The 70,989-nt window shown below is 34.7% G+C and overlaps 2 long non-coding RNA genes across 2 annotated transcripts; one reads left to right on the forward strand and one right to left on the reverse strand.

The window, feature by feature from the left end:
• The first annotated feature begins 31,418 nt into the window (after positions 1 to 31,418).
• LOC137627763 (uncharacterized) lies at positions 31,419 to 36,315 on the forward strand. The gene is made up of 3 exons (XR_011041216.1): positions 31,419 to 31,621; positions 34,015 to 34,260; positions 35,895 to 36,315. It is a non-coding gene; the product is annotated as an uncharacterized lncRNA (long non-coding RNA).
• Positions 36,316 to 38,106: 1,791 nt separating this feature from the next.
• LOC137627764 (uncharacterized) lies at positions 38,107 to 50,379 on the reverse strand. The gene is made up of 5 exons (XR_011041217.1): positions 50,227 to 50,379; positions 47,123 to 47,358; positions 45,431 to 45,706; positions 40,447 to 40,687; positions 38,107 to 39,723 (listed from the first exon to the last, which is right to left on the reverse strand). It is a non-coding gene; the product is annotated as an uncharacterized lncRNA (long non-coding RNA).
• Between the last annotated feature and the right edge of the window lie 20,610 nt (positions 50,380 to 70,989).

The raw sequence follows: 70,989 nt of genomic DNA on the forward strand, positions 1-70,989 counted from the left end.
AAATAAAAAGAAATGAAAGCGATATAAATGTTAAATAGCACTAAAGGAGAAATATGATCAAAAGAAGATATAAGTGCAAGATTTGATAAAGAAGGACATTACTATCTTCTTCTTCTTCTTCTTCTTCTTCTTTGTCTGCATCTTTTCCCCCTTCTATGTGGGGTCGATGTTTCTGGCCAGCTTTCTCCATCTACCTCTGTCCCACACCTCATCACCGGTTAATCCCTTTGATCGAAGGTCATCCTTGATACAGTCCATCCACCTTCGCTTTGGTCTCCCTCTCCTTCTCGTTCCCTGTACCTCCATTTCCATCACTCTCCTCCCTCTTTTCATGACATGACCATACCACCTCAGTCTACTTTCTTGGATCTTATCCGATAGTTCTCTAACTCCTGTGGTACCCCTAATTACCTCATTCCGTATCTTATCTCTTCTTGTCACTCCACACATCCATCTCAACATTCTCATCTCTGCCACATCCAGTTTCTTCTCTTTTGTCTAGAGAAGGACATTACTATATTTTTTTAAAAAAGGCAACACAAGAAATAAAAGTAGACGAGAATAAAAATACTTTGGGAAAACATAGACAGAATAAGGAACAGAAGGAACAGACAGAAAGTCTAAGGTAAGGTAACATAACTTTATGAAATTCAAGGACCTAAGCTAAATAATAAAGTACCAAAAGAAGAATTAGTCAAATAATGGGAAACTATATACTGCAAGCATGAAAATAGAATAGACCTAGTTTGGAATGAAGAAAACCGGATAATTATAAAAATAAAATAGCGCACCGGGGAGATAGCTTAAGAATAGATGGATATATTACAGACGTATATACTTAAAGAACACTATAACTTTGTATTGGAGACAAAAGGGAAGATTTAAACCAATGGAAAACGCAACAATTACAATGAAAAAGTAAAGAATTGTGTGAGAAAACTAACGGTAAAAAAAAAAAGCAAATAAATGAAAAAATGAAGCAGGACCGTATAGCCTTAAACCCGAGCTCTATAAGGTACTGGGAAAAACAAAACGGTCTTGAAAACCGATAAAAAAAAACGAAAAAAAAGAAAAAAAAAGTTGGATGAAAAATAAAACCATATACGTGGAAGAAGTTAAGAACAAAAATTACTGAAAAGAATGACAAAAAGCCTTAGACCTATAGGTCTAGTAAATATTTCATATAGAATATTCATGATGATGAAAGAAAAAATAGCAAATCACATAAGAATGAACGGGAAAGATAATGAGTGTAGGTATAATAGAAGACAATTTAATATTATTATTATTAAATGCTAAGCTGCAACCCTAGTTGGAAAAGCAGGATGCTATAAGCCCAAGGGCTCCAACAGGGAAACAAAGCCCAGTGAGGAAAGGAAACAAGGAAATATAAAATATTTTAAGAAGAGTAACAACATCAAAATAAATATTTCCTATATAAACTATAAAAGACTTTAACAAAACAAGAAGAGAAATCAGATAGAATAGTGTGCCCGAGTGTACCCTCAACCAAGAGAACTCTAACCCAAGACAGTGGAAGAAAACAGTAATATTATGATTTACAACATGAAAGAACAGCCATATCACATAGAGGGAATCAATGTGGTGGAAAGTTTAACACACTTAGGAATTAAACTAGACAGTAATAGGAACATGGTAAAAATTCATAAAAGGGTAATGATAGAAAAAACAAATATTACCAAACTTAACATATTCATTTAAGGAGAAAAGTTACAATAAAATACTAATAGGAAAAACATTTTGGAAAAGTATTGCATTACCATTTTATAGAACAAAGCATTATAGATTTGACAGAAACTCGAATAGAGAGACTACAAAGGATAGAGAATGTGGGTAGGCCTATATAGGAAAATATTAGGTGTCACTGAAAGTAGCTAATACTACTATAAGGTGCATTACCATTTTATAGAACAAAGCATTATAGATTTGACAGAAACTCGAATAGAGAGACTACAAAGGATAGAGTATGGGGGTAGGCCTATATAGGAAAATATTAGGAGTCACTGAAAGTAGCTAATACTAGGGGAGTGGTAGCCGGATCTTATATGAAAACAAAGGTGATGGATGGGAAGCTGCAGTACACAAACCTTTCTCTGGATTGGAAAAAAAGAAATATTGAAAATAATAATCCTGTGCATTCAAGAATAAGAAGGAAGATGGTGGAAACCGCCAGCAAAGTACTTTAAAAGAATTAAAGAATTTAATTTATATATAAGGCAGATAAGAAGAATGAACAAGATAGAAATAGAATACGAAACCAGAAAGTGGGACATGAAAAAAGGGAAAGAAGAAATAGAAAGTATAGTGAGCTTAGAAATATATAGAAAATGGAAGAAATTAAAAAAGAAGAAATGTATGGCAATATATTTGCATTAGTGCTATAGTTTTAGAGCAAGAACTAATACGTTAAAACTAAGCATTATAAAGAGGCATAATATGGGGAGTGTTAACTGTAATTTTTTTTAAAAATTAGGAAGATTTGATCCATTTTCGTTGTTTTGCCAGGAATATAGAAAAGAAAGGAATTAAATAATTAAACTTAAAAAGAAAACTCTACGAGGAAGACCTAAAGAAAGTGATAGGATAATTTTTATTCAGTAAAAGAAATTTAGAAAAGAACTATTAAACCAGGTGTAGAGAAAAAGAAAAAAATGTACATACAAGAAAGATAATCTCAAATAACTATCTTTTAAAAGAGCCGTTGCATAGGCTCAACCCTGAACCTAAGGTTTGTGATAAAGCCTCATAGATTAAATCTAATTCTTCCGTTTAACGATTAATTATTTATTTATTTATTATTATTATTATTATTATTATTATTATTATTATTATTATTATTATTATTATTATTATTATTATTATTATTTTCTGAGGCAGAAATCGCAAGTTTTCTTTATAATTTAGAACCATATCACCGACCGTGACTGGCGTCCATTCGCTAAATGTAAACAATAGTCTCATGTGTTCCCTAAGGTATGGTGTTCTTATTTCTTTGTATTTTCGCTTATATATTCACATTTGAATGCTATGATTATGCCGAAAGATGCATAAAGTGTTAGAGACGATGACTATATAGGTCCAAAGCATAAATTTTACCCAGAAAAATATATATGGAGCAATTTACGTTATGGTATCTTACTCGCGAGCAGAATCGAACAGCAGTCCAGAGTTTAATGTCGAAATATTTTTTATCATTTATTGCCAAAGAAGACGATTTGCTTTTTAAAATTGAACGCGTACGAAATCTAAACGTACAAAATCTTGTCCTATTAAAGAACTGGGCACTCGTTCTTTGGTGGAGTACCGGTAAATCTGGGTTTTCTTTCAATTGTGATAGTAGGCTGACTTTACCGGAACCTCATTTGAAAGGTTTGCCGGTTGCTAACTTCCCGAGAGTACTTTTATCCGTAATATTTTGAAATGATTAACTTGATTGTACACTCAAGATCGCTTTTAAACTATTTATATTTTTATTTATATTCATTCATTAGTGTATATATATATATATATATATATATATATATATATATATATATATATATATATATATATATATATATATATATATGTATATATATATATATATATATATATATATATATATATATATATATATATATATATATTTATATATATATATATATATATATATATATATACATATATATATATATATATATATATATATATATATATATATATATATATATATATATACAGTATATATATATATATATATATATATATATATGTGTGTGTGTGTGTGTGTGTGTGTGTATGTGTGTGTGTTTATGTGTATTAAGCTCTAAAGAAAACAAATAAATGTACATTGATATCGTATTTACACAGAAAAAATATATCCCCCATATCATTTTCTTAATGATTCCAGAGAAAGTGAATTTTAGGAAAGAGGATAATATGGGATTAGAAGAAAAGAGACCAGGACTTGGGTTGAAATTCTGACCTTTATGTAAAAACAGTTAAGGATGATTCAACCATATTTCTTTGGGTGTGGATGTTAATTCAACCATATTTTTTTAGGTGTGGATGTTGATTCCACCATATTTCCTTGGGTGTGGATGTTGAATCAACCATATTTCTTGGGTGTGGATGTTAATTCAACCATATTTTTTTAGGTGTGGATGTTGATTCAACTATATTTCTTTGGGTGTGGATGTTAATTCAACCATATTTTTTTAGGTGTGGATGTTGATTCAACTATATTTCTTTGGGTGTGGATGTTAATTCAACCATATTTTTTTAGGTGTGGACGTTGATTCAACCATACTTCTTTAGGTGTGGGTGTTGATTCAACCATATTGCTTTAGGTGTGGATGTTGATTCAACCATATTTCTTTAGGTGGGGATGTTGATTCAACCATATTTCTTTGGGTGTGGATGTTGATTCAACCATATTTCTTTAGGTGTGGATGTTGATTCAACCATATTTCTTTAGGTGTGGATGTTGATTCAACCATATTTCTTTGGGTGTGGACGTTGATTCAACCATATTTCTTTAGGTATGGACGTTGATTCAACCATATTTCTTTGGGTGTGGACGTTGATTCAACCATATTTCTTTGGGTGTGGATGTTGATTCAACCATATTTCTTTGGGTGAGGACGTTCATTCAACCATATTTCTTTGGGTGTGGATGTTGATTCAACCATATTCCTTTGGGTGTGGATGTTGATTCAACCATATTTCTTTGGGTGTGGACGTTGATTCAACCATATTTCTTTAGGTATGGACGTTGATTCAACCATATTTCTTTAGGTGTGGATGTTGATTCAACCATATTTCTTGGGTGTGGATGTTAATTCAACCATATTTTTTTAGGTGTGGATGTTGATTCAACTATATTTCTTTGGGTATGGATGTTGATTCAACCATATTTCTTTGGGTGTGGATGTTGATTCAACCATATTTCTTTGGCTGTGGATGTTGATTCAACCATATTTCTTTGGCTGTGGATGTTGATTCAACCATATTTCTTTGGCTGTGGATGTTGATTCAACCATATTTCTTGGGTGTGGATGTTAATTCAACCATATTTTTTTAGGTGTGGATGTTGATTCAACCATATTTCTTTGGGTGCGGATGTTGATTCAACCACATTTCTTGGGTGCGGATGTTGATTCAACCATATTTTTTGGGTGTGGATGTTGATTCAACCATATTTTTTGGGTGCGGATGTTGATTCAACCATATTTTTTGGGTGTGGATGTTGATTCAACCATATTTCTTTGGGTGTGGATGTGGATTCAACTATATTTCTTTGAGTGAGGATGTTGATTCAACCATATTTCTTTGGGTGCGGATGTTGATTCAACCATATTTTTTGGGTGTGGATGTTGATTCAACCATATTTCTTTGGGTGTGGATGTGGATTCAACTATATTTCTTTGAGTGAGGATGTTGATTCAATCATATTTCTTTGGGTGCGGATGTTGATTCAACCATATTTCTTTGGGTGCGGATGTTGATTCAACCACATTTCTTGGGTGCGGATGTTGATTCAACCATATTTTTTGGGTGTGGATGTTGATTCAACCATATTTCTTGGGTGTGGATGTTGATTCAACTATATTTCTTTGGCTGATGATGTTGATTCAACCGTATTTCTTTGAGTGTGGATGTTGATTCAACCACATTTCTTTGGGTGTAGATGTTGGTTCAACGGTGGATGTTGATTCAACCATATTTCTTTGGGTGTGGATGTATTCAACCACATTTCTTTGGGTGTAGATGTTGATTCAACCGTATTTCTTTGGGTGTGGATGTTGATTCAACCAAATTTCTTTGGGTGTGGATGTTGATTCAACCATATTTCTTTGGGTGTGTATGTTGATTCAACCAAATTTCTTTGGGTGTGGATGTTGATTCAACCATATTTCTTTGGGTGTGGACGTTGATTCAACCATATTTCTTTGGGTGTGGACGTTGATTCAACCATATTTCTTTGGGTGTGGATGTATTCAACCACATTTCTTTGGGTGTAGATGTTGATTCAACCATATTTCTTTGGGTGTGGATGTTGATTCAACCAAATTTCTTTGGGTGTGGACGTTGATTCAACCATATTTCTTTGGGTGTAGACGTTAATTCAACCATATTTTTTTGGGTGTGGATGTTGAATCAACCATATTTCTTTGGGTGTGGATGTTGATTCAACCATATTTCTTTGGGTGTGGACGTTGATTCAACCATATTTCTTTGGGCGTGGACGTTGATTCAACCATATTTCTTTGGGCGTGGACGTTGATTCAACCATATTCCTTTGGGCGTGGACGTTGATTCAACCATATTTCTTTGGGCGTGGACGTTGATTCAACCATATTCCTTTGGGCGTGGACGTTGATTCAACCATATTTCTTTGGGCGTGATATTTCTTTGGATGTGGACGTTGATTCAACCATATTTCTTTGGGTGTGGACGTTGATTCAAGCATATTCCTTTGGGCGTGGACGTTGATTCAAGCATATTCCTTTGGGCGTGGACGTTGATTCAAGCATATTCCTTTGGGTGTGGACGTTGATTCAAGCATATTCCTTTGGGCGTGGACGTTGATTCAAGCATATTCCTTTGGGCGTGATATTCCTTTGGGCGTGGACGTTGATTCAAGCATATTCCTTTGGCAAAGAAATATGGTTGAATCAACGTCCACACCCAAAGAAATATGGTTGATTCAACGTCCACTTTGGGTGTGGACGTTGATTCAACCATATTTCTTTGGGTGTGGACGTTGAATCAACCATATTTCTTTGGGTGTGGACGTTGATTCAACCATATTTCTTTGGGTGTGGACGTTGAATCAACCATATTTCTTTGGGTGTGGACGTTGATTCAACCATATTTCTTTGGGTGTGGACGTTGATTCAAGCATATTCCTTTGGGCGTGGACGTTGATTCAACCATATTCCTTTGGGTGTGGACGTTGATTCAACCATATTTCTTTGGGTGTGGACGTTGATTCAACCATATTTCTTTGGGTGTGGACGTTGATTCAAGCATATTCCTTTGGCAAAGAAATATGGTTGAATTAACGTCCACACCCAAAGAAATATGGTTGATTCAACGTCCACACCCAAAGAAATATGGTTGAATCAACGTCCACTTTGGGTGTGGACGTTGATTCAACCATATTTCTTTGGGTGTGGACGTTGAATCAACCATATTTCTTTGGGTGTGGACATTGATTCAACCATATTCCTTTGGGTGTGGACGTTGATTCAACCATATTTCTTGGGTGTGGACGTTGATTCAACCATATTCCTTTGGGTGTGGACGTTGATTCAACCATATTTCTTTGGGTGTGGACGTTGATTCAACCATATTTCTTTGGGTGTGGACGTTGATTCAAGCATATTCCTTTGGCAAAGAAATATGGTTGAATTAACGTCCACACCCAAAGAAATATGGTTGATTCAACGTCCACACCCAAAGAAATATGGTTGAATCAACGTCCACTTTGGGTGTGGACGTTGATTCAACCATATTTCTTTGGGTGTGGACGTTGAATCAACCATATTTCTTTGGGTGTGGACATTGATTCAACCATATTCCTTTGGGTGTGGACGTTGATTCAACCATATTTCTTGGGTGTGGACGTTGATTCAACCTTATTCCTTTGGGTATGGACGTTAATTCAACCATATTTCTTTGGGTGTGGACGTTGAATCAACCATATTTCTTTGGGTGTGGACGTTGAATCAACCATATTTCTTTGGGTGTGGACATTGATTCAACCATATTCCTTTGGGTGTGGACGTTGATTCAACCATATTTCTTGGGTGTGGACGTTGATTCAACCATATTCCTTTGGGTGTGGACGTTGATTCAACCATATTTCTTGGGTGTGGACGTTGATTCAACCATATTCCTTTGGGTGTGGACGTTGATTCAACCATATTCCTTTGGGTATGGACGTTAATTCAACCATATTTCTTTGGGTGTGGACGTTGAATCAACCATATTTCTTTGGGTGTGGACGTTGATTCAACCATATTTCTTTGGGTGTGGACGTTGATTCAACCATATTTCTTTGGGTGTGGACGTTGATTCAACCATATTTCTTTGGGTGTGGACGTTGATTCAAGCATATTCCTTTGGCAAAGAAATATGGTTGAATCAACGTCCACTTTGGGTGTGGACGTTGATTCAACCATATTTCTTTGGGTGTGGACGTTGAATCAACCATATTTCTTTGGGTGTGGACGTTGATTCAACCATATTTCTTTGGGTGTGGACGTTGATTCAACCATATTTCTTTGGGTGTGGACGTTGATTCAACCATATTTCTTTGGCAAAGAAATATGGTTGAATCAACGTCCACACCCAAAGAAATATGGTTGATTCAACGTCCACACCCAAAGAAATATGGTTGAATCAACGTCCACTTTGGGTGTGGACGTTGATTCAACCATATTCCTTTGGGTGTGGACGTTGATTCAACCATATTTCTTTGGGTGTGGACGTTGATTCAACCATATTCCTTTGGGTGTGGACGTTGATTCAACCATATTCCTTTGGGTGTGGACGTTAATTCAACCATATTCCTTTGGGTGTGGACGTTGGTTCAACCATATTCCTTTGGGTGTGGACGTTGATTCAACCATATTTCTTTGGGTGTGGACGTTCATTCAACCATATTCCTTTGGGTGTGGACGTTGGTTCAACCATATTTCTTTGGGTGTGGACGTTGATTCAACCATATTCCTTTGTTTGTGGACGTTGATTCAACCATATTTCTTTGGGTGTGGACGTTGATTCAACCATATTCCTTTGGGTGTGGACGTTGGTTCAACCATATTCCTTTGGGTGTGGACGTTGATTCAACCATATTCCTTTGGGTGTGGACGTTGGTTCAACCACATTCCTTTGGGTGTGGACGTTGATTCAACCACATTCCTTTGGGTGTGGACGTTGATTCAACCACATTCCTTTGGGTGTGGACGTTGATTCAACCACATTTCTTTGGGTGTGGACGTTGATTCAACCACATTCCTTTGGGTGTGGACGTTGATTCAACCACATTCCTTTGGGTGTGGACGTTGATTCAACCATATTTCTTTGGGTGTGGACGTTGATTCAACCACATTTCATTTACATGGACATTAGCCTCTGTTAGATAGGCACTGTGTATCACAAGGAACTGACTATTCTTTGATAAATCCTGCCTATTAATCCTCTGTAGATTTAGTCAATGGAAAGAGAAGATTGTCAAGATAAAGACTACGGGTGAAATCTAACCGAGGCCCTTTGCGTCAATAGGCCTAGGAGGAGATGATGATGATGTTTTTATTTTAGTTTCCTTCAGAATGTTTTTGGGAGCTCGGATCTTTCTTCTGTTTGAAAATCTGGTTGTTTCTGATATTACCGGAGAAAAGGACTTAAGTTTATTCTCTTTTATATACTTGAATTGAAGGAGACGTCAGTATTCTCATGGATTTCAAATCGACAATGTATTATTACTTATTCTTACAAATAATACTGGTAATACATCAGCTGTTAGAGTTATATGAACTATGAAACTTGGAATAATCAAATGCTCCGTTGACTGAACACTTGTCAACTCATTCAACTCATATTATTGTGTCAAGAAACATCTTGTGTCTTACATAGCTTATAAGTTTAAAAGCCACTCATGAATGGTAGAGACAAGGGACAGTGACACTGCCCTAACAAGCAGGACAATGCCCTAGAGACTGACCATATTACATATGATCAGTGCCAAAGCACCCCTCTCCACCCAAATGAGGACCAATGAGAGCCAGGCAACGGCTGCTGATTTCTCAGTAGATAAACCTATAGCCTTCCCCAAACGCCCCATCCTTCACTTATAAAGATGGTGAGGTTGCAGTAACCAAAGAAACTAACGAGTTTAACCGGGACTCAAATCCCAGCCTGGCGTTCATCAGTCAGGGACGTTACCGCATATGCCACGACAGCCCTAGTTAGCCATACAAACTGCCTGTTCTATTTTGTTTACATTTCTTTAGAAGATGCAATTTTCTTCATTGCATACGAGACTTAGGTTGTACTTAAAGCAGCTGCAATATCAGAAAATTAGGATTTTATTATTAAAAAATTTTCACTTCTGCATTTTGTACCGCAAAACAATAATACTTGAATGCATCGTATTTTGAAAGTAGATCTAACTATACTCAAATTTTTTTAATGAGGTGGATTTTCACTGACTCGCAGCGCTGCCCCTTTAGCTCGGAAAAGTTTCCTGCTATCTGATTGGTTAAAATTATCTTGTCCAACCAATCAGCAATCAGGAAACTTTTCCTAGCTAAAGGGGCACACCTGCGAGTCTGTGCAAATCTCCCTCACTAAAAAGAATTGACTTTAGTAACTACAAGAAGTTTCATAGTTATTCCCTATATGTATTGATGCTTTGAGCTACCCTTAAATTAGATACCGGAATGAGGGTTCGAGTCTCGCTCAAACTCGTTAGTTCCTTTGGTCGCTGCAGCCTCCCCATCCTTGAGAGCTAGGGATGGGGTGGTTGGAACTAGATAAACTACAAGAGAAGTAATGAACAATTAAAATAACATATATTAAGAATAGTAAAAAATTTAAAAAATTTTTCATATATAAAACTATAAAAAGAGGTTTACGTCAGCCTTGTTCAACATGAAAATATTTGCTGCAAATTTGAACTTATTCTATATAAGTTACGAAAATCACCCTATTATCTAGAAGACTTATTTTTTATTATACACGAATTCAAAATCACGGGGAACATTACTGAAAAAAATTATTACATACAGAAAGCTTTTGCTGTATTCAGGGCGGTAAAGTAATGAAATATGATTTCAGAGCATAATAATCCAGTTATTTTAAAAATTTCAAGCATTTTGTTTATTGATTATTACGTATTTAAAGCTTTTGCTGTATTTTGAGCGGTTAAAGTATTGAAATTGCGATTTCAGGACTTTATAATCCAATTATTTTTTTTTTTTAATTTCAGGCATTTTGTATTATCATTATTACCTACTGAAAGCTTTTGCTGCATTTTGAGCAGTTAAAGTATTAAAATTAGTATTTCAGGACTATAATCAAAGTGTTATTAAAATTTCAAGTATTTTGTCTAATCGTTATTACAAAATTAAGTGTTTTTAATAAAAAAACAATGCTAAATTAGCATCGTTTGACGTCATTGCATCAGTGCCAACACTGGTAAGCAAAAACCTTTCGTATTTCGTAATTAAACGTAAAATTTATTCATTTCCAATAAAATTGGGCTTTCACATAAGACATGTAATAAAGGTTTGTGTATTTTGACTTAGAATAAATAATTTTCAGATTGGTTAAATAAAATATCACTATAGATTTTATTGTCCAAAAACTACTTTTCTAACCCTTTTCCGTGATCATTGGCAGCTTATTTCTTCTTTTGTCTCGGGAGTTCAAAGCAAATTACGGCTTCTTCTCCTCCCTCTACTTTCCATACAAGGCGTTTGTAAGTACTGAGTAATGGTTCTCTTAATATTTATCCCATGAGTTGCTAAAATGGATTCCTTGAAGTGCTAATTTATCATTTCGAAATCAGTTACTGGTACAATTATATCTACTTATTTACTTCCATTGAACAGTGAAATTGGCTGACTGCTTTTTGCCATTTATAAGTATATTCGCAGATGTGGGTATTCGATACATATATTCAATGTTAAACGACTCGTTAGATCTCTCGTTAATTTATAGAAATGTAAATCATGAAATTGATATGAAAATTATATAAAAACTATTAGTATTTAAAATCAGATTATTTCTATTATTGTGACAAAAAAAAAAAAAATACGAGAAGCAATACTCAAGATTATCGCAAACGTCTTACATTTCCTTGGTCTACCGTTGTTTCTGACAGTTTGTTTATAAAATTAATGCCAAATCTTTCTACACTTGACAACCAATTACTGATTTTCATCCCACAAGTCCGTTTTTGCATGAGAGATAATTATATTCATAAAATAAAAAGTTTTAAAAAAATCAGAATAAGGTAATTATATGATAATAGTATTCTTTATTTATTGCTAATCTGTCACTCTATTCCTGCTTCGCGTGTTTGCTCTTACGGGAAAAGCAAAAACTATTACCAAGTCGAGGAGAGTTTTTTGAATCGCCTGAAATAGAATTTAATGATACCCTATAATAAATTGAATAATAGTAACCAGTAATAATGTGAATATACTGAGTCAATCCTTATAAAAATATCAATGGATTTTTAATAAACTTCTTAGAAATTTACAAACTTAGATTCTCATTAGAATGTAGCTCCCTTTTCTTTAAGATCCTTGGGAGAAAACTGTCTTTTCGGCCGAAGTTTACTGATGACGTCATGTCCACCGATCTGAAAAAAAATGAACTAGACCACTCATCTGATTGGTCAATCTTCGTAATATTTTTTTTTCTTGAACCAATAAGAACCTTAGAGTTCTCTCTAAGGATAAACTTTATTTCTTTATATGAATATAAGATTGTTGTCGTAGATTAAAAAGGTTTTGCATTTAGGCGCTACAAATTTATATGATATCTGTATGTGTAAACTTAAATGTGATTAAATGAACTCCCGGGCTATGTATATTTTTGTATTCATGTATTTTTGTATTTGAACATTTATTTAGGTTCATGTCTAGTCATGGATATGCACATATTAATTATTCTATTTATGAATGTGTCTATTTTTGTATGTTCTTATAACAGCTCCACATGTAGCCTATTCATGATGCTACACATATACGTACACATTTATTCATGTGCATAATTAATCAATGCAAAGTCATAATATAGTTAGTTTGCACACATACAGTGAATATATATATATATATATATATATATATATATATATATATATATATATATATATATATATATATATATATATATATACATATATATATACATATATATATATATACATGTATATATATATATATATATATATATATATATATATATATATATATACATATATATATATATATATATATATATATATATATATATATATATATATATATATATATATATATATATATATGACTGGAAATGAAGAACTGTTTTCTTGATAAAAATGATAATGCCTCAAGTACTTGGCTGATTATATTTTTATTATTTATTACTTCTCTTGTAGCTTAACTATTTCCTTTCCTCACTGGGCTATTTTTCCCTGTTGGAGCCCTTGGGTTTATAGCATCTTGTTTTTCCAGTTAGGGCTGTAGCTTGGCTTTTAATAATAATAATAATGATAATAATGTGAATAGTGATGTCAAATCAAGACGAATGTAAAAATTATAGCCTTAAATGCAGTCGATTTCATTTGGGCAGAAGACCATAGCTTTTTTGGCGAAGGTTGCTCTTAAAAATATCTACTAATGCTTCTTATATAGTAAGTTTGATCATGAATCCGTTTTTATTCATTACCTACTGAAGGCCTTTTATGTATTTTGAGCAGTAAAAGTATTAAAATTACTATTTTAGGGCTTCATAATCCCAGTAATTTGAAAATTTCAAGAACTTTGTCTAACATTATTGCAAAATTATATTTTGGATTAAAAATATTGTCGAACTAGCATCGTTTGACGTCATTTCGTCAGTACCAACACTGGAAAATAGAAACCTTTCGTATTATGTAATTGAACGTAAAATTTATTAATTTAGAATAAAATTAGCCTTTTACATAGAAATATATGATAAAATTAGTGTATTTTGACTTAAAATATATAATTTTTGGATTGGTTGTATAAAATATCACTATAGCGTATATTGTTAGAAAAATTCGTTTACATCCATTTTCCGCGATCATTGGCAGCTGATTTCTTCTTATGTCTCAGGAGTTCAAAGAAAATTACAGCTAATTCTCCTCCCTCCACTTTCCATCCAAGGCGTTTGTAAATTGTGAGTATTGGTTCTAACAATATTTATCCAAAGATTTGCTAATAAGGAAAGTTTCTAATACCATTTTGCTATTTCAAAATTACTTTGTTGTGTGATTATATAAACTTGTTTATTTTCATTGAATGACGAAGTCGGTTGAGTGTGCATTTTTTTATGTATGGGTGTTTTCATAAGAACTTGCATTTAATATAAAATCACAATTTTTAACGTCTTTTTGGAACTCAAATCAATTTATAAAAGTGTTGTGTATTAAATTAAGCCTAGGATTATATAAAAACAATTAATACTTCAGAAATAACTGTGTTCTTTTTCATTATTTCGATGAAAGATAGTTGGAAACAATATTCAAAATATAGTTCAAACGTCTTGTAGTGCCCTGAGCGATCAGTGTCTCAGACATTCGCTCACAGAATTGATGCCGAACTATTCCAGACATAATAACTAATTACTGGTTTCCATACCACAATTTTATGTTTGTATTGTGAATAGTTTATATTTATAAAATAAAAGTTGAAGGAAAAATCAAAATAAGCCTTTTATAAGGAGGAAATATTCTTTATTTATCGCTACTTGTCACTCTATTCCTGTTTCGAGTGTTTGTTTATTACCAAGTTAGCAAAAATTCCCTGAATCAACAGGTAAAGATTTTAATGATAATTAGTAATATATTGAACAGTAGTAACCCGTTATCATAATCAATTTACTTCATAAATCCTTATAGAAACTTCAAATTATTTTTCAAAAACTATTTAAACAAGTATGAACTTTAGCTTCTCGTTAGAATGTACCTCTTGTTTTCTTTAAGATCCTTGGGAGAATTTCTCGGGACGACTCAAGTTTACTGATGACGTCATAACACCGATCTCAAAAATGAACTAGATCGACCTTCTGTTTCTAGAATAGTGTGTCATGGCATTTTTTCACCAATAAAGATCAGAGTTCTTTACAAGAAAACCCTGGATTTCCTTATATGAAAGTAAGTGTTCTGTCAGTGAAAGTTTTGCATATAGACGGTATGATCTCTGTAGGCCTATGTATGGTTTTTTTGCATACATTTTTGTAATTGAAGCTTTCCGAAGTTCAAACTTGCAGCGAATGTTTTTATGTTGAACAGCCTGGTGTAACTCTGTCTTCATAGTTTAAGGGGAAAGATCAATTTTCACCTTGTTAATGATCATGAAATATTTTACATTAATTGTTCATTACTTTTCACGTAGTTTATTTCCTTTCCTCACTGGGCTATTTTTTCCTTGTTTTCCTTGTTGGAGTCCTTGGGCTTATGGCATCCTGGTTTTCAAATTAATGTTTTAGTACAGCTAATAATAATAATAATAATAATAATAATAATAATAATAATAATAATAATAATAATAATAGTAGTAGTAGCCTATGCATGAATATGCAGACATTAATGTACCCATCTATGAATGTCTGTGTATGTTCTTACGTTGCTGCACATTCACCCAATTATGCTGCTGCACATACAAATGTGCATTTGAATTCATGTGCAAAAATAATTTACATCCATACAAGTACATAAAATAGTTTATATATGTTTTAAAAGATTAATGGTAATTTTTACTTTGAAATTGTGTTTTAATTTTAATGTATTTGCATGTGTAGACATTATTTATGTGATTCGTGTGCATTTATACATACATTTGAATGCACATATACGCACATATTAATTCAAGAATGCACATATATGTATGTATGCATCCTTAGTGTTCATATTTGCAAGTATATACTGTAGAATTATGTGTTTTAGATAGTTATCCAAATTGATATTATATATTTTTCAAGAAACTATATTATTATTATTATTATTATTATTATTATTATTATTATTATTATTATTGTTATTGTTATTATCATTGTTATTGTTATTATTATTATTATTATCATTATTATTATTGTTGTTGTTGTTGTTGTTGTTGTTTTTATTGTTATTATTATCATTTCTTATTATTATGATTATTATCATTATTATTATTATTATTATTATTATTATTATTATTATTGTTGTTGTTGTTTTTGTTGTTGTTATTACTATTGGAAAAGCCACAACCTTGGTTGGAAAACAAAGATCTATATCATAATAATCCAAAAGCTCCAACAGGGTAAAATAGCCCAGTGAAGAAAGGAAATAAATAAACTACAATCGAAGCAATGAACAATTAATACAAAATATTTTAAGAGCAGCACTAACATTGAAATAGATCGTACACATGTAAATTATAAGAGCTTGAATAAAAAAGAGGAAGAGAAATAGGATAGAATAGTGTACTTGAGGGTACCCTCAAGCAAGAGAACTGTAACCCAAGACAGTAGAAAACCATGGTACAGAGGCAATGAATTGATACATTTCTTCCTGTTTTGCCCTAGTTTATAATATTGCTCTTCATTGCCGAGTTTCCTTGATGGAGACGCTGATTTAAATCTCCTTTTTTGTCTTTTGTCGTATTGCTTTTCAATAGGGTCTAAGAGAATTATGATATAGACTCGAGGAGTAGTTGTCTTGTAATCATTTTCGATTTATGACTATAAAATTCGCACATGACACAGAGAATACAGTTTTAATAACAATTAGCAATGCACTCGTATTTTTTTTATTATAAATATATATTTTGCAGTCATGATTAATATATCTTCAACATTAAGCAATCGAGTGAGAAAAAAAAACTAAGTTTTCAGTTGTTTAATTGAATTAAACCATAGCCATATTTTAGTTCAGTGTATTAATGAAAATAACTGTTTCATGATATTCCAAAACGTCTATATAGAAAATATTAAAGTTTTCCAGTTAACATTACTTTGGGCTTTAGATTGTTAAAGTATTAATTTAGCTATACATAAAATTTTACAGGTTACGTTTTCTTTGAAAGAATTTCATATCTGAGTTCCGTTTTCTTCCTTTCGTTTTAAAGCTTTCGTACTGAGACAATAATTATTAAAGAACCCGTAGTTATTCTAGATTATTATCAATACATATATTGAATAATTAATGTTTAACCAATAGAATTTTAATAGCTTTGAATAAATTTCATGTCAACAATATCAACTCTGTGTGAATCTCAAGATTTTTTAAATTGAAAAAGGAATGTTCTTGAAATACCATTTGAAAAACTGCACATTTGTTTTGTGTAATTGCAAATGTATATCACACCAATGTGTATATAAGTATGTATATCATACACATATAAGTTTTGTGTGCATTAAATTATATGTATAATGCACACACTGTCATACACAAAATAAATGTGCAGTATAATTTAGATTTGATTGTTAAAATTTGTTATCGTATATGTGTGCATTCGTTGTCACATTGCTGTTTGTAAGAATATGTATATGGATGTACACATGTTAAGTTTACTTACACACACACACACACACACACACACACACACACACATATATATATATATATATATATATATATATATATATATATATATATATATATATATATATATATATATATATATATATATATATATATATATATATATATATATATATATATATGTATATATAGTATGTGAGTATGTGTGTACAGTTTGTATGCTTATATTTACCGTGCCTGTATTTATTCTTGAACAAACACATTTTGATAAACTCAAGTTGCATATGTATACGGTAATTCTCATGTGTAAATGCTTACACACTGTATGTGCGTATGAATTAATTTGTGATATAATGCAAATGTGCATGTGAATATGTTTATATAACATATATATTATTATACGTATGTATATATTCAACAAACACATTTAGACAATCATTTACTCATGTTAAGGTGTATTTTCTTATGGGTATATACTGTTTATCTACGCTCATTCATTATCATCATTATTCTTTCTATAATTTTTTTGTGATCGCTAACATCCTTAACATATTTCGAACGAATTTTATTAATAGATAATTTATTTTCGTCAAGGATGGAGGAAATGAGACTGGAAAACTAGCTAGTAGATGGCGTTGGTGTAAACCACTTCAGTTCTTTTTTATTCCTTGAATTTTCCATAGACAATGTGGGAAATCTTTCCGGTTGGCGAGGCAGTTCCGCTGAGCCTTGTGTAGAAAATATATAAGTGAAAATAATTAAAACGTGTTTATAAAGTACTTCATCTGAATGGTAAGTTATCAAAATAGCTGCTTTAATATAAGAAATTTATTCATATATCGTCTGATGGTGATATTGAAATAGACCTACCAGTTTAGTTTAGTGGTGTTAGCCAGCAATAGTTTATAAACATGTGAAAATGTTCCAAATTATTTTACGAGTGAGTTGTTGATAAAGCATTGAATTTTATCGTATCGATTCAAATAATTTTCTTGTTGAATTATGACTGAAAAATTCTTGTGTTAATGTACAAAGAGGTTAAATTTGAAAAGGGAATATGGTTAAAGCATTGGTGTGTGTTAATTATGGTAGGCTGATTGTTAAGGACATAGTGTGATTGTTTTTTTTTTTTTTTTTCATTCCGCTTGATTCTCGTCATTTGCAGCTGTCATTTTTTGCATTCGATTGCCTGTTTTGTGTTAAATTGCCTGAATGGCTTTTTATAGTTTGCCTTTTTACGAGTTTGATTGCAATTTTGCGTTGCATTTTTATCTGCCTTTTTTTAGTTTCCCTTTTTGCGTTTGATTGCCTATTTTGCATTTGATTTTTGATTTCCTATTTATGCGTTTGATTGCCTATCTTGCGTTTGATTGCCTATTTTGCGTTTGTTTGCCTATTTTGCGTTTGATTGCCTAATTTGCATTTGATTGCCTATTTTGCATTTGGTTGCCCATTTTGCCTTTGATTGCCTTTTTATGCGTTTGGTTGCCTATCTTGCAATTGGTTCCCTATTTTGCCTTTGATTGCCTTCTTTGCGTTTGATTGCTATTTTTGCATTAATTTCCTCTTTAAGTTTGCATTTTAATGTTTGATTCCCTACTTGTGTTTGCCTGTATTTATTTTTTTTTTGTGTGTGTATGAGGTTTAACCTATTGCAAATGGTAGTGTGCATATTAGGACGCATTTATAACACTCGTTAGAGGTTCCTGTAATTTGAGGATTCGCTTAATTGTTGCAACTTAACCTGATAAATTCTTATCGTGCCTGGGCTAGTTTTTAAGATTGGTTCAAGCTGCTGATAACAAAGATTATCAACCAAGCGCAAGATAACGGTTTTTTTTGCAGTATGTTGAGGTTTATCCTATCGAAATAGAAATTTATATTTTGAGGCTTCATTGCTTTTTTTTTTCTTGTCACTGGGCTTTATACCCTGTTGGAGTCCTTGGGCTTATATCATCCTGATTTTTAATTAGGTGTAGCTTAACTATTAATTAATATTATTTTTTTATCACGGGGCTTTATACCCTGTTGGAGTCCTTGGGTTTATATCATCCTGATTTTTCAATTAGGGTTGTAGCTTAGCTATTATTTTTTTCTTTTTTTATTACTGGACTTTATACCTTGGAGTCCTTGGGCTTTTATCATCCTGATTTTCCAATTAGGGTTGTAGCTTAGCTATTTATAATAGTGATATGTTATTTAATGGAACTCTTCTTTTCCTAACATATGGTTATTTTTTCTAACTTTATTTTAAGTAAATTAGTAATTTTTCAGTACAATTTTAGTTTACAGTATGGTTAGTTTTTCATATCAGTGTTTGGGCTCATACAAGTTTTTGGTGCTGCAGAATGGTTGTCATATGTTAATGTTCATGCATCGGTTAAAAAATACTTCATAATTTAGTAGTGCTTTCCAAACGCAGTGGAATTTTATTTATAAACCGTAAATACAGTAGCTTGAAAGTCGCGCGTCAATTCTTGCAAGCAAGAATAATCAGGCTGGGATTGTAAGTTGAAAATTTTGGCAATAAAACTTTTTTTTTTTTTTTTTTTACATGGGTTGTTAACGTGTACCGAAGATTTATCCAAAAAAATTCGTAGGATTATGTAGTTTTCAGGTCATGTAGGAAAGACAAACTTGTTAATTCATTATGAAGGGATTTACTTTATAAATTTAGCAAATGAACTTGAAACACCATGAAATCTGTATTCATATTAAAAGAACATTTTAATGCCCGTATATAATAGAGCTAATCTCTGGCTTGGCTATACAGTATAACTATATGCATAGTATATCATTATAGGTTACGCAGAGCTCTCCCCGTCCCTAATGTAAGAGGAGAGGTTTAGTCATACCCTGGTGAGAGGGGGTGCGTGTGCGCGCTTGCTTATGTAAATATTTAGCCGATGTTTTAACTGCTCGTGTACACTAGTATTAAACGGTGAAAGTTCTTAACATTTTAATTTTAAAGAACGGTTGTGGTGGCTGATGTGGTAACGTCCCTGAACTGGTGAACGTCAGACTGGGCTTTCAGTCCTGCTCAAACTCGTTAGTTTATTTGGTCGCTGCAGTCTCGCCCTCTTTGGTCCTAGCTTGGGTTGAGAGGGAGCTTTGGCCCTGATCATACGTATATGTGGCAGTCTCTAGGGCGTTGTCCTACTCGATAGGGCAATGTCCCTGTCCCTTGCCTCTGCCATTCATGAGCGGCCTTTAATCCTTTAAACGGTTCAGTCAAGATTTTTATGAATGAGGGGATTTTTGAACTAAGTATAACTTTTGATTTAGGACAGATCTTTTCCTTTAGTTTAGATCTTACTGACATGTTGTGCTGTTATCAATATTTACTTATCATAATCATCATCATTGGGTTAATGTAATGATTCCAGCTCTTCTAAGTTTTTGCTCATCTAGTTTTTTCTTAGGCAGTTTGATGATTTTTCTCTACCATCTTTTATAAACGCATCTTTGAATGATAAATATTGGCATGTACAAGTATAAAATTTGAGGAACGAGGTATTTTCTTTATAAATATATCGGTTTTAAAACAACTGGTAAGTATCCAGTAAGTTTAATGAACAATTACCTGTACAATAAATATATGGCATTAAATGTTAATTTGTTAAGCAAACATGATTTGTATTCACGTGAGCTTGAATACATTTATCAATGGTAAGGACTAGGTAGTTCACGAACACAAGGACTACGTAGGTAATGATTACTAGGCAAGTTAGCTGACGAGGACTATGTTATAGTTGACAAGGACTGGGTTGTGTTGGTACGAGGAATATCGCGTGGGTCAGGAGGACTATGTAGGTCACGATGACTAGGTTGTAGATCATGAGGACTAACTAAGGTAGGTCACGATTACTAGGTAAGGTAGGTGATGAGGAATATGTTGTAGGTGATAAGGACTAGGTTAGGTAGGACGCGATTACTTGGTAAGGTAGGTCAGGAAGACTGGGTAAGGTAGGTGACGAGGACTTGGTAAGGTAGGTGACGAGAAGTGGGTAAATTAGGTGACGAGAAGTGGGTAAATTAGGTGACGAGAAGTGGGTAAATTAGGTGACGAGAAGTGGGTAAATTAGGTGACGAGAAGTGGGTAAATTAGGTGACGAGAATTGGATAAGGTGGTGACGAGGACTAGGAAAATTAGGTGACGAGAACTGGGTAAATTAGGTGACGAGAACTGGGTAAATTAGGTGACGAGAACTGGGTAAATTAGGTGACGAGAAGTGGGTAAATTAGGTGACGAGGACTGGGTAAATTAGGTGGCGAGAACTGGATAAGGTAGGTGACGAGGACTGGGTAAATTAGGTGACGAAGACTGGGTAAATTAGGTGACGAAGACTGGGTAAATTTGGTGACGAGAACTGGAAAAGGTAGGTGACAAGAACAGGGTGAATTAGGTGACGAGACCTGGTAAATTAGGTGACGAGACCTGGTAAATTAGCTGACGAGGACTGGGTAAGGTAGGTGACGTGAACTGGATAAGGAAGGTAGGTGACGAGGACAGGGTAAATTAGGTGACGTGAACTGGATAAAGTAGGTGACGTGAACTGGGTAAATTAGGTGACGAGGACTGGGTAAATTAGGTGACGAGGACTGGGTAAATTAGGTGACGAGGACTGGGTAAATTAGGTGACGAGGACTGGGTAAATTAGGTGACGAGGACTGGGTAAATTAGGTGACGAGGACTGGGTAAAGTAGGTGACGAGAAGTGGGTAAAGTAGGTGACGAGAAGTGGGTAACGAAGTGGGTAAAGTAGGTGACGAGAAGTGGGTAAAGTAGGTGACGAGAAGTGGGTAAAGTAGGTGACGAGAAGTGGGTAAAGTAGGTGACGAGAAGTGGGTAAATTAGGTGACGAGAAGTGGGTAAATTAGGTGACGAGAAGTGGGTAAATTAGGTGACGGAAGACTGGGTAAATTAGGTGACGGAAGACTGGGTAAATTAGGTGACGGAAGACTGGGTAAATTAGGTGACGGAAGACTGGGTAAATTAGGTGACGAGAAGTGGGTAAATTAGGTGACGAGAAGTGGGTAAATCAGGTGACGAGAACTGGGTAAATCAGGTGACGAGAACTGGGTAAATTAGGTGACGAGAAGTGGGTAAATTAGGTGACGAGAAGTGGGTAAATTAGGTGACGAGAAGTGGGTAAATCAGGTGACGAGAAGTGGGTAAATTAGGTGACGAGAAGTGGGTAAATTAGGTGACGAGAAGTGGGTAAATTAGGTGACGAGAAGTGGGTAAATCAGGTGACGAGAACTGGGTAAGGTAGGTGACGAGGACTGGGTAAGGTAGATGACGAGGACTGGGTAAATTAGGTGACGAGGACTGGGTAAATTAGGTGACGAGGACTGGGTAAATTAGGTGACGAGAAGTGGGTAAATTAGGTGACGAGAAGTGGGTAAATTAGGTGACGAGAAGTGGGTAAATTAGGTGACGAGAAGTGGGTAAATTAGGTGACGAGAAGTGGGTAAATTAGGTGACGAGAAGTGGGTAAATTAGGTGACGAGAAGTGGGTAAATTAGGTGTCGAGAAGTGGGTAAATTAGGTGTCGAGAAGTGGGTGAATTAGGTGACGAGAAGTGGGTAAATTAGGTGACGAGAAGTGGGTAAATTAGGTGACGAGAAGTGGGTAAATTAGGTGACGAGAAGTGGGTAAATTAGGTGACGAGAAGTGGGTAAATTAGGTGACGAGAAGTGGGTAAATTAGGTGACGAGAAGTGGGTAAATTAGGTGACGAGAAGTGGGTAAATTAGGTGACGAGAAGTGGGTAAATTAGGTGACGAGAAGTGGGTAAATTAGGTGACGAGAAGTGGGTAAATTAGGTGACGAGAAGTGGGTAAATTAGGTGACGGAAGACTGGGTAAATTAGGTGACGGAAGACTGGGTAAATTAGGTGACGGAAGACTGGGTAAATTAGGTGACGGAAGACTGGGTAAATTAGGTGACGAGAAGTGGGTAAATTAGGTGACGAGAAGTGGGTAAATTAGGTGACGAGGACTGGGTAAATTAGGTGACGAGAAGTGGGTAAAGTAGGTGACGAGAAGTGGGTAAAGTAGGTGACGAGAAGTGGGTAAATTAGGTGACGAGAAGTGGGTAAATTAGGTGACGAGAAGTGGGTAAATTAGGTGACGAGGACTGGGTAAATTAGGTGACGAGGACTGGGTAAATTAGGTGACGAGGACTGGGTAAATTAGGTGACGAGGACTGGGTAAATTAGGTGACGAGAAGTGGGTAAATTAGGTGACGAGAAGTGGGTAAATCAGGTGACGAGAACTGGGTAAGGTAGGTGACGAGGACTGGGTAAGGTAGGTGACGAGGACTGGGTAAATTAGGTGACGAGGACTGGGTAAATTAGGTGACGAGGACTGGGTAAATTAGGTGACGAGAAGTGGGTAAAGTAGGTGACGAGAAGTGGGTAAAGTAGGTGACGAGAAGTGGGTAAATTAGGTGACGAGAAGTGGGTAAATTAGGTGACGAGAAGTGGGTAAATTAGGTGACGAGAAGTGGGTAAATTAGGTGACGAGGACTGGGTAAATTAGGTGACGAGGACTGGGTAAATTAGGTGACGAGGACTGGGTAAATTAGGTGACGAGGACTGGGTAAAGTAGGTGACGAGAAGTGGGTAAAGTAGGTGACGAGAAGTGGGTAAAGTAGGTGACGAGAAGTGGGTAAATTAGGTGACGAGAAGTGGGTAAATTAGGTGACGAGAAGTGGGTAAATTAGGTGACGAGAAGTGGGTAAATTAGGTGACGAGGACTGGGTAAATTAGGTGACGAGGACTGGGTAAATTAGGTGACGAGGACTGGGTAAATTAGGTGACGAGAAGTGGGTAAATTAGGTGACGAGAAGTGGGTAAATTAGGTGACGAGAAGTGGGTAAATTAGGTGACGAGAAGTGGGTAAATTAGGTGACGAGGACTGGGTAAATTAGGTGACGAGGACTGGGTAAATTAGGTGACGAGGACTGGGTAAATTAGGTGACGAGGACTGGGTAAATTAGGTGACGAGGACTGGGTAAATTAGGTGACGAGGACTGGGTAAATTAGGTGACGAGAAGTGGGTAAAGTAGGTGACGAGAAGTGGGTAAAGTAGGTGACGAGAAGTGGGTAAAGTAGGTGACGAGAAGTGGGTAAAGTAGGTGACGAGAAGTGGGTAAATTAGGTGACGAGAAGTGGGTAAATTAGGTGACGAGAAGTGGGTAAATTAGGTGACGAGAAGTGGGTAAATCAGGTGACGAGAACTGGGTAAGGTAGATGACGAGGACTGGGTAAATTAGGTGACGAGAAGTGGGTAAATTAGGTGACGAGGACTGGGTAAATTAGGTTGCGAGGACTTGGTAAATTAGGTGACGAGGACTGGGTAAATTAGGTGACGAGGACTGGGTAAAGTAGGTGACGAGAAGTGGGTAAAGTAGGTGACGAGAAGTGGGTAAATTAGGTGACGAGAAGTGGGTAAATTAGGTGACGAGAAGTGGGTAAATTAGGTGACGAGAAGTGGGTAAATTAGGTGACGAGGACTGGGTAAATTAGGTGACGAGGACTGGGTAAATTAGGTGACGAGAAGTGGGTAAATTAGGTGACGAGGACTGGGTAAATTAGGTGACGAGGACTGGGTAAATTAGGTGACGAGGACTGGGTAAAGTAGGTGACGAGGACTGGGTAAAGTAGGTGACGAGAAGTGGGTAAAGTAGGTGACGAGAAGTGGGTAAAGTAGGTGACGAGAAGTGGGTAAAGTAGGTGACGAGAAGTGGGTAAAGTAGGTGACGAGAAGTGGGTAAATTAGGTGACGAGAAGTGGGTAAATTAGGTGACGAGAAGTGGGTAAATTAGGTGACGAGAAGTGGGTAAATTAGGTGACGAGAACTGGGTAAGGTAGGTGACGAGGACTGGGTAAGGTAGATGACGAGGACTGGGTAAATTAGGTGACGAGGACTGGGTAAATTAGGTGACGAGGACTGGGTAAATTAGGTGACGAGGACTGGGTAAGGTAGGTGACGAGGACTGGGTAAATTAGGTTGCGAGGACTGGGTAAATTAGGTGACGAGGACTGGGTAAGGTAGGTGACGAGGACTGGGTAAGGTAGATGACGAGGACTGGGTAAATTAGGTGACGAGGACTGGGTAAATTAGGTGACGAGAACTGGGTAAGGTAGGTGACGAGGACTGGGTAAATTAGGTTGCGAGGACTGGGTAAATTAGGTGACGAGGACTGGGTTAATTAGGTGACGAGGACTGGGTAAGGTAGGTGACGAGGACTGGGTAAGGTAGATGACGAGGACTGGGTAAATTAGGTGACGAGGACTGGGTAAATTAGGTGACGAGGACTGGGTAAGGTAGGTGACGAGGACTGGGTAAATTAGGTTGCGAGGACTGGGTAAATTAGGTTGCGAGGACTGGGTAAATTAGGTGACGAGGACTGGGTAAGGTAGGTGACGAGGACTGGGTAAGGTAGATGACGAGGACTGGGTAAATTAGGTGACGAGGACTGGGTAAATTAGGTGACGAGAACTGGGTAAGGTAGGTGACGAGGACTGGGTAAATTAGGTTGCGAGGACTGGGTAAATTAGGTGACGAGGACTGGGTTAATTAGGTGACGAGGACTGGGTAAGGTAGGTGACGAGGACTGGGTAAACTAGGTGACGAGGACTGGGTAAACTAGGTGACGAGGACTGGGTAAACTAGGTGACGAGGACTGGGTAAACTAGGTGACGAGGACTGGGTAAACTAGGTGACGAGGAGTGGGTTGCAGGTGACGAGGACTGGGTAAGGTAGGTGACGTGAACTGGATAAGGTAGGTGACGAGGACTGGGTAAATTAGGTGACGAGGACTGGGTAAATTAGGTGACGAGGACTGAGCAAGGTAGGTGATGTGAACTGGGCAAGGTAGGTGACGAGGACTGGGTAATTTAGGTTACGAGGACTGGGTGAATTAGGTGAAGCGGACTGGGTACTACAGTAGGTAAGGTAGGTGACAAGGACTGGCAAGGTAGGTCACAAAGACTGGGTAAGGTAGGTCAAGAGGGCTGTGTTCTAGATAAGAAAATAGTATATTGCACATTTACTCAAGTTTTATTTCCATATTAATTACCAAAGTTGGCTGTGAGCATTATCTTCCTTTAAGAAAATCTAGAGGAATGAAAGATTTGAAGTTCTCTGGCAAGGAACAAATGCTGTAGGCACAGGAAAGAAAAGTCGTATATGTCAGTTAATAGTTAATTCATATTTTGTATATCTTTAAGTATATTAGTCTTCAGTACAATTAATGTTCCTCTTTATTTATTCAGGAAACCTTCATAGCTTTCCTGTAATATGGGAATAATTATGCATATAGTAGACCTAAAAACATTACCCTTGTAGTAAGCGATCTCTTTGTATGACTGTCGCCTTAAAACCACACACTTGGTTTCCCCTGTTGTTAAGGTCTTAGACATCTTGAGAAGTTGGTTTCCTTCTCTCCTATAGTACAGCCAACAGAGGTCACTATCCCAATTCACTTATGCCTCTAAAAGTTGCAATTAGTTGTTTTAATGGTGTAAGAAGTGAATCTCAATTCAAGTGGATTCAATTGTGGGAAAGAATGAAATTTGCTGTCACTTGTGGTCTGGTTGAAATATTAAGTTGTGTTGGCACCATAAGGATTTGTTGTCAAGGCTTTTTTGGTACAAGTATTACTAATTGAAGATTCTTCCTCAAAACATTAATGTAGGTCATTGTCATAGTTGCTATAGCTCTGAGTAAACTCGCTCAAATATTTTTCAACTTGAAAATGTAAAATAAAATCTTAGTCTGTTAAATACTTGAAAAGAAAATAAGGAAAAGTTAACTTCGTAGGTTTTATTATATAACTGTCATTTATAACACAACTGATAGAGTTGATAACCTGTCAGTAAAAGAAAAATCTAATATTTCCCTTTTTCCGTAGGCTGCACTGTCCACTATAACCGCCAACATGAATGGATCCAGCTACTGCAAACTGGAATTTTGAAGTTCTTGGATCTTCGCTTTGCTAGTTTGATGAAGAGCTGTTGAAGGAAGATTTTATAAAAGGAGACTGCCAGTAAAAGATTTAACAAAATTGGAAGCCATTAAAAAACACCCACCCTATCCAACATGCTGGCTTTTGTCAAATCATTTCAGAAATGTCTTAAATACTTTCAGGGAGTTTGACAGGTATGTGTACTGAGTGGTATGTTGAGACTAGGTATTCTATTGCCATTGACTGACACTTTCGGTCATTATCTTACTTTTTACTTTTGCGGGTTTATTCTCGCCCTCCATCAGACACTGTCTGTTCAGGCGGGCCTTGGTGTGTGAAAATAATTTCTTTCCAGTTAATATTTTGCTCTATCTTATCAGTTATTCGTTAGCATTTTTATTCAGGCTTAATAGTTTTCAGGTCACTATTATAACACTTTCTAAAAAGATAAGTCTTCAGGTTTTTCTTGAAAGCTGCCACATTTTTTCCATTCTTGACATCAAGTGGAAGGTCGTTGAAGAGTCTCGGTGCAACATATCAAAACGTTCTTCCTCCTATTGCATGATTTCACACTAATTTCGAATAGTCTATGTTGGTCATCAGCATGTCTAACTCTTACAGCAGCGCTGGTAGCTTGAGGGTAGGGGACCAAGCAATCACAAAGATATTTAGGCTTATTACTTTTAAGTGCTTTGTAAGTCAACAAGCAAATCTTAAATTCAATTCTAGCCTTCAGGTAACCAATGTAGATCGATCAATGCAGGAGTTATTCTCTCCCGAAGTTTAATGCTTTTTATCAGTCTACTATTAATTTTGGAAATTCATTGAAGTCTGCTTTTAAATGTTCAGGAGTGTCTTTTAATAAATTCTATTCAGTAAAGTTTCTTGATTTAATACAAGTAAGATTTTCAAAGTTAAATCATCCCAGACTTACATATTTTGATTATGCAGGATATGCTGTTTGTAAATCTTGACCAAATCATGCTCGACTTCCTTAATTTGTATATTCCTTCATGCAAGATTAAATAGGTAGAGAGAAAATGTCCCAATTTCTTTTAATTTGTATTATCGTTTATGCAAGATCAAATACTAAGAAAGAATTTAAGATATATTTCTATTCTACTGCCGTGCAAACCTAAAGTTTTTTTAATGACCCCCAGGGGAATTATAGTTTTTAAAGAGTTCTTATAGAATTTTTCATATATCAAGAAACCAAATATTTGATGTCTTTAAATATGTAACTTCCCTGCTAGTTACATATATATAGCTTAAATCCCGCGTTTCGACGCGCGCATGTAATATGGGAATAATTATGCATATAGTTGACCTAAAAACATTGCCCTTGTAGTAAGAGATCTCTTCGTATGACTGTCGCCTTAAAACCACAGACTTGGTTTTCCCTGTTGTTAAGGTCTTAGACATCTTGAGAAGTTGGTTTTCTTCTCACCTATAGTAGAGCCAACAGAGGTCATTATCCCAACTCACATATGCCTCTAAAAGTTGCAATTAGTTGTTTTAATGGTGTAAGAAGTGAATCTCAGTTCAAGTCAATTCAATTGTGGGAAAGAATGAAATTTGCTGTCACTTGTGGTCTGGTGAAATATTGAGTTGTGTTGGCACCATAAGGATTTGTTGTCAATTTTTTTATGGTACAAGTATTACTAATTGAAGATTCTTCCACAAAACATTAATGTAGGTCATTGGCATAGATACTAAAGCTCTGAGTAAACTCGCTCAAATATTTTTCAACTTGAAATTGTAAAATAAAAACTTAGTCTGTTAAATACTTGAAAATGAAATAAAAAAGTTAACTTCGTAGGTTTTATTATATAACCGTCATTTATAACAGAACTTATAGTTGGTAACCTCTCAGTAAAAAAAATATAATTTCCTTTTTCCGTAGGCAGCACTGTCCACCATAACCGCGAACTTGAATGGATCCAGCTACTGCAAACTGGAATTTTGAAGTTCTTGGATCTTCGCTTTGCTAGTTTGATGAAGAGCTGTTGAAGGAAGATTTTATAAAAGGAGACTGCCAGTAAAACATTTAACGAAATTGGAAGCCATTAAAAAACACCTGCCCTATCAAACATGCTGGCTTTTGTCAAATCATTTCAGAAATGTCTAAATACTTTCAGGGAGTTTGACAGGTATGTGTACTGAATGGTATGTTGATACTAGGTATTTTATTGCCATTGACTGATATTTCGGTCGTTATCTAAAGGGGTTTCTTAAGGAAGTTTACTATTAATTTTGGAAATTCATTGAATTCTGCTTTTAAATGTTGTTCAGGAGTGTCTTTTAATAAATTCTATTCAGTAAAGTTTCTTGACTTAATACAAGTAAGATTTTTTGAGTTAGATTATACAGGATGACTAGGTTGTAGATCATGAGGACTAGATAAGGTAGGTCACGATTGCTGGGTAAGGTAGGTAACGAGGATTAGGTGGTAGGTGACGAGGACTAGGTCGTGTTGGGTATGAGGAATATGTTGGGTAGATCACGAGGTCTAGGTAAGGTAGGTCACAAGTACTATGTAGGTAACGATGACTAGGTTGTAGATCATGACTAGCTAAGGTAGGTCACGATTGCTGGGCAAGGTAGGTGACGAGGATTAGGTGGTAGGTGACAAGGACAATGTTGTGTTGGGTACGAGGAATATGTTGGGTAGGTCACGAGGAATATGTTGGGTAGATCACGAGGAATATGTTGGGTAGGTCACGAGGACTGGGTAAGGTAGGTCACAAGGACTATGTAGGTAACGATGACTAGGTTGTAGACCATGACTAGCTAAGGTAGGTCACGATTGCTGGGCAAGGTAGGTGACGAGGATTAGGTGGTAGGTGACGAGGACAATGTGTTAAGTACGAGGAATATGTTGGGTATGTCACAAGGACTAGTAGGTCACGAGGACTAGGTAAGGTAGGTCACAAGGACTATGTAGGTAACGATGATTAGATTGTAGATCATGTGGACTAGCTAAGGTAGGTCACGATTGCTGGGTAAGGTAGGTAACGAGGATTAGGTGGTAGGTGACGAGTACAAGGTTGTGTTGGGTACCAGGAATATGTTGGGTAGATCACAAGGAATATGTTGGGTAAATCACGAGAACTAGGTAGGTCACGATGTCTAGGTTGTAGATCATGAGTACTAGCTAAGGTAGGTGACAGGGACTAGGTTGGTTAGGTGACAAAGGACTGGGCAAGTTAGGTCACAAAGACTGGGTAAGGTAGGTCAAGAGGACTGTGGTCTAGATAAGAAAATGGTAATATTGCACGATTACTCAAGTTTTATATCCATATTAATTACCAAAGTTGGCTGTGAGAATTATCTTCCTTTAGGAAAATCTTTAGAGGAATGAAGGATTTGAAGTTCTCTGGCAAGGAACAAATGCTGTAAGCACAGCAAAGAAAAATCGTATATGTCAGTTAAGTTTATTGATATACTGCATATCTTTTAAGTATATTAGTCTTACGTACAATTAATGTTTCTCGTTATATATTCATGAGACGTTCATAGCTCGCCTGTAATGTGGGAATAATTATGCATTTAGTTGAACTAAAACCCTTGTCCTTTTAGTAAGAGATCTCTTCGTATGACTTCTGCCTTAAAACCACAGACTTGGTTTCCCCTGTTGTTAAGATCTTAGACATCTTGAGAAGTTGGTTTTCTTCTCTCCTATAGTACAGCCAACATAGGTCACTATCCCAACTCACATATGCCTCTAAAAGTTGCAATTAGTTGTTTTAATGGCGAAAGAAGTGAATCTCAATTCAAGTTGATTCAATTGTGGTTAAGAATGAAATTTGCTGTCACTTGTGTCTGGTGAAATATTATGTTGTGTTGGCACCATATTTGTTGTCAAGGCTTTTTTGGTACAATTATTACTAATTGAAGATTCTTCCACAAAACATTAATGTAGGTCATTGTCATAGTTGCTATAGCTCTGAGTAAATAAGCTCAAATATTTTTCAACTTGAGGATGTAAAATAAAAACTTTGTTAAATACTTGAAAATGAAATAAAAAAGTTAAACTTCGTAGGGTTTATTATATAACTGTCATTTATAACACAACTGATAGTTGATAACCTGTCAGTGAAAGAAAATCTAATATTTCCTTTTTCCGTTGGCTGCACTGTCCACTATAACCGCCAACTTGAATGAATCCAGCAATTGCGAACTGGAATTTTGAAGTTCTTGGATCTTCGCTTTGCCAGTTCGATGAGGAGCTGTTGAAGGAAGATTTTATAAAAGGAGACTGCCAGTAAAACATTTAACAAAATTGGAACCATTAAAAAACACCCTCCCTATCAAACATGCTGGCTTTTGTCAAATCATTTCAGAAATGTCTAGATACTTTCAGGGAGTTTGACAGGTAGGCTATGTGTATTGGTGTGCTACTGTTACTAACACACATTTGGGTTCCCTTCAAATGTCATCTTCAATGTGTTATAGATTAGATTTGGTATGTTACATCTTCAAGTAAAGTCTAGGTAAGTTAACTTTAAAATAGTTTATTCTTTAAGAACAGTATTAACATCTCCATCACAGGAGTATAGATGGTTTGGTCGGATGACCATTCCGTATGATATCTCAAAATGAACTGCCACAAATATCCATATTCACGTTAAAGTTTACTTAATTATCTCAGCACTTAATGGATTATAGTAAACACAACATTAATACCGTAAGGTACTTGTTCCGTTCTCATAGACAACTCTTTCTCACGGGCGTGGTTGTGTTTACTCTTCATGAAAAATGTTACATTGCTGAGGTTTGGCATTCGCATCCTGCTTATGATATGACTATGGCATTTCTCACACTTCTCTTACTTCCACAGTGACCTGTAGGTCATGTGTTTTAAACAAGTAATATCTATATATTACATGTGTACTAAATGGTATGTTGATACTAGGTATTCTATTTCCATTGACTGACAGTTTCGGTCGTTATCTAAAAGGTTTTCTTAATCAAGGAAGTTTACAATTAATTTTGGAAATACATTGAATTCTGCTTTTAAATGTTGTTCAGGGGTGCCTTTTAATAAATTCTATTCAGTAAAGTTTCTTGTCTAGACATAAGTAAGATTTTTGAAGTTAAATCATCCCAGACTCACATATGTTGATTATACAGGATATGCTGTTAGTAAATCTTGACCAAATCATGCTCGATTTCCTTAATTTGTATATTCCTTCATGAAAGATTAAATAGGTAGAGAGAAAATGGCCCAATTTCTTTTAATTTGTATTTTCGTTTATGCAAGATCAAACACGTAGAGAGAAAATGGACTTGTATACTAAGAAAGAATTTAAGATATATTTCTATTCTACTGCCGTGCAAACCTAAATTTTTTTGAATGACCCCCAGGGGAATTATAGTTTTTAAAGAGTTCGTATAGAATTTTTCATATATCAAGAAACCAAATATTTGATGTCTTTAGATATGTAACTTCCCTGCTAGTTACATATATACAGTATATCTTAAATCCCGCGTTTCGACGCGCGCATGTAATATGGGAATAATTATGCATATAGTCGACCTAAAAACATTACCCTTGTAGTAAGCGATCTCTTCGTATGACTGCCGCCTTAAAACCACACGTTTGTTTTCCCTGCTGTTAAGGTCCTAAGCCCCTATTACACGTATCCGGTTTCCTATGGGCAACCTGGCCTACGGCGCCGTAGGAAAATCTGGCTTACGGCTAGAGCTATTACACGTATTTGAACGGCCGAAGGCAAGTGGGTCAGGGTGGCACTGTTTGTGGTGGAGTAGTGACAAGTCTTATCTCGACAACATTCCCGTTCCTATTGCTCTAGCGTGCTACTTGAAGGTGAAAACAAGAAAAAGGAAGATTTGGTTCAAACAATGGCTGCATAAACGACAAAAATACTCTCATGTTAACTTAATGAAGGAACTACCACTAGAAAAAGATGACTGGTTTAACTACATGCGGATGGATCACGACATATTTGTAACTCTTAAGTCAGATATCACCTTTAACAGAAAAAAAGGACACTTGCATGAGAGAAGCAAATAGTCAACATGAGTGTCCTTCAGCCACTCAGACTGATGTCATAACATATGGTGAGCAATTACACGCTACGTCCTCGGTCCTGACTACGACGGCCGTACGGCCAACTTTAGTACTGGCGAAAGTTCATCCGGCCGGCCGTGGGTGAGCTTTCATACGGCTGATTTGCTATTACACGCTCCGGTTTGAACATATGCTAGCATCGCGACCGACGGCGCCGTAGGAAACCGGATAAGTGCAATAGGGGCTTTATACATCTTAAGAAGCTGGTTTTCTTCTCACCTATAGTAGAGCTAACTTAGGTCATTATCCCAACTCACTTATGCCTCTAAAAGTTGCAATTAGTTTTTTTAATGGCGTAAGAAGTGAATCTCAGTTTAAGTGGATTCAATTGGGGGAAAACGAAATTTGCTGTCACTTGTGGCCTGGTGAAATATTAAGTTGTGTTGGCACCATATTTGTTGTCAAGACGTTTTTGGTACAAGTATTACTAATTGAAGATTCTTCCACAAAACATTAATGTAGGTCATTGTCATAGATACTATAGCTCTGAGTAAACTCGCTCAAATATTTTTCATCTTGGTAATGAAAAATAAAAATTTAGTCTGTTAAATACTTGAAAATGAAATAAAAAAGTTAACTTCGTAGGTTTTATTATATAACTGTCATTTATAACACAACTGATAGTTGATAACCTGCCAGTAAAAAAAAAATCTAATATTTCCCTTTTTTCATAGGCTGCACTGTCCACTAAAACCGCCAACTTGAATGGATCCAGCTTCTGCAAACTGGAATTTTGAAGTTCTTGGATCTTCGCTTTGCTAGTTTGATGAAGAGCTGTTGAAGGAAGATTTTATAAAAGGAGACAGCCAGTAAAACATTTAACAAAATTGGAAGCCATAAAAAACACCCGCCCTATCAAACATGCTGGCTTTTATCAAATCATTTCAGAAATGTCTAAATACTTTCAGGGAGTTTGACAGGTATGTGTACTAAATGGTATGTTGATACTAGGTATTCTATTGCCATTGACTGACAGTTTCGGTCATTATCTAAAAGGTTTTCTTAATCAAGGAAGTTTACAATTAATTTTGGAAATTCATTGAATTCTGCTTTTAAATGTTGTTCAGGAGTGTCTTTTAATAAATTCTATTCAGTAAAGTTCCTTGCCTTAATACAAGTAAGATTTTTTAAGTTAGATTATACAGGATGACTAGGTTGTAGATCATGAGGACTAGATAAGGTAGGCCACGATTGCTGGGTAAGGTAGGTAACGAGGATTAGGTGGTAGGTGACGAGGACGATGTTGTGTTAGGTACGAGGAGTATGTTGGGTAGATCACGAGAACTAGGTAGGTCACGAGGACTAGGTAGGTCACGAGGACTTGGTAGGTCACGAGGACTAGGTAAGGTAGGTCACGAGGACTATGTAGGTAACGATGACTAGGTTGTAGATCATGACTAGCTAAGGTAGGTCACGATTGCTGGGTAAGGTAGGTGACGAGGATTAGGTGGTAGGTGACGAGGACAATGTTGTGTTGGGTACGAGGAATATGTTGGGTAGATCACGAGAACTAGGTAGGTCACGATGTCTAGGTAGTAGATCATGAGTACTAGCTAAGGTAGGTGACAAGGACTAGGTTAGTTAGGTGACAAAGAACTAGGCAAGTTAGGTCACAAGGACTGGGTAAGGTAGGTTACGAGGACTGTGGTCTAGATAAGAAAATGGTAATATTGCACGATTACTCAAGTTTTATGTCCATATTAATTGCCAAAGTTGGCTGTGAGCATTATCTTGCTTCAGGAAAATCTTTAGAGGAATGAAAGATTTGAAGTTCTCTGGCAAGGAGCCAAATGCTTTAGGCACAGGAAAGAAAAGTCGTATATGTCAGTTAATAGTTTATTCATATACTGTATATCTTTAAGTATATTAGTATATTAGTATATTAGTACAATTAATGTTCCTCTTTATATATTCATGAAACGTTCATAGCTCACATGTAATATGGGAATAATTATGCATATAGTTGACCTAAAAACATTGCCCTTGTACTGTAGTAAGCGATCTCTTCTGATTATTGTCGCCTTAACACCACACTTTAGTTTCCCCTGTTGTTAAGATCTTAGACATCTTAGTAAGTTGGTTTTCTTCTCTCCTATAGTACAGCCAACAGAGGTTATTATCCCAACTCACATATGCCTCTAAAAGTTGCAATTAGGTTTTTTAATGGTGTAAGAAGTGGATCTCAATTCAAGTGGATTCAATTGTGGTTAAGAATGATATTTGCTGTCACTTGTGTCTGGTGAAATATTGAGTTTTGTTGGCACCAAAAGAATTTGTTGTCAAGCCTTTTTTGGTACAAGTATTACTAATTGAAGATTCTTCCACAGAACATTATTGTAGGTCATTGTCATAGATACTAAAGCTCTGAGTAAACTCGCTCAAATATTTTTCAACTTGAAAATGTAAAATAAAAACTGTCTGTTAAATACTTGAAAAGAAAATAAGAAAAAGTTAACTTCGTAGGTTTTATTATATAACTGTCATTTATAACACAACTGATAGTTGATAACCTGTCAGTAAAAGAAAAATCTATTATTTCCTTTTTTTTCCGTAGGCTGCACTGTTCACTATAACCGCCAACTTGAATGGATCCAGCTACTGCAAACTGGAATTTTGAAGTTCTTGGATCTTTGCTTTGCTAGTTCGATGAAGAGCTGTTGAAGGAAGATTTTATAAAAGGAGACTGCCAGTAAAACATTTAACAAAATTGGAAGCCATTAAAAAACACCCGCCCTATCAAACATGCTGGCTTTTGTCAAATCATTTCAGAAATGTCTAGATACTTTCAGGGAGTTTGACAGGTATGTGTACTAAATGGTATGTTGATACTAGGTATTCTATTGCCATTGACTGACACTTTCGGTCATTATCTAAAGGGTTTTCTTAAGGAAGTTTACTATTAATTTTGGAAATTCATTGAATTCTGCTTTTAAATGTTGTTCAGGAGTGTCTTTTAATAAATTCTATTCAGTAAAGTTTCTTGATTTAATACAAGTAAGATTTTTTAAGTTAAATAATTCCAGACTTACATATGTTGATTATACAGGATATGCTGTTTGTAAATCTTGACCAAATCATGCTCAATTTCCTTAATTATTGTATTTTCGTTCATGTAAGATTAAACACTTAAAGAGAAAATGGACTTGTATACTTCGAAAGAATTTAAGATGTATTTCTATTCTACTGCCGTGCAAACCTAAAGTTTTTTAATGAGCCCCAGTGAAATTATACATAGTTTTTAAAGTTCTTAAAGAATTCGTATAAGATTTGTATATCAAGAAACCAAATATTTTATCTTTGGTTACGTAAGGGATATTCATAGTTCAGTAACATACTAATATATTTTGTTTCTAAATTGTGAGCAGGAGATTTTGTGGCGTAGACTGAAAGCATAGATGTTTAATGCAGCTGAATGCTGAGATTTCGAATAGCAGAATATAAACTTAGAAATATTAGGAATTTCTAGTAGAAAACTGTAAGTGCCATGATTTATAAATAGCATCAGACTGTAAACTCCGTTACAACAAATATTTTATTAGCAGAATGTAAGCACAAAAGTTTCTAGCAGCCGATATTATTACAGTAATGGTACTACGAAGGGTTTAATTTTATAAAGGTATATATTACATAACTGGGTACAGGTAATAGTTAATTTTTTACGGGTTTTGGGATTTTACTTAATGACACTTCTGAACTTGTTACTGAATTAGCTTCTAGCTTTGTGGAAATGTAAATGAATTTGACTAAATGATTGTCACCAGTTAGCATAGGGCTTAGGTTAAGAGCTGTAATGTGGATATTGAATGCCAACACGTTTGAGGGGTAGTAAAGTACGGTCTAACGATAATAATTCAAAAGTAAACAGAAGTAACTAATTTAGAGAATTTACGTAAGGGTTGGTTATGATATAGGAGGTTAAAACTCTTTATTCAAGTAGAGAATTTATGTAAGGTTAGTTATGATATAGGAGGCTAAAACTATTCAAGTAGATAATTTACGTAAGGTTAGTTATGATATAGGAGGTTAAAACTCAAGCTACTTTTAAGTAGAGAATTTACGTAAGGTTAGTTAGGATATAAGAGGTTAAAAACTCAAGTGACTTGAGTAAAGAAAATGTACGTAAGGTTAGTTATGCTGGAGGAGGTTAAACTCCGGTAGAGTATATAGATTTGCATAAACGTGGGTATATTGGCGGTATATAACACTTTCTAATGGATAATTATGAGCTTGTCCTGATTTTAGGTTATTCAAGCTATGGCAGTCACGTTCCACTATTATATAAAAACGTTGTTTGTCTGTATACTAAGATGCATTAAATAATTCTATGATGAGGTACGTCAGGGTACACAGTCACTAAGCTATTTTAACAAGCTTATGATGAGGTACGTCAGGGTACACAGTCACTAAGCTATTTTTAACAAGCTTCTAGTATTAGATATTATACCCAAAGGTTTGCTGAACTTGTTGATTTAACATTGTATATTTAAATTTTTTTAAAAAAATTTTTTTTTAATACTAGTTTATCAAGAGGACTCTTAACATCAGGTATGTGTGCACAATTAAAAATTAGGCTTTTTTGTATGTCATTTCATTCATGAAGTTACTAGGAAATTTATATTCTTTGATGTTTTTGTTTGTACTTTCAGTAAATTAATTTCATTATGAATTAAAAGGTACAGTTTTAAAGTTATTTATAAAAATATCCTTTATTGTGTATGTGTAGAAGTTTAAATTATATTAGTAAATTGTTCGTCTACCTTACAGGAAACAAACATCATTCAACTCCTTATGTGGAGATAACTAAATAATTCAAGGAACATTTAATTCAACCGGCCAACAAGTCTTAATGTAGCTGGCCTCGTCACTACTCTTCTCAATCTGCAATCCCACATGTTCCTCCAGCAGCCGTAGGAGTAACATTCGACTGTCCAACAAGTTTTGATGTAGCTGGCCTCGTCACCACTCCTCTCAAACCGCAATCTCATATGTTCCTCCAGCAGCAGTAGGAGTAGCATTTGACCATCCAAATGTTTTGATGTAGCTGGCCTCGTCACCACTCCTCTCAAACCGCAATCTCATATGTTCCTCCAGCAGCAGTAGGAGTAGCATTTGACCATCCAAATGTTTTGATGTAGCTGGCCTCGTCACCACTCCTCTCAATCCGCAATCCCGCATATTCCTCCAGTAGGAGTAGCATTCAACCATCCAACAAGTCTTGATATAGCTGTCCTCGTCACTACTCCTCTCAATCCGCAATCCCACATGTTCCTCCAGCAGCAGTAGGAGTAGCATTCGACCGGAATGAGTCTTGATGTAGCTGGCCACTTCACCTCTCCTCTCAAACCAAAATCCCACATGTTCCTGTTCCTCCAGCAGCAGTAGGAATAGCATTCGACCATCCAAGAAGTTTTGATGTAGCTGGCCTCATCACTAATCCTTTCAATCCGCAATCCCACATGTTCCTCCAGCAGCAGTAGGAGTAGCATTTGACCGTCCAACAAATCTTAATGTAGCTGTCCTAGTCACTACTCCTCTCAATCCGCAATCCCACATGTTCCTCCAGCAGTAGTAGGAATAGCATTTGACCGTCCAATAAGTCTTTATGTAGCTGGCCTCTTCACCATTCCTCTCAAACCGTGATCCCACATGTTCCTCCAACAGCAGCATTCGACAGTCCAACAAGTTTTGATGTACAGTAACTGGCCTCTTCACCACTCCTCTCAAACCGCAATCCCACATGTTCCTCCAGCAGCAGTAGGAGTAGCAATAATGTCCTAGACCTTCACATCCAGCAGCTGTATTTACTCCTCATTCCTCTGCTCCTCCTACAGCAGTATTAACCTTCTCCCCTTCATTTCCTTTTCCTACAATCCTGCATCCTGAACCTTCTTCTCTTCCTGCAGCAGTGCTATGTCCTCTACCTTCTCCTCATCCTGTAGCAGCAGTAATATATCAGTCCTATATCCTCCCCTTCTTTTCCTGCAGTCCTACGTTCTGAACCTTTTCCTCTTCTCTTCCCTATAGCAGCATTACATCCTGAGGCTTCTCTTCCCTTCTTACGTCAGTTCTCAGTTCTACATCCTTTCATCTTCCTGTGGCTCCATTACGCACGTCCTCAACAACAGTACTACGGCCTCAACCTTCTCTTCCTGTGGCAACAATACGCACGTCCTCAACAGCAGTACTGAAGTCCTTAACCTTCTCTTCCTGTAGCAACATATGCACGTCCACAACCTTCTCTTCCTGCAGCAGTACCACATCCTCAACCTTCTCTTCCTGTGGCAACATTACACACGTCCGCAAACTTCTCGTCTTCCTGTAAACAGCATTACGTACGTCCACAACCTTTTCTTCCTGCAGCAGGACCATCATTATACTGTGTACTAGTGATATTTAGAAAAAGTAAAATTTATTATAAAATTACCAAGGAAGCATTTATTGACTCGTAATTTGAAAATAGTGAATTGTAATTTGAAAATAGTGAATTAAAAATACAGAATTAAATGTATTTATATTTTATTTTCCCTCCTTTCATATATGATTTCAATGCCCAGTAGTTTTCTTCAGAGAATTGCTTATATTTCAACCAATAATGTAAGTAATACCACATTTAATCTCTCCAATAATTCAGATATTTCTATAAATTTAAAGTGTCCCAATATGCAAGATTATTCATTTAAAAATTTTATATATAACTTTTGCTTCAAAAATATATTTAATATTTATTCAAAATCTCTTCACTTTTGTTTTAAAATATTTTAATTAAATAATGCGTCAATAATTAAATAATGCGTCAATATATTACCAAGGTTATGCTGTACATATAAATATCCAAATATCCTTTTCCTCGCATATTAAAACGCGATCGCCTTTTCATGCAATATTGACGAACACCATGTCAAAAGAACTTTTTCTGGTTGGTCCCAAAGCTCCAATTATGATTACTATATTGTTATATCTTTAATTGAAAATTTATGATCATTAACAATTCTGTTGATATATAAATGTGCAATGAAATCATTAACAATTCTGTTATATAAACATGAGATGACAAAAAAATTTTTGAAGTCGTATGACAAAACTTCACAACTTTAGACATTACCTACCATAATTGTTATTTTGACATCCAGTAATGGCGCTACGTAGTTCGAACTTCCACTGAAATCCAAAATTGAATTGAATTATCTTGAGCTTCTCCATAGGGCTCATATCTCTTCCCTATCCATAGCACTGTCACAGATGATACTCAGACTTAATGGTGGCTAGACACTCTCCACAATAACAAGCACATTGTACCTTCTCCACTTCAGTTTCTTTCTTCCATCTCTGAGTTAAATAATCACAATCCTGTGTAAAACAAAAGTTAATTCTTATAGGAGCATCTAGGTTAACAGGAATAATGAAAAGATAGATAAAAAAAAATAACACTAGTTTAAAAAACTAGACAATTTATATTATGTTACGTGAAGTGGGAAGGTTTCACACCAGTGGTGGATGACAAGATAGACAACATCAAACCAGAAATAAACAACTATAAACTTTTCGAGAAACTTTATGGACAAGTGTCAAGGAAACCTATTCCAGGAGGAAGCAGAAATAATTGTTTCCCATGTATCACAGAACAAGGTAGAGAAATTTACAATGATTATACACAGTCGCACAATTCAGACCCTTTTGCCCAAGACACACCATTTTCGTTGACCTGAAAGAGGCAGGGGCACCTCCATTATAAGAAAAAATTAAAGTTATTTGACAAATAAAAATTACTGATTATCCTGCGGCACCCTTGCAGTACCAGCTGAACTCGGCTGAGTCCCTGGTTAGGCTGGAGGAACGTAGAGAGTAGAGGTCCCCTTTTTTGTTTTGTTTCTTGTTGATGTCGGCTACCCCCCAAAATTAGGGGAAGTGCCTTGGTATATGGATGGATGGATGGATCCTTTATCCCAAATCACCTACAAATAAAAGATAAAGAATATCTCATATCCTAAATCACCTACAAACCAAAAACAAACTAAACACCTACGGGCTGCAGTGTTACAAGAGCCCGGGCCTGACCTCAAGGGCCAGGCAATCTATAAGCAACAAAGAAATCATTGAACTAGGAGACCCTTTGTTGTCCTCTGTAGCCAGCGAGAAAAAGGAGAGATGGCAGGAACTGACAACCACCACAGATATAACTTGGAACGGTAAGGAAGCACTGGAAACAATCTGTAAACCGAACTATGATTAGAAAACCCAAACAAGAATGCCTACAGTAACACACAGTAATAAAAACATTAGCTTGAAGGAAAGCAATATAACAAATAATGAGGTTATTTCAAGAGAATAAAGGACAAAATAAAACCTGCAATGCAAGAAAATAATGAGCTTGCATCATTTCCTGTTTTAGAACTCCAAGAAGTCATGACACACCTTAACCCTGGAAAAGATACTGGTCTGGATGACATTACATCTAAGATAGTGCTGCACTTTAGCAGCAGAACTAAATCATGGGTATTGGCACATCTTGATAATTGTGAGAGAACATTCCAGATCCCAAAACTATTGAGAAGAGCTATAGTTATGGCCTTACTAAAACTTAGAAAAAGACCTCTGACCCCTTAGAGCTATTGGCCAATATCTCTCCTCTGCATTGTTTATAACTGTACGAATGGATGATAGTGTTCTGCATAGCTCCCAGTCTTAGAACAACTGACATCAGACCAGGCTGGCTTCAGGGCAGGAAGATCCTGCTGCTCATAGGTTCTTAGCCTCACTCAGTATATTGAGGATAGCTTTGAACTTAGGAAAATCACAAGGACAGTATTTGTTGACCTAACAGTAGCCGATGACACCATGAACCACAGATTGCTTCTTTTGAAACTTGCCAAAGTTATTTGCAATGCAAGCATGTGCATATCATCCTAACACTGCCGTGTAACAGGTTTTTCTGTTAAAATGAACGGTAGGAAAAGCAAATGGCGAAAACAGAAAAACTGCCTCCCACAGGGATCTGTGTTGGCCTCCATGCTTTTCAACATCTATACCAACGATCAACCAGTTTAAATCTACAGATATATCTAAACTTTAAATATCTGTAGATTTATATATGCAGATGACCTGTACCTAGCCATCTAGTCAGATTCATTCACTACCACTGAGTATTTTATCAGATGCTTTGAAAGGTTTTAATGAATACTACAAGTAAAACTTCCTAAATGACAACCCACACAAAACACAGGTATGCAATTTCCATCTTAAAAATTGCCCGACAAAAAAGGGAGTTGAACATCTCATGGAATGATAAACTGAAGGATAGCTTCCCTTCCTATATAAACATTACAATAGAGCAAACAATTTTTTAGGGAACATGTAAGGAAAGTAAACTAAAAGGAAACTAATAGAAATAGCATCCTTATCAAACTTGCCAATTCAAATTAAGGAACACATCCTCAAACCCTAAGACACACAGCTAAGGCACTAGACTGCCAAATACTTTTCACCAGTTTGGGAAAGGTCATGCGAGTCCCATACAAATTATGTCAAACTCAATCAAGCATGTTGCATAATTATTGGTGCCCTAAGACCAACACTCGTTTTAGTACCTCTATAAATTGGAAGGCATTACACTAATGAACATCCGTCAAACTGCCCGTTCACAGACCCAAAAGTACCGTATATTTCCGCGTATAAGGCGACCTTCATATAAGACGAGGTACTAAATTTGAGCAATTTTTTATGAATTTATCTCATATCGGTAGTATAAGACGACTGCTCAATCATAAAACCATTTGTGTATAGCCTAGGCAAGCTTTTGCAACACCAGATATCTTTTGAAATATTGGTTATGTAAAGATGAGGATATTACTTACTGTATCCTTATAAATTAAAAATTAATGAAATAACAAAACAAATCCTTTACTGCTTTCCTAAAACACACGTCACCTAGCCTACATTGTTTTGTTTACGCTCATCAGCTGCTCACGTACGAAATGCCCGTTCCTCCTCTTCCTTCTTCTTCTTCTTTTATGTTCTTTGATGTTCTTTGCGAGTTTGTTATAAAAGCATAGCATAATGTAAAGGTGGACAGTGTTATAAAATAATTTTTAAAATACGGGATCTCAAATGCCATGGATCCCAGTGAAGACGATTTATTGTACGAATGCGACGACGAAGCCAAAGTCGACTCACCGGAACTGGACTGGAATCCTTACGATGATGGCGTATATGATAAATCTCGTGATATGTTCGAACAGCTTTTCGAAACAGACAGTAATAATTGTGAGGAGTTTTAGTGGTTTTAGATTAATACATGTCGCAGGTTTGAAGTTTAATATTGATTGGAAATAAAGTTATACAAATTTTTAGGTTTTAAATGCAATGCTGTAATGTACCGTAATTTTTATTGAGAAAAAGATTGTACCGTTTGTAATCCAGAATTGTTATTTACAGCTAAAAATAATTTTTAAATAAATATGACATCGTATATGTTATTATCGTAATTAACACTAGCGTTAAAATTACTGAAAGGTTAGCGAGAGAAAAAGTTGCTAACAACGCAACCAATACTCGATGTTTACATTTTCTCAGATGTGCTCGTATGGTTGAAAGTTGGAATTATTCCTCGAATTTATCATTTATCCCATTTTTGTAGATATGCCAATAATATATACGGTAGAAATTGTTTCATTACTTTCGTTATACATTTATATTTTAATGTAAATCATTTCATGTGTGTCGGTGGTTATCGCACCTCAACCTAGGCTAGCCTACTGATAAACCAGACAGAATTCAAGGTGTGATTTTTATAACGGTAGTATAAGACGACCCCCCATTTTTAATGGTTAAATTTTGGAATACAGGGTCGTCTTATACGCGGAAATATACGGTATAAACAAGAGATAACCGGCTAGTTAGACAAAGACTAAAATCGTGGAAGAGCTTCATAACCATCACTAGCCGCGACCCTATGGAGTCAGAAACTTACCGCCTAGAACACCGAAGAGAAACAGACCACTGCCCACCTGGTGAGGACATCCAGAGCCCATACGAGACTCTTCCCCATAGAACAGACCTCTTTAGAAAGGATTGGGTTACTCTTAATTGAGCAAGAGCCGAGTGCACAAGACTGGAGACAATCTTCATAAGTGGGGGTACACCCCCTCTGCAAGTGATGTGGACATCCCATCCACACAATGGACTATATGTTTGGTGGGTGTGAGCCGGGATCAATCTGTACAGATTTGGACCTCTACTAAAGTAATCATGCCACTATGCAGTGAATACACTATGGGCATTAGACATGATGAGTATGGTAGAGGAAACATTCTACTTTGAACTTCTTAGACTTGAAAGTTTTTATAATGCATTCTACACTTTTCAAGCTTATCGACATTGTGGCCCAGTATTAGCAACTGAGTCTTGAATTTCCCTCCACCTTTTTGTCTTTAATGGAAAATTTCCTTTAAAAAAATTCTATTCCAAAATAAAAATTTTCCCCACTAGGTTATGCACGGATTTTCCGAATTACTTTAAATTTGAAATTGAAATGGCACTTAGCATATTCCTAGAAGTACCTAGATACTGCTCATCAGAAGTGTTCATTGAACAGGAAAAGATTTATTTCAAAATGGCTCTCATATTTCCACTATACTACAGTAGTTTAGTGACATGAGACCTTGTTGGCGGAAAGCCAACAATTGTAAACATTGATAAATCTCAATTTATTTCATTTGATTACCGGTTATGGATTTAATGCATACAATCTATTCTACAATATAACTTTAATCAATCCCTCAATCTTCAGTAACCTACAACAAATGCAGCCGTTTCTGGTCCACTGCAGGAGAAAGACCTCAGACATGTCTTAATTCATGTCTGGGGTTTGGTCAGTTCTCATCATCACGCTAGCCAGTGCGGGCTGTTGATGGGGGAAGATTTTCGTCTGATCGCTCTCAGAAATTCAACCTAGTATGGGTGACCCTACTAGTACAGCTTTACTGATCATGGCAATGCACAAACCCTTTCTGCGCATCAAGGTATCCTCACTCAGACAAGTGGCAATAATGATTAAATTCAAACATTACATACAAGAGTCAGAGTAATGCTCACCTGCTTATATGAAAGTAGTAGTATCCTGCTGTGACATAAATGATAGCCATCACAGCTACAGATGTCCTGATCAAAATCAAAGGAGACTAGTGGGGTCAGATCTTGTCGTTTTGACTTTTAGTAGCAGGAGACATGCATTACCAATAACTTCCTTTTAAAAATTGAGGATTCCGTTGGCCCATCCATGCCGTTTATAACTTCATCTCGAGGATTCACATAATGGTTCACCTCTCCCTTATCTTCATGGCTGGACATGCACTCTACTCTCTTCTCTTCCTGCTCAAAAAAAAAAAATCATAAAAACCAAAGTAGAAACCAAGGCATAGGCAAAATTCTATCAAACAGAATTGTTCTGTAGGAAGAGCTTTCAAATATGCAGCCCCAAGACTATAAAATAAGCTCCCACTAAATATCCAAAAATAGTGATGAAATTGATGTTTTCGAGAAGAAACTGAAGACTGTTTTCCAAGTGCTTCGATAATGTTGATTTGGGAATAACCACACAATATGTGGTGCGAAAAGCTGAATGCCCGGAAATTCATACGATAAAATTAATGCGAAAGATCCTGTAGAGAGTAGGGTTTCCCTGCAGTATAGGCCCAAAAAGGCAGCTCTCAAAGTTAACTGAATATAAACTTGCTTTGCCAGTTCTTGAGCAGTATAGAGAAGTGCCATTCAGCTAGAATGCTTTTTTAAAATAGATTTTCAGCTTAATTTTCAAACCTTCAAGGGAGTTGATTTGCCTAGTTGCCAACAAAAGAATTTCTTGAGAAACCAAAACCTTCAAACAAATTTCATCATTTTGGTTTAGTTTACACTAATGTAGCATCTCCTATAAAGTCAAAATTCTTTGTTTCTGTCAAAACAAGGCTCAATGGAAAAACTATGATAAACTGTGTCCAATGAAAGGTCAATATATTTTTATGCAAGCAATTGTGAATAAAAAATACAAAAGTAAATTGTCAAGTAAAATTAAAATAAAGTCAACATTTAGGCCTACGTACAAATTAACATCTTGTTAATGCTTAATTCTTAACCTATTATTCTTGACCTTTAAGACACATATATACTTCAGCTATTTATAAAGCTTACACTGCTTGGTGTACCTCTTATGCCTAACAACCGTTTACCTGTTATAGTTAGAGACCAAGTTATTAAATGAGATTGCAAGGAATTTAGGTTCAACCTGAGGTATTGACACTTTACCAAAATGAAAACTTGGGTTTTTAGGGGACATGGCAGTGAAGACATTTTACATTGTACATCTATACTTTAATTTCAACACCAGTTTCATTCCAAAATTTAGCAAAGACGTTTCATTCCCCCACCCACCCCTAAATTTTATTTTGAATAAAACATTTTACTGAAAAACCTGAGTTTCCACCCACTCGCCTGCAGTGACTAGCATAGTTACTGTAACTTCAGTAGCTCTGCTTACAGGAACCTTTGACCTTTTCATACTACTACTCATGCTATAGTTTCACTGCATGAGTTTGCCACTGCATACTGCAAAGTATCATGGGACACTGTTGGTGACAAGCCATATATAATTTTCTTAACTACCGTTGTTCAGAAATACTCCCAAAAATCATTTCCTCATTCCATAGTACCACTTTATCTACCTAGATATTCCACTCCTCTGGGCATTAAAAGGTTAAATATTCAACATACCAAAAAGAGAATTGTTCTCACCTCTTTGACATCAAACATATTATTCATCTTTTCTTCATGGAATTATCTTGAGGCGAATCTTGAAACTTTTTAAGATTTTGTGCCGACATTTAACAGCTGCCGATTTTCAGACCCATATTAAGAGCACCAAAAACTCGTCGTTTTGACAACTGGTAATTGGCAATATTCTCATCTCTCTTCCTCCTCTTGTTCTTCTGATAATTAAGTCATCCATTTTGGTGTTAATACCAACAAACCTGTATAAAAATAAAAGTATTAAAACTAAAGGGAAACAAAGGAGAAAACAAGCTTAACTCGTAAAAATTCCGTTTAGCATCTTCAAAAACAAATTCCGTTTAGCATCTTCAAAAACGAATTACACTAGCACCAAAATTGGTCTTTCATTGTTCCTTAAAAAATGTAAAGGTGTTTTTCTGGACCAATTTTTCAAGCATTAACACTGTCTGTTACCATCAACATTACATAATTTCATATAACTATACCTATTGTTACCCACATGTGAACATATATGACACATTATTATTATAGTTATAAGTTAAGCTATAACCCTAGATGGAAAAGCATGATACCATAAACTCGAAGGATCCGAGGGAAAAATTAGCCCAGTGAGGAAAGGAAATAAGTTAATAAATTACGAAAAATAATAGAAAAAAATAAAATAGTAAATAGTATAAGAACTGTAGCAACATTTAATAAGACCTTTCATATATAACAATAAAAACTTGGAAAAAAAACAAGGAGAAATAAAATAGAACAGCGTGCCCAAGTGTACCCTCAAGCAAGGGAACTCTAATCCAAGATAGTGGAAGACTATGGTGCATAGGCTATGGCACTACCCAAGACTAGAGCTGCTTACCATAGCTAAAGTGTCTTCTAAAAAAGTACCCACAATCTTCTGTGTTCCCAAATTCAATCTTCTATCTCTATGATAAACTATATGTAATTAGGTATATAAGCATAAACACCTGTGTTCTATATGACAGTCAACCAAATACCAGCCCTCAAAAATCAATCACTAAGATAAATTTTAAGGAGCTCTTACATAATTCGATATTTATCAAAATTGTCAATTTATTTCAATATTGCCCAGCATTTATTAGTGTTATTTTCGAAGGGAGCGTAATTTTTCCTATAAGAAAAAGTAGTTGGAATACTAGGATACATTGAGATGTAATAATATACAATGAAACCGACTTGGCTGCTGCTACCCAAGCTTTATTCAACTTAAACTTCAGTAGATTATTCCCTGAAACAACCATGAACATAATTAGCAATGACCCCATAATAAATGTAATACAAACTATGTTAGATCCTCAAAGTAAATCTAATTAAACCAAATAGATACAAATGGAATAAACAAAAGGAAATACAAAAGAAACAGAGAATTACTTGATAAGTTGCTTTGACTGTCCGTCTGTCCCTCCATGATCTCCATCAGGTAAGTAAACAAAGTATGAAAAGATCACCAGACAAACGGTTCAGAGTGAGGTATGAAAGAGCAAAAGGACAAAACAATATTATAACACCCACTTTATATGAAAAATTGTCCCAATAAACTACGATGCAAAAATTAACCCAGTATTGAAAATTCACCGAAAATTGTCTTATAGATTATATAAAGCATATTCCCTATTTGTTTACAAGACCACTATTTCCATATACTGCCAAAGTTTGCAAAGCTATAGCTTTCCCCAGTTACTTTTCCATGATTTAAAACAATTAGCCACATGGATAAATTAAAATTATATAAAAAAACTATAGAATTATAAAAACCCAGCCTGGTTTCCTTACTAAACAACCTGGAACTGACATCGTCAACATAGTCAACCAAACTGAAGTTCGTGATGTCATTTGATATATATATTCAAAATACTCAATTGAAAATGGAGTAATTACTCAAAATTTTGACTATGTTGATGTCAGTTCCAGGTCGTTTAGTGAGGAAATCAAACTAAGTTTTTTTTCTAATTCTATATTTAGTTTATAATTTCAACATGTTTCTCACGGGGCGAACCGTTTTAAATTATGAGAAGGTAATAGAGGAAAATAATAGCTTTGAATAATTTGGCAGTATACGGAAAGCATGGTATTATGAAATACCGCCTCATATTTAAGTTTGAATGTATTTTTTATTAACACAATCTAGTGCTCCCCAGTCATTTCCCTTTTGTACTATTTTTTTCCTGGAAATGGTCCGTTATTGTATTAAACAAATTATCTAGTTAAACTTTACCTAAAATAAGGGGGGAGGGAGGACAAGGCTATCAAATAGGTAAATACACTATATCAAGTTTTATGTCGATTTTGTTTAAGTTGCTCTGTCGAGTTTAAAGGCGGATTTACAAGGTCGAGCGGTTCGCAGTTCGATAGATAAGTTTTTGAAGTGATGTTCAAACGTGTGAAAGGGGCATTTGGTTATCGAACACGTTCGTCGAACAGTTCGAAGAAAGTCTGTTCTCGCCTGACTTTTGTGGGCGGGGCTTAATTGTACACAAACCTTACGCATCTGTGACTGACTCCACAGCTTCGAACCGTTCGACAAACGGGTTCGACAACCGAGTTCAATTAACCGTTCTACCAGAATAATTAAGTATCACCAATGTGATAAATCAAAATTCCTAATCCATTTACATTGGAACTTTAAATAAGAAACCAGCAAATTTTGAAATATTACCATCATTGACAAAAGCCAAATCAGATCATTTACCCTTAAAACTATGCAGGGTTTGTAATACTAAATGCATAAATGACCAAATGATTATAACCGTAAACTCATATTCAAACAAATGCTACCCCTTTCGTAAGTCCCAAGGACCAGCAACACCAATTACCTTCTTGAGTATCCTTGGAGTACCCTACATTCCAATCAGGAATTTTCTTATAATATAAACACACCACAATAATGCTTAAGCCCCAAATACACTATCAATAATCAGTATTTGTGCATGCATGTCCGATGTGAGTGGGTGTGAGCGTTTCCAAGCAATCAATCCCACTAAAAAAATGACATGCTTGTACTGTACATGCAAGGAAATTGTACAGTCATGATTGACAGTGTATTTGGCCTTTTAGACAAAACGAGAAATAATTTTGAAAACACTTACGAGTATCTTCTTTGTGTAGGCACAAAAGGTCACTATATATTTGTGGACAAAAGCACCAAGCACAAATTTTCACAAAAGGACACTAAATAATTGTGGACACAAGCACTGCAAGCACAGATTTCCAGGTAGCAAATCGCCTGTGACCATACAGTCCAGCCCTGAGTTGACTTGGAAACAGAAGAAGAAGACGGAAAGACTCGCCAGGAGTTTGGTTTCTTTAGGGTCCTTGGAAGCTCCTAGCACCATCTAGCGACGGAATTTTCAAATCACGAAAACTTGATAGTTAACTTTAAAAAATAATGTCTATTTTCAACTTACCGCTTTCTGTGTCAAAACTTACTAAGAATTGGTCATAAAGGAAAAACGTATATTGTAAGGAAACTATTTAAGATTATTTCATATGCAATGGATTATTGCAGCAACTAAATAAATTCAGTACGTACCTAAAACTGATAAAGAATTGCATGAGTAAATCAACCTTTTATTTTCATGTAATGTAAACAAATCCAACAAATTCTCTCACGATGCAAATTGATTTTGTATGATTAGAAAACTTTCTGTCTTCCATCTATTTTTCAGTTAACTACATCATGGGGATCATTTCCATAAGAAATAAAAGCTTCAAAGTTTTCAATAAAAGCTTAAAAGCTTTCAATAAAAGCTTAGAAGCTTTCAATAAAAGCTTAAAAGCTTTCAATAAAAGCTTAAAAGCTTTCAATAAAAGCTTAGAGGTGAGGCTTCTCTTATCCAACTTTAATGTGAAAGACAAACTATAATATTACTGTTCTTGAAATGTTTCATTTTCCTTTTTTCTTTTCCTCGCTGGGCTATTTTCCCTGTTGGAGCCCCTTGGGCTTATAGCATCCTGCTTTTCAAACTAGAGTTGTAGCTTAGGAAGTAGTAGTAGTAGTAGTAATAATAATAATAATAATAATAATAATAATAATAATAATAATAATAATAATAATAATAATAATAATAATAATGAAATGGGAAGAAGATAAAGAACAAAAAATAACACAAAAAAAAAGCTGTGATATCTAAAGGGCTAGGGGGTGGGGGACACGGTAGTTTTCAAACTGGGTAAAACAACATGAACAAGAGAAAACTTAAATAGATAATGAAAAAAAAATACACTCTACACTATGTAAACTATGTTTACTCACGATCTTTGAAAGCCATTCTACATATAAAGTTGTAATCTTGATTCAAGTTTACGATGCTGGAAGATCTTAGGCTAAAATATATTACCTAGAACTCATTATAGAACGTAAGGAATTTGCCAAGTTGTAGCGTGACGTCACTTGGAAAGGGTCTAAAAGAATTGATATTTCGAAGGCAAGGATCGTAAATGAGGTGCAAAGACATACTACACTAAAATGAGAAACTAAGTTATTCTGTTTCTAATCATAAACGAAAACATAATAAATTTAGCCTATTGTATATTTACAAAAGCCTTTAACAACATTTTATGTTAAAAATGCTATAATATCTATCTGCTCGGATGAAATAAATGTTGGTAAAAAGAATAAATTTCTATTTACTTGGCAACAATTCTGGACTAGGGACAAACGTAAACAAGTAATTAGCGACGAATAAAGGAGTTGAAACATGATTTTCTTGTTATGAAATGAGAATTCTGTGTATCTAACTTAATCATAACAAAGTTTAAAACCTTTTAAGCTTAGATACAAATACTCTAAAACATCTTGATCAAGAGAAATTGCTCAAATCAATTATGCCACTCGGGAGAATCTGGCATTTTTTCCAGGGAATCTGAAAACATGAGTTTTGGGAAGTAGGTAGCGTTCTTTCTGCTAAATTTACACAATATTCCGGGGACTTGATTAATACATAAATGTCTCTGAAGCTAAGGATATATATATATAAACACAAAATCATATAACTAACAAGTTCTTAAATTAGCCCTTTTTAATGAAGTGAGGGTGAATGTATGCATAGGATATTATTGTGTATAAATATATTCGTCAAAACGATAATCTTAGACAAGAGAGTATGTTGATAATAACATTGCATCAATTTCTTTATCTATTGATGATATGTAGATAAAATCTAGCATTGATAAATTAATTAGATAATTTATAATAACAGCAATTCTAGTACATTAAATACGTAATGAACGAGCCTATAAAATACGTTTACTATGACACGTAATTTGTCAAGTCTGGCTAAAATTATGAATTATTATAAAAATTACTAACTGTTATTGTTTAATACAGACGTTAACGCAATCAAGTAAAAGAGGAGAGAAGATAAACATATATAGATTGATATATTATTGAACAGGGGAGGAAAGAAGGCTCGTTCAAATAAAAGAAAATGTAACGAAGAAAAACTAGAGAAAACGTAACGTATTTGTAAACAGAGGGAAAATACAGTTGTATTTGATTTATCTATCTCTAATTCAGAAAAGGAATCCGTAGAGAACTTTAGATTATTAAACAGGCAATCAACTAATATATAGAAGTTGTATTTCATAAAAAAAATCGAAATCTTTGTGTAAGGAAAATACGATTATGACGTCATATAGCAAAGGGCTAAAACTGTAAAATTCCACAGCCAAGGATCACAGAAAAGCTTAAAAATGAAATTAGACAATACATTAAAAAATTTCTAATTATCAGTAGATAAATAATAAATTATCACCATCAGATGCCTCATTCGGCAAGCAATTAATTATTTATGTTAAAAAAGGCTATACTGCTTAAGTATTACTATTAAAATAGTATTTATGTGTTGTCATATTTTCCAAGACTTGGTAACAATTCTGAAACCGTCCCACTGTAACCCAACAAATATATCGCTAAATTGAATCATAACTAAAGTAATCATTGCTTTTAATTTACTTATATGTAACTTAAGTATTATATAATAAAATCTAAATTTCCTTAGCCATCCAAACCTAAAGAAAAGACTCAAATTAATTCTACCATTAAAGGGAAACTGGTAACTTTTAAAGGATTCTGAAATCCTAGACATTTAGGGAGACAGTGGCGTTCTTAGTGACAAAATTAATCAATTAATCCGGTAACTTGATTAATACCCAAGAATGGCCAAAGCTAATCAATTATATACGGTCTAATCTGTATGACCAGCACATATATCTATTAAAATTTATCCCTCTTTAATGTCATAAATAAAATTTAGGTAAATATTTGCTGAAAAATACATTTACTTAAAACAGATATTGATGACATCTAAACTTATTGTTTTGATAATTTCATAGCAATATAACACTTTTATTTCATATATCAATGACATGATTATGTTACTGAACGTTGTTTAGCCAATCAGAAAATTTTAGCAATAGTTATTTGTCGAAAACCAGATACTTTATGTAATGAACAAGCCCACAAAATACGTTACACGTCCTTTAGGAAGTCTAGCTAAAACTATGAATTATGATACAAGGCCTATTGGGAGGAATAACCAACTGCTATTATCTAATATAGACGTGAATGGAAGCAAGGAGAAAGGGAGAGAAGAGATACATGGATTGAGGGATATATTATTGAAGTGGGGAGGAAAGACGTATATTGAATAAAAGAAAATGTACCAAAGAAAAACTATAGAAAACGTACTGTATTCGTAAAAAGATCGTAAATCGTGTTGATTTTTATTCTAATATTTATTTTGAATTCAGAAATTAAATCTATACAGAAATCTTTATTATTAACAGACGTTTAGGTAACGTATTAAAGTTGTATTACATTAAACACCGAAATTGTTTGGTAAGGAAAAGGCAACTGTGACGTCACACAGCAAGGGGCTAAAAGTGGAAAATTCCACAGCCAAGGATTACAGAAAAGGGGTGTTCGCTAGGTATATTAAAATGAGACAATATGTTATTTAATTTCTAATTATCCGTAAACAAATACTATATTATTAATATCAAATACCCCATGTAAGGAATGATTATCTGTGTATGTTAAAAATGCTAGAATGTTCAACTATAACGATTAAAATTATTTATTGCACTACTAAGTTTCCCTTTACTTGGCAATACTTCTGACCCCAATCGAAATGTAAACAAACCCTTTTGTTAAATCGTAAAAAAGTATTTCTGGCATCTAATTTATTCATAAGTAGCTTAAATATCATATATTAGAGTTTGAATTTCCTTAGACATCCTGATCTATAGAAATGACAATAATTTTCTATCAGGAATGTGAATTTTTTAGTCTTGAAAACCTTATGTTTAGGGAGATAGAATCGTTCTACGTGACAAATTTAAATAATGTTATTATTATTATTATTATTATTATTATTATTATTATTATTAATTGCTAAGCTACAACCTTAGTTGGAAAAGCAGGATGTTATAGGCCCAGGGGCCCTAACAGGGAAAATAGCCCAGTGAGGAAAGGAACAGTAACAACATCAAAATAAATATTTCCTATGCGAACTATAAAAACTTTAACAAAACAAGAGAGAGAAAAATTAGATATAGAATAGTGTGCCCGAACTACATTAAAATGAATATTTCCTATAAAAACTAACAAAACACGAGGAAGAGAAATTAGATAGAGTAGTGTGTCTGAGTGTACCCTCAAGCAAGAAAATTCTAACCCAGGACAGTGGAAAACCATGGTACAGAGGTTATAGCACTACCCAAGAATAATTAATACGGAAACTTGAATAATATGAAAGAGTTGATGAAACCAAACAGTAATACAAGCTATAAATTGTATTACTGTCACATATGTTTAATAAAATCTACCCTCTTATGTCAGATAGGCCTATAAGTAATTTGGATAGAATGACATACATTATCTTACTTGCTCTCAAGAGATTATATAATAAAAAACAGATCATACAAGTTATAAACTGTATTACCAACACATATTTATCAAAATATAATTTTTTTTTATGTCAAATAGGCCTATAACTAATTTAGTAGAATGATATAGGCATTGTCTTACTTGCTCTTTAGAGGATAAAAATCAAATTAATAAAAGAAAAAAAACACTGGAAGGATAGTAAAGACTGTTTTCGCAAATAAGCAATGAATAATATCCAACAATTGCATCTTATCCAATTATACAGAATTCACAGTCTTTTAAATTCTATTACTATTATTATTATTATTATTATTATTATTATTATTATTATTATTACTAGCCAAGCTACAACCCTAGTTGGAAAAACAAGATGCTATAAGCCCAACGGCTCCAATAGAGAAAAATAGCCCAGTGAGGAAAGGAAATAAGGAAATAAATAAATGATGAGAATAAATTAACAATATATCATTCTAAAAACAGTAACAACGTCAAAACAGATATGTCCTATATAAACTATTTACAACGTTAAAAGCAGATATGTCATATATAAACAGTAAAAAGACTCATGTCAGCCTGGTCAACATAAAAATATTTGCTCCCACTTTGAACTTTTGAAATTCTACTGATTCAACTACCCGATTAGGAAGATCATTCCACAACTTGGTCACATCTGGAATAAAACTTCTAGAATACTGTGTAGTATTGAGCCTCATGATGGAGAAGGCCTGGCTATTAGAATTAACTGCCTGCCTAGTATTACGAACAGGATAGAATTGTCCAGGGAGATCTGAATGTAAAGGATGGTCAGAGTTCTGAAAAATCTTATGCAACATGCATAATGAACTAATTGAACGACGGTGCCAAAGATTAATATCTAGACCAGGAATAAGCCACTGCATGATGTGAACTTATTTTACAGAAATCTAGAAGTAAATACTCGTCCACAAAGATGGTGGAAGTATGCTGCAGGTATCAGCAATAATAGAAAAAATGGGGTTTGTCTTGAATATTGTAATTTGAATACAATATTTTTGTCTTTATGAAGGACATGTAGGAAAAGGGTATAGGAGAACAAGATGTAAAGGACAGAGGAAGATGGTGAAAGCTGACTTGAAACTGTGACCTCATATAGAAGAAGAAGAAGAAGAAGAAGAAGAAGAAGAAGAAGAAGTAGAAGAGGAAAAAAGAGAAGAAGAAGAAGAAGGAGAAGAAGAAGTAGTAGAAGAAGTAGAAGACGTAGAAGAAGAAGACGAAGAAGATGATAAAATAGAAGAAGAAGAAGAAGAAGAAGAAGAAGAAGAAGAAGAAGTAGAAGACGAAGAAGAAGACGATGTAGAAGAAGAAAAAGTAGAGGAGGAAAAAAAGATAAGAAGAAGAAGAAGAAGAAGAAGTAGTCATAAATACGTATTGCTTTAATTCTTTTTTTATTTATTTAGTAACTACGAACTGAATGAAAGTAAATAACATTATTATTCGATGTTGATTACCCACGTACAGGTATATTTTCAGTCTCGTGCTGGTATGAAATTATTATTATTATCATTATTACAAGCTAAAATATAACCCTGGTTGGAAAAACAAGATGCTATAAGCTCAAAGGCACCAACAGGGAAAAATAGCCCAGTGAGGAAAGGCAACGAGGATATAAACTACACGAGAAGTAATAAACAATTAAGATAAATATTCTAAGAAAAGTAACAACACTAAATTAGATCTTTAATATATAAACTAAAAAGAATTAAAAAAAAAACTAGAGGAAATTAAATAAGATAGAATAGCGTGACGACCAAAGTAAAATATTTTAAGAACGGTAACAATACTAAATTAGATCTTTCATATATGAACAATAAAAACTTAAAAAAGAGGAAATGAAATAAGATGGAATAGCGTGCCCGAGTGTACCCTCAAGAAAGATAAATATGCTGAAATAATCCCCTTTCTAATCTATAAACCAACGATAATATTTTCTTAAAAGCAGACAAACAGCTTAAGCTACAAACAATGAAGGAATTTAACTTATTTCCTCTGCTTCTCCTGAATCATAAACAGAACAGATAACTCCTACAATAAACATTTCCAAACTTGCACAGGAGGATTACCAGTAGCTCGTAGATTACCACTACACTCGACAAATGCAGGACAAAAGCCTCAGATATATCCTTAATCATATCTGGGGTATGGCTGTTTTCATCATCACGCTGGCCACTGCTGATTGGTGATGGTGAGAGACTTTTGCCTTATAGCTCACAGCAAACCAACCTAGTATGGATGGCTCCGAGTAGCAATGGCCCTGGGTAGCATAGCTTTGCTGATCACAGCGATACACAAATCCTTTCAGAATATTATTACACTCAACAAATGTTGCTGTTTCTAGTCCACTGCAGGACAAAAGCCTCAGATATATCCTTATTCAAGTCTGGGGTGTAGCTGTTTTCATCACCACGTTTGCCACTGCTGATTGGTGATGGTGGGAGAGTTTTGCTTGATCGCTCACAGCAAACCAACCTAGTATGGATGGCCCTGAGTAGTACAGCTTTGCTGATCACATCATACACAAATCCTTTCAGTATATTACCACTACACCAAACAAATACAGCAGTTTCTAGTCCACTGCAGGACAAAAGCCTCAGACATATCCTTAGTCATGTCTTGGGTCTAGCCATTTTTATCACTACGTTGGCCACTGCTGATTGATGATGGGAGGAGACTTTTGATTGATCGCTCACAGCAAACCAACCTAGTATGGATGGCCCTGAGTAGCACAGCTTTGCTGATCACAGCGATACACAAATCTTTTCACCAAGTTAAGGTGCCCCCACTTACATAAGTCTCATTTTATAGTTTATATATGAAAGATCTGTTTTAATGTTGTTACTGTTATTATGTTTTATTTTGATTGTTCATTATTTCTCATATAGTTTATTTATTCCTTTATTTCCTTTAGTCACTGGACTATTTTTCCCTGTTGGAGCCCTTGGGCTTATAGCATCCTGCTTTACCAACGAGGGATGTAGCCTAGCTAATAATAATAATAATAATAATAATAATAATAATAATAATAATAATAAAATTTTACGAGTCCCTGTTTAATCTTTATGTCATTTATTACTGAAAAACATCACACACATCATAAAAAGGATTAACTAAATCCCTTAGAAACATTCAGGTATTCTAAGAAAAAACGTCACAGTAAAATTAATGGCCGCAAATCTTTTTGTTAGACGCCTGTGACTTTAGTCACAAGCTTGATCTATAGATAAGAGAATATAGGTGTGTAAGATAAGGGATAAGGGCTTAGCTGGTTAGGTCGTAAAGAGCTCGGGCGACTCCGTTTTCAAGCGCTAGTTCTCTCCTGGGCAAGTTGCTGACGGAAAACCAAATAGGACAGGAATACGTCCGTAGATATTGAGTGATCTTTGTTGTGGAGTTGACGAAGGAGGTATGTTTTGATATTGTCTTGTTCTTGTTCTTGTTTTTCTTCTTCTTCTTTGTATTTTAGTGTCCTTGCGTTAACCAAAAGGACAGGAATACGTCCGTAGATATCGAGTGATCTTTGTTGTGGAGTTGACGAAGGAGGTATGTTTTGATATTGTCTTGTTCTTGTTCTTGTTTTTCTTCTTCTTCTTTGTATTTTAGTGTCCTTGCATTCTGCAGATAGCGAGTGACTTCGCTATGGAGTTGTCGAAGAAGGTTTGTTATTATTGTCTTTTTCTTCTTCTTTTTCTATTTCTTTTTCTTTTTCTTTTTTATATTTTAGTGTCCTTGCGTTAACCAAAAGGACAGGAATACGTCTGCAGATAGCGAGTGATTTTCGTTGTGGAGTTGACGAAGGAAGTATGTTTTCTTCTTCTTCTTCTTCTTTATATTTTAGTATCCTTGTGTTAACCAAATAGGACAGGAATACTTCTGTAGATAGCGAGTGACTTTCGTTCTGGAGTTGACGAAGGAGGTATGTTTTGTTATTGTCTTTTTCTTCTTCTTCTTCTTCTTCTTCTTCTTCTTCTTCTTCTTTATATTTTAGTGTTCTTGCGTTAACCAAAAGGACAGGAATACGTCTGCAGATATCGGGACATTTTCGTTGTGGAGTTGACGAAGGAGGTATGTTTTGTTATTGTCTTCTTCTTCTTCTTAGTGTTCTTGCGTTAACCAAAAGGACAGGAATAATTCTGCAGATAGCGAGTGACTTTGCTATGGAGTTGTCGAAGAAGGTTTGTTATTATTGTCTTTTTCTTCTTCTTTTTCTATTTCTTTTTCTTTTTTATATTTTAGTATCCTTGCGTTAACCAAAAGGACAGGAATACTTCTGTAGATATCGAGTGACTTTCGTTCTGGAGTTGACGAAGGAGGTATGTCTTGTTATTTTCCTGTTCTTCTTCTTCTTCTTCTTTATATTTTAGTCTCCTTGCGTTAACCAAAGGACAGGAATACGTCTACAGATAGTAAGTGACTTACGTTGTAGAGTTGACGAAGGAGGTATGTTTTGTTATTTTCTTCTTTTTATTCTTTTTCTTCTTCTTCTTTGTATTTTAGTGTCCTTGCGTTAACCAAATAGGACAGGAATACTATGCAGATAGAGAGTGATTTTCGTTGTGGAGTTGACGAAGGAGGTACAGTATGTTTTTTTATTGTCTTTTTCTTCTTCTTTCTCTATTTCTTTTTCTTTTTCTTCTTTATATCTTAGTATCCTTGCGTTAACCAAAAGGACAGGAATACGTCTGTAGATATCGAGGGACTTTCGTTGTGTAGTTGACGAAGGAGGTATGTTTTGTTATTGTCTTCTTATTCTTCTTCTTCTTCTTTATATATCTGTTTCCTTTTCAGTTTATTCCTTTTTCATTGTGTTCTTTTATCTATAATGTGTTCACTTCTAATTCCTATCAATATGGCATTTAACTAGGATATAATGTCTTTTTTTTATCTTGTGTTAAAAGAAAGTTTCTTTCTAAGTTTAATGTACAATTGTACTACTCTTGTAGTTTATTCATTTCCTTGTTTCCTTCCCTCACTGATCTGTTTTTCCCTGTTGGAGTCCTTGGGCTTATAGCATCCTGCTTTTCCAACTAGGGTTATAGCTTAGCTTGTAATAATAATAATAATAATAATAATAATAATAATAATGATAAAAATAATCATAATAATAACAATACCAATAATAATGATGATAATAATAATAATAATAATAATAATAATAATAATAATAATACAATATCAGGAACAATAACAATAACAACAATAATAATAATAATAATGATAATAAGAATTATAAGAATAATAATAATAATTATAATAACAATAAAATTAAAAATAACAACAACAACAACAATAATAATAATAATAATAATAATAATAATAATAAAATAGAAAATAAAAATAATAATAATAATAATAATAATACAATATCAAGAATAATAATAATAATAATAATAATAATAATAATAGTAGTAGTAGTAGTAGTAGTAGTAGTACTTCAACACCTGACGCCATAAAAGGTATATTGATAACGAATCCTGCGGCTTTTCATAAAGAAATAAAAAAAAAATAAAGTTGTTTAAGTAATAAATCTAGTCCAGGAAATTTCACATGCTCGTGATAGCCGCAGCTTAGAGAAATAAAAAAAAAAAGTTTTTATGAATTCTTTGAGTATTTTGTAATCTACTTATGACGATTTCTCTGGATAAGGAAATAGCAAGGCTCAATTTTTTTTTTTTTTTTTTTTTTTTTTTTTTTTTAGATCTATGATAACTAAGCTGATTGACGAGGTAAAGTCTTTGTATTGGATTTGTAATTAAGGGAAAGTTTCCTGTTGCTTTTCTGATAAGATATTTTACATATTGTTTAAGGAAATTAGTTAAGTGATAATTTTAATTCTTGTTTTAGTTGATGACTTGAATTATTCCATTTCGAAGTTTAGTAACTGCTTTTATTATTATTATTATTATTATTATTATTATTATTATTATTATTATTATTACCTCAGCTACAACCCTAGTTGGAAAAGCAGGATGCTATAAGTCCAAGGGCTCCAACAGGGAAAATAGCCCAGTGAGGAAAATAAATAAGGAAATAAATAAACTACAAGAAAAGTAATGAACAAATTAAAATGATATATCTTAAGGAGAGTAACAACATTTAAATAGATATTTCATAGATAAACTATAAAAAGATTCTTATATCAACCAGTTCAATATATAAGAAAATTCGCTGCAAGTTTAAATGTACATATATATATATATATATATATATATATATATATATATATATATATATATATATATATATATATATGCATTACATAAACAGATGCTACGATTTTTAAAGAATGTGGAGGTTTAAAGGCAGCTCATGAATGGCAGAGACAAGGGAAAGTGACATAGCCCAGTGACATTACCGAAGCTAGGAGCAAGGAGGGCCAGACAATGGCTGCTGATGACTCAGCAGATAGACCTACAGTCTCCCCCAAACACCCCAGTCTTAGCTCACAAGGATGATAAGGTTGCAGCAACCAAAGGAACTAACAAGTTTGAGCGGGACTCGAAACCCAGTCAGGGACGCTTAAAAAACATCTGAAGAATATGTAAAATTAAAATATCTCCTATGTATTCTGACATCATTCGGAAAATGATAAGGTTGCAGCGACCAAAGGAACTAACAAGTTAGAGCGGGACTCGAACCCCAGTCTGGGACGTTTAAAAAAACGTCTGCGGAAAATGGAGAAGAAAATATCTCCTCTGTATTCTGACATCATTCGGAAGATGATAAGGTTGCAGCGGCCAAAAGAACTAACAAGTTTGAGCGGGACTCGAAACCCAGTCAGGGACGCTTAAAAAACATCTGAAGAATATGAAAAATTAAAATATCTCCTATGTATTCTGACATCATTCGGAAAATGATAAGGTTGCAGCGACCAAAGGAACTAACAAGTTAGAGCGGGACTCGAACCCCAGTCAGGGACGTTTAAAAAAACGTCTGCGGAAAATGGAGAAGAAAATATCTCCTCTGTATTCTGACATCATTCGGTTATATTGAAATGTCTGAGAGATTCCAAATCCATATAATCTTTATTGATTCACTTTTATCATGATTTATTTTAATGGAAAATATCCTGTCATAAAAACAAACAAACAGTTTACATATTAATCTGCCTTATCTTGACTCAGAGTTGAAGACTGTATCGACATACTTATTGCTCTTTTCGTACATTTATTCCTACAGAAGAGGCTTATTTTTTACAATATATGTTTATTCAATTAAAGTGATCCTATAATGAATTTTGGTCTAATAATTTTTTGATAATTTCCTTTTCTTTTACAATTTATTCTTTAAAATGCAATAAGTTGTTTATTACCCTACAAGTTTATTCAGTAACATTTTCTACAGATCATTAAAGTGATCCTATAATGACTTGTGGTCAGAGTTGCCAGGTTGGTCTTTTTCAGCTAAAAAACCTCCAAATTGGCCTTTTTTAAAGAAAAAATCGGTGCCAGGTTGGTCTTTTTCAGCTAAAAAACCTCCAAATTGGCCTTTTTTAAAGAAAAAATCGGTGCCAGGTTGGTCTTTTTCAGCTAAAAAACCTCCAAATTGGCCTTTTTTAAAGAAAAAATCGGTGCCAGGTTGGTCTTTTTCAGCTAAAAAACCTCCAAATTGGCCTTTTTTAAAGAAAAAATCGGTGCCAGGTTGGTCTTTTTCAGCTAAAAAACCTCCAAATTGGCCTTTTTTTTTTTTTAAATCGGTGCCAGGTTGGTCTTTTTCAGCTAAAAAAACTCCAAATTGGCCTTTTTTTTTTAAATCGGTGCCAAGTTGGTCTTTTTCAGCTAAAAAACCTCCAAATTGGCCTTTTTTTTTTAAATAATCGGTGCCAGGTTGGTCTTTTTCAGCTAAAAAACCTCCAAATTGGCCTTTTTTTTTTTAAATCGGTGCCAGGTTGGTCTTTTTCAGCTAAGAAAACCTCAAAATTGGACTTTTTTTTTTTTTTTTTAAATCGGTGCCAGGTTGGTCTTTTTCAGCTAAAAAAAACTCAAAATTGGACTTTTTTTTTTTTTTAAATCGGTTGGCCTTAAGTAATATGAGAACAGGTTGGCCTTAAATGCCATATTTTGGCCTTTTTCTACTAACGGGTTGGCCTTTTCAAGCTGCTTTTGATTAAAAGTTAGCCTTTTCAAGCTGCTTTTGATTAAAAGTTAGCCTTTTCAAGCTGCTTTTGATTAAAAGCTAGCCTTTTCAAGCTGCTTTTGATTAAAAGTTAGCCTTTTCAAGCTGCTTTTGATTAAAAGTTAGCCTTTTCAAGCTGCTTTTGATTAAAAGTTAGCCTTTTCAAGCTGCTTTTGATTAAAAGTTAGCCTTTTCAAGCTGCTTTTGATTAAAAGTTAGCCTTTTCAAGCTGCTTTTGATTAAAAGTTAGCCTTTTCAAGCTGCTTTTGATTAAAAGTTAGCCTTTTCAAGCTGCTTTTGATTAAAAGTTAGCCTTTTCAAGCTGCTTTTGATTAAAAGTTAGCCTTTTCAAGCTGCTTTTGATTAAAAGTTAGCCTTTTCAAGCTGCTTTTGATTAAAAGTAGCCTTTTCAAGCTGCTTTTGATTAAAAGTTAGCCTTTTCAAGCTGCTTTTGATTAAAAGTTAGCCTTTTCAAGCTGCTTTTGATTAAAAGTTAGCCTTTTCAAGCTGCTTTTGATTAAAAGTTAGCCTTTTCAAGTTGCTTTTGATTAAAATTTAGCATTTTCAAGCTGCTTTTGATTAAAAGTTAGCCTTTTCAAGCTGCTTTTGATTAAAAGTTAGCATTTTCAAGCTGCCTTTGATTAAAAGTTAGCCTTTTCAAGCTGCTTTTGATTAAAAGTTAGCATTTTCAAGCTGCCTTTGATTAAAAGTTAGCATTTTCAAGCTGCTTTTGATTAAAAGTTAGCATTTTCAAGCTGCTTTTGATTAAAAGTTAGCATTTTCAAGCTGCTTTTGATTAAAAGTTAGCATTTTCAAGCTGCTTTTGATTAAAAGTTAGCATTTTCAAGCTGCTTTTGATTAAAAGTTAGCCTTTTCAAGCTGCTTTTGATTAAAAGTTAGCATTTTCAAGCTGCCTTTGATTAAAAGTTAGCATTTTCAAGCTGCTTTTGATTAAAAGTTAGCATTTTCAAGCTGCTTTTGATTAAAAGTTAGCCTTTTCAAGCTGCTTTTGATTAAAAGTTAGCATTTTCAAGCTGCCTTTGATTAAAAGTTAGCATTTTCAAGCTGCTTTTGATTAAAAGTTAGCATTTTCAAGCTGCTTTTGATTAAAAGTTAGCATTTTCAAGCTGCTTTTGATTAAAAGTTAGCATTTTCAAGTTGCTTTTGATTAAAATTTAGCATTTTCAAGCTGCTTTTGATTAAAAGTTAGCATTTTCAAGCTGCCTTTGATTAAAAGTTAGCATTTTCAAGCTGCCTTTGATTAAAAGTTAGCATTTTCAAGCTGCTTTTGATTAAAAGTTAGCATTTTCAAGCTGCCTTTGATTAAAAGTTAGCCTTTTCAAGCTGCCTTTGATTAAAAGTTAGCATTTTCAAGCTGCTTTTGATTAAAAGTTAGCCTTTTCAAGCTGCCTTTGATTAAAAGTTAGCATTTTCAAGCTGCTTTTGATTAAAAGTTAGCCTTTTCAAGCTGCTTTTGATTAAAAGTTAGCCTTTTCAAGCTGCTTTTGATTAAAAGTTAGCATTTTCAAGCTGCTTTTGATTAAAAGTTAGCCTTTTCAAGCTGCTTTTGATTAAAAGTTAGCATTTTCAAGCTGCTTTTGATTAAAAGTTAGCATTTTCAAGCTGCTTTTGATTAAAAGTTAGCATTTTCAAGTTGCTTTTGATTAAAATTTAGCATTTTCAAGCTGCTTTTGATTAAAAGTTAGCATTTTCAAGCTGCTTTTGATTAAAATTTAGCATTTTCAAGTTGCTTTTGATTAAAAGTTAGCATTTTCAAGCTGCTTTTGATTAAAAGTTAGCATTTTCAAGCTGCTTTTGATTAAAAGTTAGCATTTTCAAGCTGCCTTTGATTAAAAGTTAGCATTTTCAAGCTGCTTTTGATTAAAAGTTAGCATTTTCAAGCTGCTTTTGATTAAAAGTTAGCCTTTTCAAGCTGCCTTTGATTAAAAGTTAGCCTTTTCAAGCTGCTTTTGATTAAAAGTTAGCCTTTTCAAGCTGCTTTTGATTAAAAGTTAGCCTTTTCAAGCTGCTTTTGATTAAAAGTTAGCCTTTTCAAGCTGCTTTTGATTAAAAGTTAGCCTTTTCAAGCTGCTTTTGATTAAAAGTTAGCCTTTTCAAGCTGCTTTTGATTAAAAGTTAGCCTTTTCAAGCTGCTTTTGATTAAAAGTTAGCCTTTTCAAGCTGCTTTTGATTAAAAGTTAGCCTTTTCAAGCTGCTTTTGATTAAAAGTTAGCCTTTTCAAGCTGCTTTTGATTAAAAGTAGCCTTTTCAAGCTGCTTTTGATTAAAAGTTAGCCTTTTCAAGCTGCTTTTGATTAAAAGTTAGCCTTTTCAAGCTGCTTTTGATTAAAAGTTAGCCTTTTCAAGCTGCTTTTGATTAAAAGTTAGCCTTTTCAAGTTGCTTTTGATTAAAATTTAGCATTTTCAAGCTGCTTTTGATTAAAAGTTAGCCTTTTCAAGCTGCTTTTGATTAAAAGTTAGCATTTTCAAGCTGCCTTTGATTAAAAGTTAGCCTTTTCAAGCTGCTTTTGATTAAAAGTTAGCATTTTCAAGCTGCCTTTGATTAAAAGTTAGCATTTTCAAGCTGCTTTTGATTAAAAGTTAGCATTTTCAAGCTGCTTTTGATTAAAAGTTAGCATTTTCAAGCTGCTTTTGATTAAAAGTTAGCATTTTCAAGCTGCTTTTGATTAAAAGTTAGCATTTTCAAGCTGCTTTTGATTAAAAGTTAGCCTTTTCAAGCTGCTTTTGATTAAAAGTTAGCATTTTCAAGCTGCCTTTGATTAAAAGTTAGCCTTTTCAAGCTGCTTTTGATTAAAAGTTAGCATTTTCAAGCTGCTTTTGATTAAAAGTTAGCCTTTTCAAGCTGCTTTTGATTAAAAGTTAGCATTTTCAAGCTGCCTTTGATTAAAAGTTAGCATTTTCAAGCTGCTTTTGATTAAAAGTTAGCATTTTCAAGCTGCTTTTGATTAAAAGTTAGCATTTTCAAGCTGCTTTTGATTAAAAGTTAGCATTTTCAAGTTGCTTTTGATTAAAATTTAGCATTTTCAAGCTGCTTTTGATTAAAAGTTAGCATTTTCAAGCTGCCTTTGATTAAAAGTTAGCATTTTCAAGCTGCCTTTGATTAAAAGTTAGCATTTTCAAGCTGCTTTTGATTAAAAGTTAGCATTTTCAAGCTGCCTTTGATTAAAAGTTAGCCTTTTCAAGCTGCCTTTGATTAAAAGTTAGCATTTTCAAGCTGCTTTTGATTAAAAGTTAGCCTTTTCAAGCTGCCTTTGATTAAAAGTTAGCATTTTCAAGCTGCTTTTGATTAAAAGTTAGCCTTTTCAAGCTGCTTTTGATTAAAAGTTAGCCTTTTCAAGCTGCTTTTGATTAAAAGTTAGCATTTTCAAGCTGCTTTTGATTAAAAGTTAGCCTTTTCAAGCTGCTTTTGATTAAAAGTTAGCATTTTCAAGCTGCTTTTGATTAAAAGTTAGCATTTTCAAGCTGCTTTTGATTAAAAGTTAGCATTTTCAAGTTGCTTTTGATTAAAATTTAGCATTTTCAAGCTGCTTTTGATTAAAAGTTAGCATTTTCAAGCTGCTTTTGATTAAAATTTAGCATTTTCAAGTTGCTTTTGATTAAAAGTTAGCATTTTCAAGCTGCTTTTGATTAAAAGTTAGCATTTTCAAGCTGCTTTTGATTAAAAGTTAGCATTTTCAAGCTGCCTTTGATTAAAAGTTAGCATTTTCAAGCTGCTTTTGATTAAAAGTTAGCATTTTCAAGCTGCTTTTGATTAAAAGTTAGCCTTTTCAAGCTGCCTTTGATTAAAAGTTAGCCTTTTCAAGCTGCTTTTGATTAAAAGTTAGCATTTTCAAGCTGCCTTTGATTAAAAGTTAGCATTTTCAAGCTGCTTTTGATTAAAAGTTAGCCTTTTCAAGCTGCCTTTGATTAAAAGTTAGCCTTTTCAAGCTGCTTTTGATTAAAAGTTAGCATTTTCAAGCTGCCTTTGATTAAAAGTTAGCATTTTCAAGCTGCTTTTGATTAAAAGTTAGCATTTTCAAGCTGCTTTTGATTAAAAGTTAGCATTTTCAAGCTGCTTTTGATTAAAAGTTAGCCTTTTCAAGCTGCTTTTGATTAAAAGTTAGCATTTTCAAGCTGCCTTTGATTAAAAGTTAGCCTTTTCAAGCTGCTTTTGATTAAAAGTTAGCATTTTCAAGCTGCTTTTGATTAAAAGTTAGCATTTTCAAGCTGCTTTTGATTAAAAGTTAGCATTTTCAAGCTGCTTTTGATTAAAAGTTAGCATTTTCAAGCTGCTTTTGATTAAAAGATGGCCTTTTCTCACTTAGAAATCTTGGTAATTCTGCTTATGATATATTATTTTTTAATGATTATTTTTAGATAGTCCAGTGCCCTATGTTATGAGGTACTAGCTTGGTCAGTCATTTATACATTTCACTTCCTAGAAAGAGGAATTTTCATCTTTCCTTGGTGTTCCCCGGATCCCCCACCTCTCTCTCTCTCTCTCTCTCTCTCTCTCTCTCTCTCTCTCTCTCTCTCTCATTAACCATAACTACAATTAACAGAGGAGAATGGTAGGAGTTCACTTATTGTAGAGTTTAACCTTTTAAAAAGTTTGAAACTTCCCCAAGGTTTGAACCTCCCAAAGATTTGAACTTACCCAAGCGTAAACTTCCCTAAGGTCTGAACCTCCTAAAGATTTGAACTCACCTAAGCGTAAGCTTCCCTAAGGTTTGAACCTCCCAAAGATTTGAACTCACCTAAGCGTAAACTTCCCTAAGGTTTGAACCTCCCAAAGATTTGATCTTGCCTAAATGTAAACTTTCCTAAGGTTTGAACCTCCCAAAGATTTGAACTCACCTAAGTGTAAACTTCCCTAAGGTTTGAACCTCCCAAAGATTTGAACTCACCTAAGTGTAAACTTCCCTAAGGTTTGAACCTCCCAAAGATTTGAACTCACCTAAGTGTAAACTTCCCTAAGGTCTGAACCTCCTAAAGATTTGAACTCACCTAAGTGTAAACTTCCTTAAGATTTGAACCTCCCAAAGATTTGAACTCACCTAAGTGTAAAAACTTCCTTAAGGTTTGAACCTCCCAAAGATTTGAACTCACCTAAGTGTAAAAACTTCCTTAAGGTTTGAACCTCCCAAAGATTTGAACTCACCCAAGTGTAAACTTCCCTAAGGTTTGAACCTCCCAAAGATTTGAACTCACCTAAGTGTAAAAACTTCCTTAAGGTTTGAACCTCCCAAAGATTTGAACTCACCTAAGTGTAAAAACTTCCTTAAGGTTTGAACCTCCCAAAGATTTGAACTCACCTAAGTGTAAAAACTTCCTTAAGGTTTGAACCTCCCAAAGATTTGAACTCATCTAAGTGTAAAAACTTCCTTATGGTTTGAACCTCCCAAAGATTTGAACTCACGTAAGTGTAAACTTCCCTAAGGTTTGAACCTCCCAAAGATTTGAACTCACCTAAGTGTAAAAACTTCCTTAAGGTTTGAACATCCCAAAGATTTGAACTCACCTAAGTGTAAAAACTTCCTTAAGGTTTGAACCTCTCAAAGATTTGAACTCACCTAAGTGTAAAAACTTCCTTAAGGTTTGAACCTCCCAAAGATTTGAACTCACCAAGTGTAAACTTCCCTAAGGTCTGAACCTCCCAAAGATTTGAGCTTACCTAAGTGTAAACTTCCCTAAGGTTTGAACCTCCCAAAGATTTGAACTCACCTAAGTGTAAACTTCCCTGAGGTTTGAACCTCCCAAAGATTTGAACTCACCTAAGTGTAAACTTCCCTAAGGTCTGAACCTCCTAAAGATTTGAACTCACCTAAGTGTAAACTTCCTTAAGATTTGAACCTCCCAAAGATTTGAACTCACCCAACTGTAAACTTCCCTAAGGTTTGAACCTCCCAAAGATTTGAACTCACCTAAGTGTAAAAACTTCCTTAAGGTTTGAACCTCCCAAAGATTTGAACTCACCTAAGTGTAAAAACTTCCTTAAGGTTTGAACCTCCCAAAGATTTGAACTCAACTAAGCATAAGCTTCCCTAAGGTTTGAACCTTCCAAAGATTTGAGCTTTTTGAACTTACCTAAATGTAAACTTCCCTAAGGTTTGAACCTTCCAAAGATTTGAACTCAACTAATTGTAAACTTCCCTAAGGTTTGAACTTCCCAAAGATTTGAACTTACCTAAGTGTAAACTTCCCTAAGGTTTGAACCTCCCAAAGATTTGAACTCACCTAAGTGTAAACTTCTCTAAGGTTTGAACCTCCCAAAGATTTGAACTCACCTAAGTGTAAACTTCCCTAAGGTTTGAACCTCCCAAAGATTTGAACTCACTTAAGTGTAAACTTCCCTAAGGTCTGAACCTCCTAAAGATTTGAACTCACCTAAGTGTAAACTTCCTTAAGATTTGAACCTCCCAAAGATTTGAACTCACCCAACTGTAAACTTCCCTAAGGTTTGAACCTCCCAAAGATTTGAACTCACCTAAGTGTAAAAACTTCCTTAAGGTTTGAACCTCCCAAAGATTTGAACTCACCTAAGTGTAAAAACTTCCTTAAGGTTTGAACCTCCCAAAGATTTGAACTCAACTAAGCATAAGCTTCCCTAAGGTTTGAACCTTCCAAAGATTTGAGCTTACCTAAGCATAAGCTCCCCTAAGGCTTGAACCTCCCAAAGATTTGAACTTACCTAAATGTAAACTTCCCTAAGGTTTGAACATTCCAAAGATTTGAACTCAACTAATTGTAAACTTCCCTAAGGTTTGAACTTCCCAAAGATTTGAACTTACCTAAGTGTAAACTTCCCTAAGGTTTGAACCTCCCAAAGATTTGAACTCACCTAAGTGTAAACTTCCCTAAGATTTGAACCTCCCAAAGATTTGAACTCACCTAAGTGTAAACTTCCCTAAGGTTTGAACCTCCCAAAGATTTGAACTCACCTAAGTGTAAACTTCCTTAAGGTCTGAACCTCCTAAAGATTTGAACTCACCTAAGTGTAAACTTCCTTAAGATTTGAACCTCCCAAAGATTTGAACTCACCCAACTGTAAACTTCCCTAAGGTTTGAACCTCCCAAAGATTTGAACTCACCTAAGTGTAAAAACTTCCTTAAGGTTTGAACCTCCCAAAGATTTGAACTCACCTAAGTGTAAAAACTTCCTTAAGGTTTGAACCTCCCAAAGATTTGAACTCAACTAAGCATAAGCTTCCCTAAGGTTTGAACCTTCCAAAGATTTGAGCTTACTAAGCACCTAAGGTTTGCATAACTTCCCTAAGGTTTGAACTTCCCTAAAGATTTGAACTTATTTAAGTGTAAACTTCCCTAAGGTTTGAACCTCCCAAAGATCTGACCCTCCCATATATATATATATATATATATATATATATATATATATATATATATATATATATATATATATATATATATATATATATATATATATATATACACTTAACACCCATCTTTGACGGATCGTGTACACTATTTTCAGTTATAAAGACAAACCAGTATTAATTCTATATCGCAATATGTATATATTTTTCATTCCAGGGATAATAAACTCGAAAATGAAGAAGTTATGTCTAATAATCTTTGGCGTGTTGTTCTCCACAACTACGGTCTCTGCAGTTGCTCAAGGTAAGTTCAATTATTATTGCTATATTTCTTATCGTGTCAATTTCCTCAGCTGAAAAAAAAGCCTTTGCAATATATTTTATCTTAATTATTTACACAGTTGGGATTTTTATTAGTCGACCAAGGTTTATCAAATTCGTTCGCCTGAACTGTCGATATTTGAACCAGAGTGAACTTTT

The sequence above is a fragment of the Palaemon carinicauda genome, chromosome 35, assembly GCF_036898095.1.
Source record: "Palaemon carinicauda isolate YSFRI2023 chromosome 35, ASM3689809v2, whole genome shotgun sequence".
In the NCBI taxonomy this organism is placed as follows: domain Eukaryota; kingdom Metazoa; phylum Arthropoda; class Malacostraca; order Decapoda; family Palaemonidae; genus Palaemon; species Palaemon carinicauda.